Consider the following 72,089-nt stretch of genomic DNA (forward strand, 5'->3'; position numbering starts at 1 on the left):
CATAAAATTATAAGAGGCTATGAGGGGCAAGGGGGAGGGAAAAAAAGGGAGAGAATTGAATAACAGCAGGGGAGGTAGAGAGGGAAGATGGGAGGGGAGGGGAGGGGAGGGGGGATAGTAGGGGATAGGAAAGGTAGCAGAATACAACAGACACTAATATGGCATTATGTAAAAATGTGAATATGTAACAGATGTGATTCTGCAATCTATATTTGGGGTGAAAATGGGAGTTCAAAACACAATTTGAGTCTAATGTATGAAAGATGATATATCATGAGCTATGTAATGCTTTAAATAATCAATAAAAAAATTAAAAAAAAAATAATAATAATTATTAGTAGTAATAGCACCAATAGTTATTAGGTGACATTGCTTAAGAAGAATATATCGTCCCATGGCATTTGCTATGTCCAAGAACAATTCACTACACTTTATATAAAATAACTCATTTGGTAATCATGACAACTCTGTTATATGTACTATTATTATTTATCGCCATTTAGAAAAAATGATACATAAAATATATAAGTGACCATTTACTGTGTTTTATTAGATGATAAATCCCATTAAAGCTTTTTAAATTCTCCATATTTTATTCACTCTCCACAGCAATCTTGGTTGGCAAATAATGCATTTCCATTTTGTGAATGGGGAAACTGAGGCTCAATCAGTTAAACAATATTCCAAGAGGCAGGGGCTAGATAATAATAAGAAGGTATCTGCATATATCTATTTGACTCCATAATTAGAGTCTTAACCACAACATTTAGGGCTTTCCTGGGTGATTCCTTTTCAGTAAGTCTAGTGGTTCAACCTCTGCCCAAGAGAGAAAAAAAATAATTAAAACAATGTTTTAAACTGTTATACTCAAGCTTCTTCAAATGTACATGAAACCACTCACTTTCTAAAATAAAGTGTACATTTCATCCACAGCTGATGTTCCAAAGTAAAACTGATATATTAGGTTGAACCATAGGAAACTGCCCATACATGACCATTTCTGACCCATAACAACAGCAATTTCATAATTTGACCCCATACATGGTCTCTGCAGCAAATTTGGAGTAATACTTTGTCAACTCAATTAAACATTAGTTGTTGATTGATTGACAAAGAGGAAGCCTCCTGGCAGCTAATTTGTAATGTATACCTTGATTATGCTAGAATTGAGATCTCCTTGGCATTATTACATTTAATGATTCATGATTTTAAAGTCAGACGTTGCCTGTTCATTTACTTTTCCTTACATGAGTGGTTCCAAATTACCAAATGCCAGGGGGCTTTAGAATTTATAATTTTACCTTTATGTTAACAGACTTTATGTACTCAGTATTCTTGCTTTAACTGAGGCTTGGAAATAAGCCCCGCATGTGAACAAGCAGAACAAATTGCCCAGCCACCTAGTGCATTACCAACTGCTTGTCTGTACTGCAAGTTCTGATGAGAAAGGCCCTCAAAGTGCAACAGTTCTTCCCCTGTCTGTTCAAGGAGCTGTTGTTTCTCAACTATAAATCTTCCCTGCTGTGCTCAGCTGTGTGTTGCTGGCACTGAGATTCCGCAAACTGCATTTGTTTTTCCCTTTAGGCTGGCACCTTCTGAGCTTCTGCTTAGGAAGAACTTTTCACCCAGCAGACCAGTTACTATCAGTTGATTTCTAGTTTCCAGTGTCTTCTACCAATCTCAGAACCACTATCAAGGACCCACCTCAGAGGAACCACCAGTAACTATACCGTCCTCCTTCTTCAAAGATCTGAATCCCAGATCTAGAGGCCCAGCCTCTCAGCTTCTAAATCCTTATAAATCCAAACTCCCACCTTTTAACCTCAGTGCTAGAAGGACTGCTCTCATTCCTATATCAATGTTCACTCAAAGTTCTCTTTTATTTTCTTTTAATATTACCTAAACCAATGCACTACAGGGTATTCTGCTGAAACAATTAGCACAGTTTTTGTTTCCCTACCTGCTACATCCTCAATGTTTTGACTGGTGATGTTAATAAGTTATTTCTTTAGAATTAAGTTTTTTGTTGAAATCCTGATAAGGGAGAATGTTACTTAGGAATTAAATGTGTTTGCTAGATAGGAAGGAAACTAGTGGTTAGCAAACATTTGACAATTCTAATATTTAGTATCTAATATATAGTATTTTCTAATATTTAGTATTCACTTACGAATTGAATGCATTTGCTAGATAGGAAACTTGTGGTTAGCAAACATTTGACAATCGTAATATTTAGTATCAATTTGGACTGATGAATTTAAAAAGACAAGAAACCAAAAATAATTTTTACTAAAGTTACTATGTAAATTTATGCTGCACAATCAAATGTTAAAAGTTAATTTGTTTCATGGGCTGACTGAACAGGTGATTTTAAGGATATTGTATACTTCCATGTTTTGTGAAGGCATTTGTTCTCTTTACCCAGCTTTGCATTTGGTCCTTTAGTTGCTTTTTATTTTTAAAGAGTAACCTTCCCAAAGTATGCTGTTTGGTGATTTGCATTTTAATTGTTCATCAAACCACATCCTTAAATGTACTTTAAAACTGTCATGAATTGAGGCTCTGTTTGAATCAATTCCTTGCTTCCCCCTTTCCCGTTTATCTTTCATGTACCATGACACACATGGAAGCCTGTTCCTTCCAAAATGATGAGCTTTCTTCTTGAGTGTTAGCAACAGCACAACTGGGCTTAAATAATGGGGCGCTGATCCAAAAGCTGCTTTCTCACTAAAACCTTATTATTAATGTAAGGTTGGTAGCATGTTAACTCGGGTTTCAGAATTCTGCATTATCCAGACATTTAAGGTCTTGCATGCGCTCAACTTTTTCTGTCCTGTCATTTCAAATATCAGATATTTAATCAGCCTCTCTCCTGATATTGATGCCGAAACAGCTTTATTTTTGGAGTTTTAAGATTTCTGTCTTGAAGCATTTCTGGATTCCTGTGTGAACTTATCATCTCTGTCTCTTTTGTAAGTTAAATGAATCCCTAAAGAAATTAAAACATGGCAAAGCAATGACCTGGCGACATAGAGCCTGCAGCCTGCTGCCCTGAGCTCTTATCCTTACCCTGTGTTCTCCAGCCACATCTGAACAATTAGCAATTCCCGGAAGAGTCTTTGCTTTCCTTTACCTCCATTTCCTTAGCATCTTTCTGCTTCTTCCTGGAAATTCACCATACCGCATCGCTTCTTCCCATCAAGCAACCACTGTCCCATTGGTGGAAAAGGGCGTAAGTACCCACTCTTCCCGTAAACACTTAGGATTCCTTTGGGTCCCACTGTGTAGTTGTTAGTACAGCACTTTGAGTTTTCCTCTCTCATAAATCTTATTTCAATCTGTCGTAAATGACTTTTTAAGCCTTTCTTCTAACTTACCAAAGAATAGCTGCTCCATTTATGTATATTATAAACATAAGAGAAAGTGAACTCATCAACCAAACTAAGAACTAAAATTTTACTAAATCTTCCATTTTATTATGGATTTTCCCTTATCACAGGTGTCTAACACCCTTCTCAGAAGCATCCACTATCTTTGTCTTGATTTATATATCTTACTTCATTTTTACATTGCGTAAACCTTAAAGATATTTTGTAATCATTCTTTAATTAGTGACATACTTGTATGTACAGCATACACATACATATAAGCTATGTGTAAGTCTGCAGGTGTGTCTAGCCTTCTGAAAAATATTTACCCTACGTGTTTTTGAGATTGACATATGTTTTACATGTCTAGTCTCCTTACTTCCATTTTTAAAATTGTATAAATATCTTAAATTTTGTTTAGCCATTTTCCTATTGGTGGACATTTAGGCTGTTTTGGGTTGTATCATCCTTCTATGAACAATGAGATATGAAGTATCCTGGTACACATGTTCAAAATCTCTGTGGGGTATTTAGAAAGCAATGGAAATTTGATGTCACAATGCACAAATATTTAACTTTTAATATTTAACTTTCCAAGAATTTGAAGACCTTCTGTTATTTGGAATTAATTTCTGTGTATGGTGTGGAAGAGGATTAAATTTTTTCCTTTCATATTCTTTTCTCCTATATACAAAACTAATAGTCCCAATATAATGTTCTTTAATACTCTTCTTTTTCTCCGGAGATTTGTAAGGCCTTGACATAATTTTGAAACTGTATGTCTGTATCAAAGGTCTTTATTCACTTTTTAAACAACCTGCCATTTTTTTGTTTGTTTATTTTCTTTTTGTTTTACCTTCCAATTCTTTCTTTAGGAGTTGCTGCTATTTCTTGCCCCTCAGGAATAAGATTCACTTAAAAAAAAAGTTTAAGGAAACAGGATATAGTTTTGCTTGGCTAGTTAAGAATCCTCATGTGACAGATGTATAATTGTTGGGTTTCTCTGGTTATTTTATGGATTATTAACTTCAGTTCCCATAAAATTAACCAGATCTTGGTTCTTGTAGGCTACTGGTCATTTTCTGACAAATGATGCATTATGGAATTCTCTCATTGGGGTAATGCTGTGGGTCTAACAGATATATGAACAAACTCATTCATTTTTGCCCTAACTTCAGTAAAAAATGAATTTACTCTCCAGTATAGCTTTTGTATTCTCTTTTGTTGATAGATAATTCTAGCTTCAAAACGTTGTATTTGATCTTTCATTTTATTAACAAATAGTAATTGAGCATATACTGTGTATATATCAATGTTTTAAATTTTAAGGTTTTATTAATTAACTAAAGAGACATCTCTGGACCTATGGAACTTATATTTTATTAAGAAATCCAAAAGGAAATAAAATGACTTACAAATCTGCTGAGGGCCATTGCCAAGTAGGAATGACGCATCAAAATTTCCTTGCCAGCGTACCCCATGTTAAATGGACTTGCCTTGGAAATTCCCTGTGACATTGCATGTGTGTTTGAGAAAGGTGACCCTGCTCAAGGACCAGGGTGGATCCAGGTTTAGGGTGTATCCTGCAGGTTTTAGGAAGTATCCTGCTCCTTGGGTTTAGGGCGTTCCGGGTTTAAGACAAGTTTAAGGCGTTCCCGGTTTAAGACAATCTTGGGTTTAGGGAAGTTCCAGGTTTAAGGTGTACCCTGCTGGGAATAGGGCGTATCCTGCTGCCTCAGGCACGCCCAATCCTTGAGTTCCCATTGAGTTCTTGTGAGATTCAGAAAGTATTGGAGAAGAAAGCCTCGTGGGGTAGGTGAATTGGGCAGCGGCAGAACTTGGATTTCCCCAGAACGTGTGTAGAGGCCGGTGTGAGTTCGGGAATAAAGAATTGCTGTTTGAATCTACAAAGCTGTGGTGGCTCGTGATTCTGTGCCCAGCCAAGACTGCGGCACAAATCTATACTATATAAGAACGTAATAAGTTCTATGGAGAATATAAATTAGGGAAAAGGCCTGGATTGGACAAGTTTATTGCAGTTTCAAAGGGTCTCATTAAGATATCACCTAAGCAAGATGTAGATATTTTCTGGTATTTCCTAAACTCCAAAAGGAATGTACTCCTTGCATTCCTACTCACCTGGTTTAACACAAGTGAGAATGGCCTGACTTCCAAGCCTGAGAGAAATGGTAGAATAGGAAGCACAGAATTCTGTGAACTTTTTCCAAATGAATTTTTTCCTTTTACAATCTTTTCTCTTTTATAGAGTGTAAAAGGTTGCTTGTGGGGATCACAGAACAGTTTTGTAGTTCTTAGCATATTTTGAATTCTTTATTAGAGGCTTAATGTGGAATATATTATTTTCTGTCTTTAGAGTTTCAATTGAAATTAAGCAGAAAATTTCTCATTTCAATTTTCTGTTCCAAAGCAAATTTAAATAAAAAGAAAGTAGATGCTGAATAATCTTAGCACAAAGATAAGTTACTCCTAGCTTCAGTGAAATTTATACTTGCCAGGTATTATGAATAACTGACCCTGCTATTCTCATAGGTCTTATCATATATCAACTTCATGCAATAAACCAACTGGATCCTGGAGATTCAGTAGTAAAGAAAATAGGTGTAGTCCCTAAGTCTTGGAACTCTAGTAAATTGTAAAACATCACACTAAGCAAATAGTTGTTTAAGTGAGAAACATCTCAAATTCTCAAAAGAAAAAAAAAAACCTGGCACTATGGCTATATTTGCTATGGCATTTGGACCTTTGGAGTTATCAGTGAATGCTTCCTTGAGGAAATTACATTGAAGCTGCATACTAAAGCATGAGAAGGAATCCGGCAGCTGGGGTTTACTCTGGGAATGTCCCTTGTAAAAGGCAGAGAACCTGGCATATGTAGAGAGAGGAACAGACAGTGTACTTTCTAAAGGACAAGTCAACTAACTCTCAGAGTAAGAGAGGTCTATCTGGAACATCACACATGACTCCTTAGGCCATTCCTTCCTTTATTGGACATACCTTCTCTGGTCCAGAGTAAGAGATAAAGAATTCCTCACACAGTAGGGACAGATGTTTGTGAAACATATCATTATATATCCAAGAATGTTTATACCTTAAATTATTTTAACCAGGAGCCCTATCTAACCAATTAATAGATGGTATGCTGCTAAGCATCTCTAAACCTGGGATATCTGAGGAAAGCATTGCATAGATAGGAAATTTTCTATTAGAGAATAGCATTAGTGCATATTTCCTAGAGTTCCAGTTGTCCAGGCCACAGGGAAATTAGACTGGTTACTTACTTATTTTCTTGACTGCAGACATTCTCCAAGTAATGAGAAGACTGGATTCCAGGCCAGTGGATTTATCTCTGTCCTGCCCATGTGTTCAATAGATATTTTCATTACTTTTCTCATTATATTTTAATCTTTTGATAAACAGATATATCTTCTTCCCCATACTGAGGCCCAAATCATGAGTGAGCAGAGGTAACTTTTTAACTTAAATTTTGAAGGAGATTCTGTGGAATCCTTTGACAGTAGTGTATAAGAACTCCAAAGTCCCAGGCAGGTAAGAAAATAACCTCAGCATTTTCTTTAATCAAATTCTCTCTGATTCATAGTCTGAACTCTTGACTGTAGGGCAATACACATTAATCGTAGGACTTCTCAGGTTGTTCTTTATCCTTTGAATTTTGCAAATGTTCTAGGCAATTGATCCAAAGGAAAACATGCACGAGGAGTCCTCTGATCTTCAGTTTATGTGGATACTGTGTAGATGCCTCTTGTCCAGTCCCGGGTGAGCCCTCAGAAGGATATGAACCTGGAACTCCATTTGCCAAGTCACTTTGTAATGAGTATCTGTAATAGAGGCACATAGTTTATTTTTATTCATTGTTCATCCTCAGCTTTGCAGTTAAGTGAGACCAGGACAGATTCCAATTAAAGACTGAACAAAATGGACATGCTTTACTCTAGGGTTAAAACAGAAGAATAAGTGTGAGTCCTCAGCATGCTCTTTCCCTTGCTTCATCAAACTGAAGCAAATGTTTAAGACAGAGGACCCTCTACAGATTTGAGTTTCTGGGTAACTCTGAAACAGGACTGTACAACCTGTAAAATTAGTTGGTCATAAAGATTTGTTGTGACAGCCAGTGGAGACCTAGGGCTTGTTTATTACTTCAGCTTGTCCCAATGTAACACATCTATATATTTTGGCTATGAGCCTAGGTTTCTAAGGTCCAGATTATTCTATGAATAATTTAGATATTTCCTCTGAGGTTAGTATCACCTTGGTGAATTTCTAAAGAGGAAGCTATCATTGAATTTCACCATTTGTGGAATCCACAGTCTTTGACACATTGTCCAGACATGAAGGACATTATTGATAATTAGTGTATGCCCAAGTTGATGCCATCTATCCATTCCTCTAAAATGAAAACTCTTTCTCCTAAAACTTTTGGGTAGCATGAAGATATTATTGTCTCTATGTGAGTATATATCTCAATAAATTATACTGCTACTCAACTAGGGCAATTAATAACTGGACCCTATGTTTTGACATCCCACAGATTGTGAATGACTGGTAGGCATTAAGCTTGTGAATAAAATGATAATATACAGCCTTTGCAAAGGATAATTTTATGATATTAAATACACTTTGTGTCTCCCACATTAAACTTTGGACAATTGATATTCTTGGGAAGGAAGAGATACAGACCTAGAACCCTAGTTCATGACTGGAAATTTTTTTTCTTATGCTTTATCTTCCTTTCCATTCAATTTTTGGGTCCTTCTCCTTTTTTTTTTTATTCTTTTCAACTTATGTTTCTCTTTTGCCCCTGGTTTTGAGTATGAGGAATACCTACCTTCACTAAATACAACTGCTTTTAGAACCTATGTCCATTGTTTTTTTTTGTTTTGGGGGGTTTTGTTTTGTTTTGTTTTGTTTTGTTTTAGGGAGGGCATTGACTATTTAATTTTTAATTTTAATAGGAAAAATTCTTTAAAATAATCTCATTTTTCTTCTTCATAATGTTAAAAATATAAGGTTACATTTTGTATAAATGCAGAGGGAAGAGGGAGATATTGACGGTTAACATTCAGTTTACATGGTGTGAACAAGTGGATTCACTGCTGTGTTTGGAATGTCTCCAAGGAATCATCTCCTGAAGAAACAGTATGTTCTACTTTAAGTAAGACTCTTGCAAAATGTGATATTGCTGCCTCAATGCATTAGCTATGCTTTACAATCTGACCAAGTTAGTGAGCAAAGGTGTACATTAAAAAACTTTTTATTCAGATCTCCATTTTCAAAGCTTCTTTCCTAGTCTTTTTGGAAAACAAGACAACCCTTGAACACCCTCCCCCTTAATTAAAAAAAAAAAAAACTCATATAAAGGAGTTCAAATTAATTTGTTAGTCTTTTTAGTGTTTTTTAAAGAATTTTTTTTTTACAATTTGAGAGATAATTGCTATGAGGAAATAGCAATGATCAAAACAATGAATACAATTGTGATCATTCACATGGGGGTTCTTTAACAGAAATCATTGAGGTATCTGTAAAAGTGGATCATGTATGAGACCACTTCTGCTGGTGAACTAAAGTTGATTTCTAAGAGTAAGAGAGTTTTAAAATATTGATTTTGTGAATGAAGATAGGAATCTAGAACACACCATGAAAATTTGATGCTAGATATTAGACATAATAAATAATTAAAGTAAGTTTCCACAGATGTATTCACCTCCATATGATCATGTCTCAACAACTAGTTTTGTTTGGGGAAGGTACACAATTCACACAATGCAAGCTTCTATTCAGGAGTGATGTGCAGTATTGAATTTTGCTGACTTGAAAAGTATTTTTTTTTTTTTTTACTGAGACATAGTGTAGCAGTGAAACATATATAAATGAATATTACCGGCTTGTGTTAACATTGGCATGAGACAAATGCTCAGGGGATTATGTTTTCTCAATTTTCTTCTATTCTTAGATTGAGGTCGCTTCATTCTTCAGATATTGCTAAGATTCTAGTATGTTTCTTCCACCCTCGTTCTGCATATTTGAAGTTTCTTCCTACACATAAATTATGAACAATGTATTTCGTCTTTAGAATATATTCAGTAGTGATTTAGAAGCAGTATTTTAGCACTGCAAGACTGAGTTCCACAAGGCAAGGATTGTGTCTACCATGTTCACTTTGGTCTCCCTTGAGCCTAGGAGAGTTCCTGGCATCAAACATGATTCTAATGTGTGTTTTTGAAAAATAGGACCCAGCAATGGCAGTTTTAAATTACTTTAATGTTCTTTTTTACACCTCTCCCTAAATATGTAAGCTTTGGTCTTAAAATGAATGCATGCCTCTCTTGATTCTCACTGGACTTAAGATCCAACCACAACAGATTTCACTTCTGAACATATTCTCCTAAATTGTTCTGTATTTGTTATAATATAAAATATAAATAAATAAATAAATAAATAAGCATGACAGTAGATGTTTTGGTTGGTCCTATCACTGTTAGCCAAATACTTTCCACCCTTCAATTTCCAGCATTATGGTAGGATTATACTACCTTATTTCCTTGTGTTTTTATTGACATTGATACTAGTTCCAACTAAGGAATTTTGAGATAAATGACAAGTATAATTTCACAACAAAGCATAGATTTATTAGTGCTAAAATCTCCAGAAATCAATAATCAATATCTATTTCTTTCTTTCTCTCTCTCTCTCTCTCTCTCTCTCTCTCTCTCTCTCTCTCTTTCTCTCTCCCTTGTGTGGTAATTGTTTGCAGTAAAGAAGGTGGCTGTTCTGTCAGTTTGAGATCCTGAGTGACTAGGATGAAACAGAATTTCTAAACCCATAATAGACTTTGCTCTATTAATCTCTGAGTTGGGGATTGTTACTATAGCCTAATGTATATCCTACCTGGTACAGATAATTTCCCATGTGTTAAAATTTTCAATACAATGATTTAAACCCTCCCTGCACCATTTCAAATACCAGGTTTTATTATCGGTGCTTTTGAAATGAACATTTTAAATATGGTCTGTATTCTGCTTTTATTTTTTGCGTATTTACAACCACCTGTTTTCATACTTCTCAGGTATCAAATATACGTATCTTAAAGCAAAGACTCTTAAAATTTTCAAAGTTTCTCCACCCTGAAACATTTGCCTCCCACTGGGGACTGGCGTCTCTTCATTCAATGAGATTTCATGTCTGCTTTGAGAATGAGGTACAGTCCCTTCTGTCTGACAGCAAATCTATGCATCAATGCTCTTGTGAGCCTGTATGGACACAGTTTCCATTTCATCAGATACATATAGACAAATGGCAATGTACAAGCACGGATTTTCAAATAAGAACATTTCACAAGATATAACAGCACTACTCTATTTTTGCATTCTAGAATTTAATTTAGAGTTCGATTAACACATCTTCTGTGGAAGACCCTTAAGTTGTTTTACGTCCATATGTCCATATACCAGAGGCTTTGAATTCCTCGACATAGAACACATGCAGCCTGATAGCCACTGAATCTGGCTTCAGAAACCATCCCCTCTGCCTTTCTAAATTTTATGACCATTTTTCTTTCAGAATAATCTTTGATCTTTATAAACCACCAGGAAATTCTGACCGATTTACTTTGAGCAGTCTTTTGAATCTCTTCATGTTCTTTCAATCAACAAGTAGACAAGGGAAGAGAGGCATTATCCTACTTTTCACTAAAAACACACATGTGCCAGATTTGCCAAATGCATCTGTAATGAGAAGAAGATGCGAGGTGAGAGAAGAAAGACTATGAGTCACACCAGCCTACTTCAGGGGGCTGCATTTCCTTAAAATGTTTCATGTGTTTGTGTTTCTTATCCACTTTAAACAATGATTATAAATTCTTGGAAGAAAAGGAAAATCTGCTTTCTGATGCTTTATGCCCCCTTATTCTACCCAAGAGGGGTGCCAAATAAAATACAGATATTTCATTAATTTTAAATTTTAGAAAACATCAGCAAGCATATTTTTTAAGTATAGTTATGTTCTGTGAAATATTTGGGATACATTTATATTGAAAAATACCATTTATCTGAAATTCAAATTCAACAGAATACCCTATATTTTTACTTGCTAAGCCCAACAACTCTACAGTAGAGTTAAAAAAACAAAAAAGACATTCGAAGAAAACCTAACTCTTTTTACCATTACTAGAGGAGCTAGTGCTGGAATTTGATCCAGAGTTTTCTAATTCCTTTGCCAGAAATATTTTTTTTCCACATCAGACCTGTCTTTCCTGAAGGACAGAGAAGTTCACTTCATTGGCTTTGGAGAAAATCTATCTGGTTCAGCTATTGGATCCACAAACTACTAGCTTTTCAATTTTGTGCAATATACACACACACACACACACACATATATATATATAGTCTTTTTCTCATTTTTTCATCAATGAAGCAACAATTAAAATAAAATTCTGAATATATATGAGATAAAGTACTTGACTTGAAAATAGTTAATCTTTCACATAAATAGAAATTATGTACAAGTACTTATTTTACTTTTGGTATTCAAAGTCATTTTTCAAGTTCTGATGAAATCAGAGAAACTCTCAAATGTATATATTAAAAATCATTTTCTTAATAATTTCAGAAAGTCACAGACTCTCTGAAGCCCAAGTCCAATGAAGACTGAATAAATCTATTACCGGTTTTACATATAATTTAGAACTCTTTATATTCAAAAGAGACTCTTAAATAAGGTAGCTTCATAAACACAATAAAGCTGCTCTTTTGCCAAAGTAGAACTACCATTTCTTAACCTTGGTATCCCCAGTAATTCTTTCTTATAAGGGGCCAAGGAGGTAAACTGGAGCTTAGTTGATGGCACGTTGCTGACTGATGTGTTCTCTAGAGGGCTTCAAATTCACTTACAGCATTTTGTTCATTGGGCACACATTCAATTTGCTTGGCACTGTATTCAATGATCTGTAGCTTTGAACTTAAATAGTAAATTTTTCAGGGACACTTCATCATGTGCTTTATACAGCAGAACACAAACTATAAATAGGGTAACTCTTCAGAAAGTGCTCTTAAAACTTAATTGCATAACCCAGTATGATTTTATATTATGTATTATTTAAATGTACTTTGTCTTATAAAATAATTACAGTTTACTCTCTAAATATTAAAAAATCCATATAATTTCATTATTTTGTCTATGCTACCACTATACTTGGATAGGAGAAAGGAAAGGATATAGGAAAAAATATAAATGATACGTCTATATGCAACCACTGCTACTTACTTGAATGTTACACTAAATTGCACAGGAAGGAAAAAAAATACCGCAAATTAATCTATAAGCCTTTACCTTTAAGATGTCCAGAGTCATGAACTAAAGACCAGATCATTCCATACGAATTTTTAAGTCTAGCAATATTCTACATTATAGAGGCCATTGCAGATGGATATGCAGTGTAAGAGGAACATTCTCTAGTTAGCAATAAAATAGCAAAGGAGCACAGCTGCTTTAGCTAGGCACAGATTTTACTTAAGTCAGATGGGAGGACTTTCATCCTTATATACTATTATGAGATAACCTTAATGAGCACAAGGAGATTAACCAACTTTTCCAAGTTTACAAGCTGATAAGTTTCAGAGCAGGATTTTAACATAAGCAGACTAAATATTGTAGATGATATGCTGCTGCTGCTGAAAAGTCCTCATTAATTGTACACATACACAGATTGAACTCATAATTTTACCATGTGCTTTTAAAAATAATGTAAGCCCATCTTCATGATATATGATGTGTGGGATGCCCTTGTTATCTATTTGAACAATTAAAAACTACTGACATTTAGAAAGATGAGAGTAGCACATAGGATATCAGGGATGAATCTAGGATTTGAAATACTACATTCTACCATTTCTAATTTTTTTCATTTTATCATTTTATTTACTCTTCTTTCTTTTTTTTAAAATCTACATCTCTAAAATCAGGATATATCACATTCAGTTAGAACACAAGGGTGACATACTTGTCATTGCCTGTCAGTGATTAAACTTGGTCATAGCCACTCTCAATGTCACCTCTCAACTGAGTTATGTTCATTGTTAAAACTACAGATGTTGAGTGTAATTGACATTAAAAATATCTTCAAAGACATTGCATTATCCTGTGGTTCGGCACTAAAACTAAAAGCTATGGGTTAATTATTTACTTTCTTTTTCAATGGTGAACATAAAATAATGATGCTTTTTTTAAAATTTAGACATTTAGATTTGTCAAAATTGAATAGGTATGTTTGTACCTAAACCACAGAATAAGCATAATAATGTTGTTCATTCTTTGAATTTCTAAGACTTCCCACCAAATTAATATTATATACATGTATATATAATACTAATTAATATATATATATATATATATATATATATATATATATATATAATGCTGTGCAAGTACATAGAAGTATAGTATTATTTAAAAGCAAACAGATGTAATTAAACATAAAAGTGCTATATAAATTGTTAGGAATTATAGAGTAGGTATGCTCTTGATAAATGGATGAAATATTTTCTCTTTAAAGATATTGTTTTTCCAGTGGTCATTTTTGGTTACTTATTAAAAATGTTGAGACAGAACCAAGCTGTGAGTGGCTTTTGTTAATTATTCAAAGCCCTTCCCTTAACACACTTCAACCATTTCTTTATGTCAACATAATAAAATTAGGTAAAGAAAAGTGAACTGAGAAGAGTATGTTCTTTCTTTTCATGTGCCAGGGCACCTAAACACTAGCTAACATTTTAAGGAGAATAAACTGACCTTAAAAATTAAACTGAATAAGTAAAATCCTTCTCTGGAATTATTTTATGCAGCTTTTCAGCAACAAAAAAAAAAATCCACATGTCATACACACACACAAACACACACACACACGCACAAAACACTCAAAAATAATTACTAAATAGTTGCAGATCAAATGTTGTTTTCCTCTGCTTAGAAAATTTTATTTGCAACATTTCTTATTTTCATATTGCTTTAATGATACTGCCCAGTATTGATAATTAATCTAGATAATGACATTCCCAAATACGATGCCACATCTCTGGACCCTGAAGTGTGTCCAACATGCCATTAAAATCCTATTAAAGCTTTATTTAACAGCCTCAAATTAAAAATAAACATTGGTGGTACATAAGAGAGAATAATGATCACACTGACCTTGGGATGTTCTTTCTTGAAAGCTTTAGTACTGAAATAACGATTATCTAAGGCTGGAAGATTTGGAGAAGGAAATCTAACTAGCAAAGACCTTCCATATCAGCCATTCCTTATTTATCTTTAGTAAATATAATTTAGGAAGTTCTGAAAGAGATGAGTTATCAGGAAAAAAAAACATATTCTGTTGTTTACATGTTTGTTGTTGTGAAGATGTCATGTGTATAAATGATGTAACACAAACATTACTACATAAAAGTGAATTTTGTGTACTTGCAGCCTTCTGGAATCTAGGTTGAACTGAGAAGGGAAGAACTGTTTGGTGAAATAGTGAAATAATTTCCAAGATATTTCCATTTTTGAAACTTTGGAACAATGTTCAAGTTGTGTATAATGTTATAAGTTTATCTTCATCTTAGTGCATTTAACAAACTTCTATGATAGGCCACTAAGATTTTGTTTGTAGGGGGTCAGGACCTGTATCTCTGAGAGGGTTAATCCTATGGAAAGAAGTAACTTCAAGTCATGAATGTCATGTGGAAATGAAATACGGATCCTCAACGGATTGGGATATGAATTCAGAGCACTGACTTCTATTGAATTATGTTTGTTTCCTATGTTCAGCGGTGCAAAACCAAGTCTTTGAGATGAGGTGGGTGTCAGTTAGCCTACCAAATACTATTTGATTAAGCTCTGGAATACATTGAAACCCCAGCTTTCATCCTTCATGACTCCTAAGATCATACTGCAACATTAAATAAATGATTGACTCTTCCAGCGCTGTCATGGAACACCATACAGCTTTGATGATTCAGTGATCATTGGGTACAGTAAAAAAGCTGGAGTAGGTGTTACACTGTGGAGCCAATTAACAGAGCAATAGGTATTCCTGCTGTGACAATCAAAGGTGGAACCCTCCAGGGAACTTCTGCCTATCTGAAGCATCAAGAGAAACTCTGGTTTTCAGGAAAAGAATACTAAAGAATGATAATAGTATCTGACAAAGGAATGTGAGACTCTTCATAACACATACAGGGAATTCAAATAAATACTTCAAAGTGGGTTGAGTTTTGCTAGGGATTATAGCTCCTGTTTAGCAGATGAATATTGCATACCAGTAGATATAGTTCTCAGGAAACTTAAAAGCTTGCAAAGATGGTTCATGTTCATTTGAGGTATACACTTTTCTGCCTTGGTTGCTTTGTAATATTACAGGAACAAAGAGAAGAACTATAAAATATTCTCATTGTTCTTTAAAAGTGAAGCCAGAGATTTCGTTGGTTTTTTTCAACACCAAAACCCATTCTTTTTTCAATTTTCCACCACCAATAAGGTCTAACAATACAGTGATTTAGATACGGTTTAAATGCCCAGTTCAGCAGCATTGTCCCTACTATAGATAACAGTTACAAATCCTAACAGCTCAGAGCTCCCTTTTCCTCTTCCATTTGTGCAGCCTTCCAAGCACATCAGAATGTTCTTCAGTGCTGACACAACCCAAGAACCATCATTTTGAGGTTCTGAATGGAGTTTCCATTATATACAACAGTTAGTTAAATCACAGGCCACTGATGATTAACCTTAAGGTACAGTCGCTCTCCCTTCCCCAGAAGTCAATAGGTGGCATTGTAGGTCCCAATCCTATAACAAATGCTATGCCTTTCTGATGATCAGTTCCCATCTTAAAGTTATTTAGTCTCCTGTCTAGGCATGATCTAAATAGCATATAAAAGAAGATTCCAAAGACTTCAGGAATATTTTTGTTCTATGGACCAGGGACAAAGACCAAATATTTAATCTCGTATCATAAAATTGAGGGAAAAGATAATGTCCTACTACAGGATGTTATACAGTAGGCATGACTAACATGGGCCTTCCAGCCACACTCTCTGAGGGCAAAAAGGAACTATTCACTAAGGCCTAAAGTCTTAGGCCTTGAAACCTTGACAAGTTTATTTTCAATTTGTGTTAGAAACGCGTGATTATAAGCAAAACCTAAAGAGAATATTCTGAGCATTGGAAATATGTCTTTCAGGGGAAAAAATTTGAAAAGACAACTTTCTTCCTTATGAAATATGGGGATACTGGTCAAAAGAATACAGAGTAGAATCCATAGATACCATTTCAAGAGGATAATCAACAAGTAGTACCCTGGGGAGAAAGAGGGGGGGGGAGGGAGGGAGAGAGGGAGGGAGGGAGAAAGGGAGGAAGGAAGAAAGCAAGCAAGCAATTGGGATTATTTAAGTATATAAGGACTGAAAAGTTCTTGTCACATTAGAGAAAGATCCTCTGGTAACTTTTTTTTTTATTAATTTTTGCTTGCCATTCTCACAGTAGTAGGGTTCAAAGACCGAAATCTGAGTTTCATGTCATAGACCTAATTTTTAATTTAACTGGAATGAACATCAGATAATATTTTAGCAAAATTGTTAGATTAATTTTTGCTGATATATTTTGATGGTCAGTAACACAAGACAAACATACATAATGTGATGTAAAGCAAATCTACAAAATATTAGAGTTTATTCCAACAATATATAAATCTATACTCATAACCATATTTCTTTTGATATTTTAAATAGATCAAGGTATTTTTTAATTTTGTATTTTAAAAATCATGTTTATACTTATACCACACATTCCAAAAACTAATTACGAAATTGTCAAAAAGTTTACAAATTGAATCGTTAGGTTAAGACTGAAAATAGCAAGCTATTATTTAAAAGTATTTTTAAGCCAAATTATAAGAAACTGTAATGTAGAGTCTGAAATGTAACTTATCAAATAATTATTATAAAGTTATTAGGTTAATATTAGGCTTAGGAGAGTTAGATCTAAGAAGTGAGAATAAAAAATATAAAGTATTTTTTTAGATGTTAAATGTATTTGAAAAAAATTTGCTTTTGATTTAAATATGTGTATAATTCCTTACTGTCTAGATAATCTCATCAATTTCTCTTTCTTATATGTTTATCTCCTTAAAATTTTCACTTTACTGTAAGACAGGAGACAAGTGTAATGTTTCAATACATTCTTGTAAAATACTCCCTGCATAATTCATTGTTATTCTCAGAATCTGTTGGAGCAATTTAAAATGCCAGAAGAAATTTCTTAATGCCTCAGTGACTCCTAGTTATACAATCAAGTTGCACAAAAATAGAATCAAATAATAAAAAGGAAACACCTGCAATTAAGAAAGTTAACTTTTAAAATATCCAAAATATTAATCCCAGAAAAAAATGAGTTGGAGGAAAGTGATTTTTTTTTTTATAATTTCCTTTTTAGATACCTCAAGGTAATTTTGCCTTCTCTGAAAACACTTGAATAGGTATGTATGACTCTTTGCTGTGAAGTGAAGCATTTAAAAAAAAAATAAGTAAAAAATTAAATTATTATTATTTATGACTTAATTAGATTTGTTTGTTTGTATAATGATCATAGAATTAAAAATAAAAACTGAATTTTAATGTTCTATAGGTTTCATTACCTAATTTAATTTTTAATTCTTTTTTTAGTCACACGTGATAGGGAAATTGGGCCTTTACTAATATAAACTCTTTTCTCTCTGAATGTCATTTTTTATTTTATTCTGTTTTTCCTGTCAAAATTCCCTACTTCAGTAAGACTCAAATAATTCATATTGCATGTAATATAAGCATATAATTAAGGTGCAGGCCTCTCCACATTACTCCACCCACAGACACAGGCTGAACAACCAGAATTAGTAGGTGTTAAGAGGGTCTTTCTCTTTACCATAGGTTTTGGGAAGTCATATACCAAGTAATGATATGAGAATTTGGGTCAGAATGAATACTCAATTCAGTTGAAAGAATTTAGAAGATATAAGATCCAAGGAACACTTCAATATAGTTTTGCTTAAAAATCCTCAGATTTATAGGGCATAACAAAACGAAAAGAATATAAAATTTAAAAAAAATGAAAAGTCACCATTTAACAACTGAAGTGAAGGAAGTTAGCTGAAATATATTTTGATATACTTTAAGATAAAAGGAAAGTTTAATTTGAATTCAAATTTCATGGCTGGACTGAATGATATAACTAAAAAACTATGCTTTTATTTATCTTGCATCATATAATTTAATAATATTTTATATGTGCATAGAAAAATGTGTTCAAAAGTTTTTCAAAATAATTCTCCATCTGTAATTTCACAAATATGTTCTTGGATTGTGAAAATTTCAGGATTACCACTTTGCCCTTAAAGACTCATTTTAAATCAAGTGGTCAAGAGCTTTTGAAAGCACATGATGAGTTGTGATACATCTGGAATTCTAACAGAGGTCTTCTGAATCTTCGACCCAGACTCTTTTTGCAATAAAAGAATAGAAGTAACATTCTGCACATTTATATTATTTAACAAAGAAATCAGAAAAAAAAGTAAAGTCTTTTCAGGATCCTTAGAGAATATTTTGTTCAGATTGTTTCAGGATGCAAATTAGTAGGTACATAAATAAATAAACAACCATGCCTAATGCTTTTTACCTTAGTTTTGGAAACCCAGCTTTGAATGCACTTTTGAAAATGTTTCTGCAATGGAAAGCTGTGGAGTTTTCTCTTTCATTTATTAGGAGCTGATTAGACAGATGTTAGTTGTTGTCAGGAAACTGACATGAAGTAGTGAATATTAATTGCCTGATATGTTCATGGAACTTTGGGCAGTTGATATTTGATGGCAATTATAATTTTAATTATTTCAGTTCATTAAAAATATAAATGCTTCCTTGCTAGGAAAAAGTGTAACTTTTATTAGCATCAAATGTAGTATTTTGAATACCTAAAATGCTGTCTTCCAACATGTTACTCATAGACACCTAGAAAAGAACATATATCCCCAGAGTTTCCATCTTAAAAAAACATGCTTAGGCCACATACTGCTGGACAGGGGGCAACATGGCTGCTCTTTGGCAGAGATATTTCCAGTGTCTGTAACATTCTTCATCCATAGAGAAAGGAGGGCAGGTGCTAGTTGGTGCATGGTAGCAATGGCATCTACTGAACCTTGGGAATGGCTAGTTATAAACAAAGAACCCTGTCAGTGGTTTTATTTTAATTATTTTATTTATGTATTCATTTATTTTTTATCAGTTCTAGGAAACACAAAGAAATAAGCTTCATAGAACATCACTTTTTGTCTCTCATTGGGTAGTTAACACATAGGGCAATTTTGTTTCACGTTTTTCAACTTATTAAAAAGAAAGTATATTTGTTGTGAATCATAGAGAACAAATCTCATGATCTCAATTGGTCAACTTCAAATAAACAGAGTGGTGTGCCCCTACATCTGGACTTCAGGGGCATGGAGTTTGGAGGTTGGAAGATCTAATATTGAATATCTATCAGTTTCCATCTTATAAACCACTCCTATTAAGGTTGATTTCAAATTAACAACAGATCACCAAATGTGCCTTGGAATAAAATGTGTTCACTGAGTGAACACATGATATGTCATCAAAAGTTGTACAGTTTTTCTATCTCAAGGGCACTATTAATATTCAGTCTGGGACAGCAAATATAAATTACAATATACTCAAGGAAATGAGAATATAAATGCCACTACTCTCATAGAAGATAAGCATCTATAAGTTAATTAAGAAACATTCCTTTAAAAACAAGACGTTGGGATTCACTGTCATATTGAAGTAGAAACACTGCACGGGAATGTTTCTGAAAAGATCTTTTTATTTTTTCAGGGAAATGAGGTTCACAGCAAAACTGAGAGGAAGGCACAGAGATTTTCCGTATATTACCTGCCAGCATATGGTGGTCTCCCCTATTATCAACATTTTCCACCAGTGGGGTACTTGTGTTAAAATTGATGGAAATTACAGACACATATTATTATCACCTTTTATATAAAATTTCACTCTTGGTATTCTACATTCTATAGGTTTGGGAAAATTTAAAATGGCCTATACTCACTGTTACAGGACCATACAAGGTAATTCTGTGGCACTAAATTTCATCTGTGTAAATTTCCCTCTGCTTTCCTTTTTATCTCTTCTCCTCCTGGCAACCACTGATGTTTTTACTGACTCTGTAGTTTTGTCTTTTGAATCATATAGCACACAAACCTCCAGATCGGCTTTTTTCACTTAATAATATGTCTTTAAGTCCTCAATGTCTTTTCATGGCTTGGTATCTGGCACTGAATCATACTCCATTGCCCAGATTTACCAGAGTTTATTTATTTTTTTCATGATTCTACTGAAAGGCATCTTGGTATCTTCCAACTTTTGTTAATTATAAATAAACTTGCTATAAACATCCACGTGCAGGTTTTTGAAGACACAGATATTTCAGGGTCTTTGGGTAAATATCAAGGAAAACAATTATTGGATCATAAGGTAAAAACTATGCTTACTTTTAAAGAAACTACCAAATCATCTTTCACAGTAGGTGTACCATTTTATCCCATCACCAAAGATAGGTTCTTGTTATTATATATTGCCTTCCATATTCTGCATTATCATATTTCTGGAATTTGAACATTCTAATAGATGCATAGTGACAATTTATTGTTGTAATAATTCACAGTTCACTGATGAGATAGGATGTAGAGCTTCTTACCATATACTTAATTGCCAACTGCATGTTTTCTTTTATGAGGTGTCTGTTAAGGTCCTTGTCTGTTTTTTTAATGAGGATTTATTTTCTTATTGTTGATTTTTAAGAGTTATTTGTATATTTTTGATAACATTCCTATATCAGATAAAGCTTTTGCAAGTATCCTCTCAGTTGGCAACCTGCTTGTCTTTTCCTTCTCCTGACACTATTTTTCACAGAGAAGAAAATTTTAATGAAATCCAGTTATTCTTTCTTTCATGGATTACACCTTTGGTGTTGTATCTAACAAATTATTAACATAAGGCTATCCAGACTTTTTGTGTTATAACCTAAGAATTTGTATTTTACATTTTAGTCCGTGATTCATTGTGAGTTAAATTTTGTGAAAGATGAAAGGTCTATGTTTAGCTTTATTTATTTATTTTTTGCATGTAGATACTCAGTTGTTCCAGTATCCTATGTTTTAAGGTTACTTTGCCCACTATGTTGTCTTTGCTTCTTTTTCAAATATCAGTTGACCCTTCTTACAAAGATCTATTTCTGGCCTTTTCCAATGACCTATCTATTATTTCACCATTTCCAGACATTTTTTTAAGATGGACACAATATATTTACATTATTTATTTAATTTATTTTATGTGGTGCTCAGGATCGACCCTAGTGCCTCATATGTGTGAGGCAAGCACTCTACTGCTGAGCTATAACCCCAGCCCCTCCACACATTCTACCTCATTGAATTTTTATAATAATTTTCATAATGAATAATGTCAGTCCTCCAATTTTGTTCTTCTTCATCATGGTGTTGGATCCTGGAACCTTTCTATAATCACTTATTTGTTCCAGCAGGGTTTTTTGTTTGTACGTTTTTATTCTTTTGGATTTCCTACATGCATATATGATAATCATTTCATGTGTAAGCAGAGACTATTTTAGTTCTTCACTCCTAAGTGAGCACTTCAGCAAGGTGAATAGCAGAGGTGAGAGAGAACATCCTTGGCTTGTTATTAATGTGAGTGGGGAAGGTATGAGTTAGTTTGTCACCAGTATGTGTAGGATTTTTATAGACATCTTTTATCAAATTAAGTGAGTTCCCCTCTATCTTTAGTTTATTGAGAATTTTAATATGAATGAATGTTAGGTTTCATCGCATTATTTTTATGTTTTTATTGAAATGATCATGTCAATTTTACTCTTTATGCTGTTGATGTGATGAATTGCATTATTTGATTTTTAAATATCGAACCAGCCTTGTGCACCTGGATAAATCACACCTGAATATGCTGTAAAATTATTTATACATCATTGGATATAAATTACTAATATTTTACTGAGTATTTTTCATCTTTGTTCATGAGAGGCATTGGTCTGTAGTTTTCTTATAATGTCTTTGTCTGTTTTTAGCATTAGGGTAATGTGGATCTTATAAAATGAGTTGGGAAGAAGTCTCTCTGCTTCTATCTTTTGAATTGATATAATTTATTATCAAACATTTGGTAGCGTTCACCTGTGAATCCATTTGGGTTAGGCATATTCTGTTGTGGAAAACTATTAATTCTTGGCTTGATTTCCTTAACAGATATAGGTCTATTGAAGTTGCCAAATTTTATGTGTGTGAGTTTTGACAGATTGTGTCCTTCAAGGATTAATCCATTACATCTAGATTATCAAATTTGTGAGTATAGAATTTTCAGAAAATTCCTTTGTTATTTTAACATCTACGAAATCTCTCGTGATGTTCTATTTCAATTGTGATATCAGTAATTTGTACTTTTTCTCATATTTTCTTAGTCTGATTATAATATTATTGATTTTATTGATCTTAAAAAAAGAAAACACCTTTGGTTTCATTGATTGTTTCTCCTTTAATTTTCTGTTTTGGGCATCACTGATTTCTACTCTAATGTTTATTATTCATTTCCTCGTGTTTATTTGTATTAATTTATTCTTCTTTACCTGATTTCCTAAGGTATAATGTTGGTTGCTTTATTTTAGTTTCTTTCTGCACATGAAGTGTGTTTTATTTCCCTCTAACAATTGCTTTCACTGTACTCCATAAAGTTTGATGATATTTTTGTTTTCTTTAAGTTCAAAATACTTTTTAATTTTTTTTGAGATTTTCTCCTTTGATTTACAACACCATTTGGAAGTTTGTTTATGTTCAAATATTTGGAAATTTTCTAAATAACTTTCTATATTGATTATTTAACTCCATTGCATTTTGAGAATAGACAAACACATGCACATGTACACACACACACACACACACACACACACACACATATATATATATGATTTTTCTTAAAGTGTGTTTTGTAGCCAAGCATGTGGTCTATATTGGTGAGTACTCCAAGTGAGTTTGAGAAGACAAGTGTATTTTGCTACCATTGGATGAAGTAGTTTATTGATGTCCCTTTTATCCAGTTGATTGATGATATTGCCGTGCAACTATGTGCTAACTCAATTTCTGCCTCCTGCATCTATCCATTTTGATAGAAGGATGTTGCAGTCTCTACTATAACAGTGGATTCATGCTTATATCCTTGAAGTCCTATCAGGATTGGGCTCACACATTTTAACACTCCATTGTCAGGTACATGAGGTTAAGGGTTATTCTTGCAGAATTGACCCCTTTTATCATTATGTGGTGACTCTTGGTCATCCCTGACAACTTTCCTGACTTTGAAGTCTGCTCTGTATAAAATTAATAAAGCTAATTCCACTTTCCTTTGATTAACATATCCTTTTAGAACTTGATAATCATGCACCAACTAGTTTTATTTCTTGATTTTAAAACTTTAGTGGAGTTTCTCAGGATGAAAAAATCCTAACTTCCCTTGAAGTAGCTTTCCTTTAACTTCTGATACTTATAATCTTTGAAGCTGCCCCAAACCCAGTAATTCCTACAATCTGATGGTTCACTTCTTTATTTCATTGGTATCACACCGTGAAACACCATCTATAAATTTCCAATATTAGTAATCAATTCCTCTTTTTATTTTCTTTCCTTGAATTGGCTACAGTGTTTCTATTGCTTGCAACCACCATCACAGTGGTTGTTGAGATGTTATATAATAAAAGAAAGTTTACATATAAGTCTTTTGATACACTCTCACACACACTTAAGGCAGGAAATGCAGCTTGAAATAATTCTTCCAGAACTCCAAGAAAATTTAGGAAAGAAATGTGAATAGGAGTTCTGTAAAGAAAATATTGGTGTTCATTTGTATAATCCATGCTTCATGGACAAAAACAAAAATCCTAGATAATGACAAAAGTAAGATTCACACTCAGTTACTGCCCTGTATTTCTTCCCCTGTGGAGACTGCATGCACCTGATTACACCTCTTTGAGGTGTTCAGGTTGGGCCTGCAAATGATTCTGTCAAGCTGATAAGTTTATGTTTCACAGAATTAATAACCAAACTAAACTATGTTCCATCTGTTTTATTTATTGTTTCAAATTCTCTTTTCCAAGAATATATGAAAGGAAATTTTATGACTTTTTTTTTCTCCACAGTATTTCATATAAAATTCAGTGTAAACATATTCAGGAAAGGAAATAAGTTTTCTTCAACACTCAATCATCTATTCTTTATTTATTATCATTATTATTTTACTAGTTTGTGTCCTAAAAACTTGAACAAATCTATGAATCAGTCCTAACTAGATTATATCAGGACATATTCCTGCTTTCTCCTAGTAAGAAGGAAAGTAGCTGACCTTTGATTTTTATTTTAAAATTACATCTGGAAAGCTTACTGGAGATTGGCTCAAATTGAGCAGATGAGAATAACTGAGTCATCATTGGGAGGAATGACTCTTTCCCAGGAACTTTTCTATGCTGAGATGGACAGAATAATAGAAGATAGAGCTCAATACTTGCTCCTCTGTTCTCTGGTAGGAGGGAAGTTTTCTTCGTTACCCCATCATCATTTCTTTGATGCCTTATTTTGTGGAGGTAAAGAGAGTTATATGGTTGTGGTTGGCAGCACTGGTGACCATTTCTGGACTGGGTTGAATTAATTATTAAGCATCCTTAGCATAAGAAATCAGGTGTTTGTCTCTTTTTTCTTCCTCGCTGAACCAGAAAAAAAAAAAAAAAACAGCAATTTCAGCAACTGTGAGTTGTGTCTCCTCCACAGAATCAAACTTTCTCATAAGTGAACTTTTAAATGGCCATAAAAGAGAGGAAGATGTGGAGAATTTAGAAACCCATTTTCACTCTCAAATGAGCTACCTTCCCAAATAGCCTTTTAATAATACAGGTGTTATTTTCTCTCCCTGATGATTCCTTTGAGGCATTTCTAAAGTTCAGGATTGTAGTGAGGAACTCGATTATTTTTTTCACATCTTAAGAATGCTCATTTCCAATTGCAGTGCATTTGTTGGATAAAGTTAAATGTATCAAAACGAGCAGTGTCAAGTTTAGAAGCAGTCAAATTTCTGTATTGATTACATGAGGACTTAGGTTGAAGTCTGTACTTTAGGCCACCTGGGCAGTATTTGTGCTGCTGTTTTGAAAAGAATCACTATGAAAGCCTAACTTCTAATTCACAACATTCTGCTGATCTTTTCAGAAATAAAAATCAAAGTGAAAAATAGACTGGAATCAGATGTTACACAAAAAGGAAAAAAGCAGGCATCAGCAATATTATCTCATAAAGAAAGTGCATCGAAAGTAAATTAGTTGGATTCCTTATATTATTTTTAATATATTTCCCTGGTATTAAAGTTGAAATTGTCAATGAAGCTTTAGCATAGCTGATAAAAATGAGGTAGACAGTAATTGAAGAAACAAAAGAATCTGATGACCTCTGTTACTTAAGTCCATACAAATCAAAAATAATCCATAGCAATTTGCTGTTTAGTTGTTTCCTCCATGATCATTAGTTTCCAAAGATTATAAGAGCAAAACACACTTTCAGATGTAAGTAGCATTCAAAATACAGGGGGAGAGGCTGCATTCAAAATGGAATCTCAGTGGGCTGAGCTTGTGGCTCAGTGGGTAGAGTGCTTGCCTAGTGAGTATAATGCACTGGGTTTGATTTTCAGCACTGCATATAAATAAAGAAAATAAAGGTCTATCAAAAACTAAAACAAAACAAAACAAAACAAAAAACAAATAAAAACACACAATACTTAAAAACAGTAGTGGAACCTCAATGCTATTTATGTCCTTTTCCACATTAACAGGACTCTTTCTTAGTATCATATAAAAATATGTCTCCATACCCCACTCATCAAAATTAAAATGATTTTTCATGATAAAAATTATATTCTCAGTCTAGTTTAACATATTAAATGGAAATAGTTTTGAGTTCAGTTTAATAATGCCAATATTCTTGTTTTTATAACACCTTTAAGTTCCTTATAACCATTTAAAAAGATATGAAAATATAGAAATGATCATTACAATTTAACTGAGCTTTTACTCATGTATTTATATTTGTGATCACAGTTTTTACTCAGAAATAAGATCTCCAATGTTGGTGCAAATATCCTGAGTTGGCTATCAAAAACCCAAACCTTACAGAAGTTAAGTAACTTTCCTAATTTTATAAACCTTGAAAGAGTCACATCTGGGATGAATTTAATGATATTCTCATCACGCAAACAAAATTTCTATTTGGATTGTAACATGCTTCTGTTTTTGTATGTATATACATATCCCAAATTGTGATAAAAATATGTAAATTTATAACAAACATTGCTTACCTCAGTAGATAAATATATTTAGCAAACATTATTTTTAGAATCATATTAAAATTTCAATTTTTTGTACCAGGAATGAACTCAGGGCACTCGACCACTGAGCCACATCCCCAGCCCTATTTTCTATTTTATTTAGGGACAGGGTCTCTCTGAGAAGCTTAGCACCTCACTTTTGCTGAGGCTGGATTTGAACTCATGACCCTCCTGCCTCAGCCTCCCGAGCTGCTGGGATTACAGGTGTGAGCCACCTTACCTGGCAAACTTCATTATTTTTGAGTCATCATTATTTAAAAAGTTTATCTACATTTCAATTTTTTTAATAAATAAGACTGATGTGAACATCTTTGCATTTTAATGGTTTTTCAATTCTTTATTTCAAAGTGAATTATAGATTAATTAGGAAAGAATGTTTTCCAGGTTATTTATTTTGGGCCACATGGAAAATATAAGCTGTCTTTCTATATCCTGTGGAGGATACCTGAAATGAGCATAACTGAGCCACAAAGAAAGCAAGAGAAATCCCAGGAACCACAGTAGAGATCCTGAAACCAGGGCCATCAGTAGGGCCCACTGTGAGTGACCGTCAGGAAGCACTTCCAGCTGCTGGTGGCCAATGGCAATCGTTTTTTGAGGAATCTCCATACTGATTTTTATATTGGCTGCACCAATTTGCAGTTCTGCCAGCAAAGTACGAGTATACCTTTTTCCCAACATTGTTGCCAACATTTATTGTTGCCTGTATTCTTGATGGTTGCCATTCTGACAGGAGTGAGGTAAAATCTTAGAATAGTTTTGATTTGCATTTCTCTAATTGCTAGAGATGTTGAACACTTTTTCATATATTTGTTGATCAATTGTATTTCTTCTTCTGTGAAGTGTCTGTTCAGTTCCTTAGCCCATTTATTATTTGGGTTATTTGTTTTTTGTGTTGTTATTTGAGTTCTTTATATATCCTAGAGATTAATGCTTTACTGGAGGTGCATGTGGTAAAGATTTTCTCTCCTCACATTATTGTTACAGAATAACCGACCTTAAACTATACTACAGAGGTATAGTAACAAAAATGGCATGATATTGGCACCAAAATAGACTTGTAGACCAATGGTACAGAATACAGGACACAGAGGAAAACCCACATAAATATGGTTATCTCATACTAGACAAGGACACCAAAAATGTTCACTGGAGAAAAGTTAGCCTATTCAACAAATGGTGCTAGCAAAACTGGAAATCCACGTGTAGCAAAATGAAATTACACCTCTAGCTCTCATTCTGCATAAAAATCAACTCAAAGTGGATTAAAGGCACTATAATAGAGACTCTGGTCCTAACAGAAGAAAAAATAGGCCCAAATCTGCAGCATGTCAGCATTTTTTTAATGAACTCAAATGAGCTAATGCACCTGCTATGAATATTCCCAAATAATGCAGTTCAAAATATCATCATGATTGACATAATTGTCGATAAATGGATAATGGATAAAGAAACTGGTACTTATAAATAATGGAATATTATTCAGTTTTTTAAAAGAAGAAAATCCTGCCATTTTCAAGAATATGGATGAATATGGAAGACATCATATTAAATGAAATAAACCAGTTATAGAAAAAAATCTCACTTATATTTGGAATCTAAAATGTTGAACAGAGAAGCAAGAGCAGAATGACTGTCACCAGGGCCATGTAGGGAGGGCCATGTTCCCTACATGGCCCTGGTGACAGTCATTGTTGGTCAAAGGGTATAAGATTTAAGATACACAAGAAGAAATAGTTCAAGAGATAAATTGTAGAACATGGTGATTATAGTTAATAACATATTTATATTTAAAGATCAATAAGATATTTAAACATTTCTACATATTAAATAACCATGTTAATGAGTATTGTGTAGCTTTTCTACAATGTGTGTATATACATATTTGAAAACATCATGTTGTAGATCATAAATTTTTATTTGCTAATTAAAATGTTTTATAAATACGACTATAATATAAGCCTCCCTGAGACATGTACTGCATTAGGAAGATAATTTGAGACATAAAGATAAACACTGGTTGCTCCAAAGTAGTTTCCGATCTTGACACTTACCAGCATCACCCACATTAGGGCTTGTTTCATAATTGGTGAGTGCAAGCCTAAACCTGCACTCTTATGGTTCCTTCTTTCTTCACTCCAGTTATAAATCACCAAAATTAATGTTCTTTGTTCATTTTCCATATTTGGAATTCATATATTCTATTTTATTTTTCCAGTAGTGGGGATTGAGCCCAGGTGTAATCCACCATTGTGTTACATCCCCAGTATTTTTTTTTTTTTAATGAGACAGGCTCTTCCTAAATGGCTGAGGGTCTCACTAATTATATTTTATTTACTTATTTATTTTGGTACCAGGGATTGAATCCAGGGGAGCTTAACCCCTGAGCCACATCCCCAGCCCCTTTCATTTTTTATTTTGAGACAGTCTTACTAAGTTGCTTAGGGCCTTGCTAAGTTGCTGAGGCTGGCCTCAAACTTGCAATTCTCCTGCCTTAGCCTCTGACTCATTGAAATTACAGGTGTGCACCACTGCACCAGGCCATTTATTCATACTTTTCTAAAAAAAAAAAAGAGAGAGAGAGATTTTTAATATTTTAAATTTATAGTTCAGCCACTTTCTAAACAAATGATAAAAATAATTAGGATATTGACATTGGATTGATACAATGTATATTTATTAGCATTGCCCTATTTGAGGACAAATATGTCAGAAAGTTAGCAATCAAGTCAACACAATAGTTCCTAATTTGAGATCATAAGCAATACATGTGAAAAAATAAACACACTTCACATTAGATATTTGTATACATTCACAATGGCAGACTTCAAAGTTTACCTTTATTGACACATAAAAAGTTGTTGTAGATTGTTATGACACATTACTTCTTGCTGCTTTTTTTTCTTAATGACTTTCCTAAGACAATGTGATATAAATTGCTACTACCATAAAACACATTTCCAGTAATAGATAAAAGCATTTTCTTGGTTTCAAGCAACAGATATTTCAACACCTGCTTCAGGTAGAACACATTGAATTTTTTTTTACATCTATTATTATTTGAGTAATGTAACCCTTGTTGTTTCTCTATGGGGAACAAAAATACTAATATCTTAATTTTTGAAACTTCAATATTATTTTAATGAGTGAGGCATAATTGTAAAACTTGCTAATATAGTAAAAACTGAGATGTCTTTAATAAATTAGCAATATCAGCAAATTAAGGCTTAAAGGAATTATCAAACTGTACCCTAAGATAAATCATCCACTCTCTTTAGAATTGTAGTCACTATAAAGAGTTCTTTCCTCTTTTTAATTCAGTTGATTTTCTGTAATGTTATGGCCTATAGCTTCTATGTTAAAAATAGTTGTATAAAATAAAGTAACATTTAAAGCTATATTTTATTAATTAAAATATTAAGAAATAATGCTAAATTCTAGCTATGAAGCCTGTGTCTGAAACTGTAGAGAGGAATAATTCAACGTCATAGACCTTGAAGGCAATATTAAAGGATTCAAGGGAGTGCAATAAATGTTGAGAATAGGCATTGTGAATGGGATGCTGGGCATTCAGAAAAAAACTTCTCAGCATGGCTAAAAAAAACCCAAACAGGTTGAGCACCAGTTATACCTATGGTGTTAGAGAAGCAAAACTACAGCAGCTCAGGGCTGAGAGAAAACCTGACAGACCCCAGGAATGTGTAATCCTGTGTGGTTTGAGTGTGCATGTGAAGGGGAGAAGACAGTTGAGGCCCATCACAGACACACTGTGTAACCATACTAAAAAATAAATTGGATTTATCCTAAAAGTTACAGAGAGTTAATAAAGAAAGGCTCTAATGTAGGACACTGATGTGTTCTGATTTGCTACTCACTTTGGTAATATTATCAAGAGTAGATCAAGGAGCGTGACAGATGTCACATTAATTCTGGTAGCAGATGACAAGGGCCTGAAATGAAATAAATGTAACATGTGAGTAGGGGTGGCATTTTCCTATTTAATATAATTCTGTTTCTTAATCATGCTTAATAAATTTATTATATATCTAGTAATTTTTAGGCAATAGAATGGGCATTGAGTAGGTAAACTGTGGAAGATACAGATCAATAATGCCTATATAGATAAAAATATATTTCCCTCAGTCCATTTAGCCAAAATCTTTTACTATAAAAAGGCAAAGCTCTTTTCTGTTGGTGCACAATTACTGAGCAAGTGCGTGACTCACATTTAATCCTTAGGCAATACCTTCTTTCATTCTGACTAATACCTGTGAGGTAGGGACTAATTTCTTTGACAATGATGGAGGGACTAAGGTATAGACATGTGCTAGTTTCCAAGGCTTCATTTCAGAGCAGGTCCTGGAATGAAAATCCTATCTGTCTGTCTTCAAAGATAACGGGTTTAAGCATTATGGAATATGACCTTCTCCTAATTCATGTATTTTGAGTTTTCTCCTCGCCACTCTAGTCAATTCCACACTGAAGTTGAAATCACTAACAGTAGGTAAGGCTCTCAGGCTAAGTGATTGAATTCTGGCTTGTGTAAAGTCTTTAGGTAACAGAGAGACTAGCCTGCAGGTGCTATGGCTGCACATTTGCAGCTTAATGACTAAGGAGGGCTGATGAGCAGCCATGGTGACAAGTGTTGCTACCAGGGAACTGGAGGGAAATGAGGACAGACTGCTGTGAGGTGAGAGCAGAGGCTGGAAGCACTAATACAATCAATATTAATGCTGGTTGTAATGTGAGCTCAGTGCCAAGGAGGTTGGTGAAGTGGGCGCCCAGGAGAGGCTAATAGCCACATCCGATCATCAAAGGGCAGATGTTAAATGTGATTCCAATGAAAAGTGAGAGGCACTGCTGACAGGGGCAGAGCTGAAGAGACAGGCAGACACATGTGGTGGTGGAAATTGTCAAACACAAGTGTGTTCTTGGGAGAAAAGCAGAGACAGGGAGAGGGAGGAGACTCAAACCTCAAAATCCACCATATTGTTTTTAGACCAAGTTATTAAACAGCAGAACAAACTAACAGGAATTTAACCATTCACCACACCTAACAGTTAAAGAGAAAATCAAATCAAGTGGTTTCTTCCCAAGGAAATCTGTGGCATTATAATGGGAGTGAGTTTCCACACACAAAAAAAAGATCTTTTACTGACTAAAGGAAAGAATAAAAAAAATAAAAGCAACTAAAAAACTTAATGTTCCAATGCTCTATTTCTTTTGTTTTTTACCCATATAGCTACAGATTTGTTTTACAGGGCACCTGCTCCTATCTCCTGGGAGCATTTGCATTTGTTGCTAAGGAATTCTGCTGAGACTAGCAGGAATTTCTCATGGGTGGTTGCTAGAACAGGATTTAGTAGGAGTTGTTATTCTGTGGATTGTAGAACTCTTCCTGCAGCACTTCAATCAGTTTACCCATTAAGATGAAAGATCCCTATTTCAAAGAATGCAAAAGAGTACATCATACTGTTCCTGAGAGCATGCAAGTATACTCAACATTGACCTCCTGCATCACCTAGCAGAGTGAAGAATCTTTCACTTACGCTAACATCACTACAGAGTAAAATTGCAGAAACTAGAACAAATCACACTTGCAGGCAAAGAAATGTCCTTAAAAGTCTGATCTGTAGTCATAGCTGTTAGTGAATTTCTACCCAAGGCAAGTAGTTTAGAAGGAAATGTGAAATGACTATCTCAGTTATTTGCAATATAATAGCCAATAGAAAAAGTCACCCTCCATATTGGAGGGGAACGGCAGTGAGACTGAAAATAAAAAGTTATGAAGGCATGGATTATACGATGTTTAGCATTAGAGCAGTGATACTTGCTTTCTATAGCTGAGCACACATCACACTCACTTGACATAAATAAGAATAGAGAAGACATGTGAGACATAGAAGTGCAGAACTGAACAAATATAAGATGAGGAAATACAAAGACCCAAAAGTGCATTAATACTGAGTATTCACAGTATATATATGGTTCCTTCATACGTATTTGGTTGATAAAACAAGAAAGAAATTGTGAGGCAGGGGGAGGAAGCACAGACTTCAGTAGCTTTAGAGCTTCACATTGCCCTTGATCCGTCTTTTCAATTTCTGCTTTATTTAAATATCACTAATTTAGTCAAGTTGCTCACCTCACCCAGAGATTGTCTACGTCCCCATCTAGAATAGTGACCAACGTATCCTGAGAAGGCAATAGCCATTGGTTGAGTTAAAGAATAAGTGTAACACTAAACAGGATTTTCTACTCTTGTACTTACATTTTTGTTTGACTTTTCATCTTTTAAGCTGCCCTCCTTCAATCTTGTACTAATGATTCAAGATCCCTGTAAAACTTCTTACCTGCTGGATGTGGTGGCACATGCCTGTAATCCCAGTGGATAGGAGGCTGAGGCAGGAGGATCACAAATTCAAAGCCAGCCTCAGTAAAAGCAAGGTGCTAAGCAACTCAGTGAGACCCTGTCTCTAAATAAAAAATACAAAAAATAGGGCTGGGGATGTAGCTCAGTGGATGAGTGTCTCTGAGGTCAATACCCACCCCCCAAAAAAAATGCTTCTCACCTTTTTTTAGTCTTATTTTGGGCAGATTTTAGACTTGTTTTAAATCAATATATTCTCTCTCGTAAGACGAAAATATTTATTTTGGTTTCTATTAAAGTAGCAAAGTGCATTCTGTGTGTAAACATTTTTATAGTTTTTTTGCAGTACATCTTTTATTTTCTGTCTATGTGTATGTGTGCTGTGGTCCAAAAGTGTATGTCCCCATTCATATGCTAGAACTTAGTATAATACTATGAAAGGTGATACTAATTTGGGGGATGATCAGGTCATGATGATGAAGTCTTCACAAACGAGATTCGAGATCCTTAGAGAGCTAGCTTAGCTTACCTCATCCATATGAGGACACAGTGAAAAGTTTCCATACACGAACAAAAAAAGCATATCTGATGGATACAGAAACTATTCTTGCCTTGATCTTGGATTTCACAACTTCCAGAACAGTGAAAATAACTTTCTGTTGTTTGTGAGTTACCAAATCTATGGTATTTTGTTGTAGCAGCTTCACTGGACTAAGAAAATGCTCTTATATTGGCATGATGCCACATAAGTTTCCCAATAATTAGGAGCTCATTGTTATATATTTTGCTTAACTGTTCATCCCTAGAATAATATTATGTCACAGTGTGGGCTCATAATCATTGAAGGAAATGGAAGAATCATTGAACCAATGGCAGAATTACAGTAAACGAATTGAGTGAAGCTAAATCCTGCATCCTTTTTTTTTTTTTTATCTACTTCTCTGGGAGATGACAAAAAAGTAATTGTTGAATATTTTTTTTCTTCAAATTAAGTTACAAGAGGAAAACTGAATGAATGATTTCACTACATTTTTTTCTCAGTAATGGAGCTACAATGGCCCAAAGACTCAGCCATACAAAAACATTTCTATCAAGGCAAATAGTCCAAGGGCTGAGGATTTATTTTCCAGGAACCAGACAAGGTTGAGTCTTGAATATAGACCTATCATGAGAATGTGCAAGGTTTGAGCAAACTAGGCCTTCTCAGTTCACCCTTTGTCCATAGAGATGATGATGGGATTTTAGTTATATTAAAAATGAATTTTATATTTGAGAATTTGTATCAAAGTATGTAAGTATAAAATAATATAATGCCTGTATTTTGCTTGTATAATAAATGATGGGGAAAGGAGTTATCTTGGGTTATAGACAAGACAAAATTTATCTTGTTTTTGATACTAAAGCCTTAATATAAATACTTGGGTTTATTATGTTGAGGTATAATTTTATATTATAGATTTGTAACTTTTTGTACTAGTGTTAAAATATACATTAAAAAAAAACAGTTGGGCTGGGGATATGGCTCAAGCGGTAGCGCGCTCGCCTCGCATGCGTGCGGCCCAGGTTCGATCCTCAGCACCACATACCAACAAAGATGTTGTGTCTGCCGAGAACTAAAAATAAATATTAAAAATTCTCTCTCTCTCTCTCTCTCTCTCTCTCTCTCTCTCTCTCTCTCCTCTCTCACTCTCTCTTAAAAAAAAAAAAAACAGTTAACCTTACACAACTCCTCTTTATATGAATGAGTGCTACATTCTTCTCCAAACAAGATAGAATACTGGAGGTTTACTCTTTGATGGTGTAGATAAAAGGAACCCACAACTGGAGAACAGTACTCAAGGATGGAGAAGCACCATTTAAAACAGGAAAACTAATTAAATTTTAATAAAATTGGAATATGACATCTAATTATCACTTACATTTAAATAATTGCATAAATGAACAAGAAAGAAAATTATCAAGAAAAATTTTTTTTTCCTCCAGATTTGAAGGTACATGTAACATATGCCTCAAAATTGAAGTTTGGGTCTTTTTTTAGATGACTGTTTGTACAAGATGCAGCAACCTATTTTTCACTTTAGTGGAAATAGGTCAATGTATTCCACACAGACTTGAAGAAAATATTATAGCAAATTATTGGAGTTTAGGAATTTCTGCAAAAAGATTCTTTGAGACACAGTAAATAATTTGCTATTGCATGTACTGATTTAGTATTCATTGATGATTCTTGTTTGAATAAAATATTACTATAAGAGTTGATCAATGATGATATTCTAATGCCTAATACCTTCTGTATTTATTAGTTAGCTTTTTATTGTAAGTCAGAGACTTCCTCCCCCCCCCCCGTACATTAGTCATTTTACTGATTTATGAAATTAAAAACTATGTTAGTAAACTATGTCTATCAGTATTGGTTTTGATATTCATCAAAGATTGACCAGTAGGAGTAACTTCAAAAAATCTTTTTCATTCTTTTGAAACCTCCTCATCATTATTTGAGCAATTATGTACCACAAGATAAATTATTCATTATGCCAAGGAGTTCTGATTGCCTTTAGTAGGAAGAGTATTTGCTAATCTGAGGTTGGATTTTTTTTTCCTTTTGACTCTTTAGATTGCCAAAGCTGAGAAATATATGTATGTGCAAGCAAAAATCTTCCCGCAGATAAATAAAATCTCTATCTAATCGGTTTCCCATCTAGCTTTAATTAGGAATCATCACTTTACATCAATATTGCCTAAACCAATATAAGCTTACTGAATTTTTGTCTTCTTACATTTCTACATCATTTCTCCAAGAATGACAAAGCATCCTGACTATCCTTGATGCTTTCACTGATTTTATAAAATTTTCTCAAATTCTCTCAAATTATCTTCTAAGATCTGCTCCCCGCAAGCCTTGTTCATGTACTTTCTTTTCTGGCTCTGAAGTCACCAAATTCACAGGCTGAACCTTCTGAATTCACTCTGGCCCAGAATTGCCACCAGTCAGTGTGTCCCTACTGGGAGTGCAACAGCATAGCTTTCACCCTGGAGAACATATAAGTGAATGGATTTACTGAATTCTATGCTTAACATCACCTAAATGCCACAATATAATAAGTGTTTGACTGAAATAAGTTAATCTAAAATTTACATTATACCTACTGTTTTGTATGCTTTATAAAATTTAATATTTAAAGAGAAAAAGGTTTTGAATGAAAAAGTAGTTTACAAAGATTTTTTTCCCCTTATCTTTTGAAGAGGAAAAATGAGGAGAAAGTAAAATGGGAAGAGGAAGAGTTGGAGGAGAGAACTCAATTATTTTCAATGTAGCTCTACTACAAAAACTTAACACAACATGCACATGAATTTCCACAAGTTCAGCTACATGTTTACAACAATGTCAGAGTCAAGAATAAAAATCCAACCTGTCTTATTTTATTGGTGGTAAAGATTCTTGTCTTTATTTTTACTTTTTTTTTCTATTATTATTTACCTTCAGGCTTTTTTTTTTTTTTGGTTCTCTGAAATAACATTTTTACTCCTCCCTCCAAAAAAGATTACAATAACTTCAGGGTAATCCCTGTTACTACCACTATCAGACTCTGTTGTGATGCACTTAGAGCAGGACCTTTGGGCAACTTAGGACATGCACACCTTTCCAAGATTGAATTATGAAGACAAGGGGAAATAGGAGCAGACCAGTAACCAGTTATGAGACTGAATCAGTTAAAAAAAGTCTCACATCGAAGAAAAGTTGGGACTGGATGCCTGCACTGTTGAGTTCTGCTCAACACTTTAAGAGTAACTGATACCATTTTTCTTTCTTAAATTATTCCAAAATTTGAGGAAAAAGAAATTCTTCCAAACATGTTATACGAGTCCAGCATCATCCTGAAACTGAAACCAAACACAAACAAGATGAACAAAGATAGCTACAGGCTAATAATCTTGATGAAGATAGATGCAAAAATCCTTTGACAAAATACTAGAAAACTGAATCCAACAGAGCATTTAAAAGATTATTCACCATGATCAAGTGTTGTTAATCCCAGGGATGCAAGTATGCCTTCACATATGCAGATCAATAAATGTGATGTACCACATCAACACACTAAAGGATAAACACCATAAGATCATCTCAATAAATGCAGAGAAAACACTTAATAATATCCAACATCACTTCATGACAAAAATCCTGAACAAATTAGGGATAGAAGGCTCAAACCTCAACATAATAAAGACCATGTATAATAAGCCAACAACTAACTTTATGCTGAAGGTTAATAATCATAATAATAAATATATAATGTCTAAGATCTGGAATAAGACAAGAATCCCTACTTTCACCACCTCTATTCAATATAGTTTTGAAAGTTCTAGTTAGAGAATTCAAGCAAGAGAGAGAAATAAAGGACATTCAAACTGGAATAGATGGAGTGAACTATTCACTAGTTCCTGATGACATATTATATGTAGAAAATCTCAAAGATGCCACTCAAAAACTATTAGCGCTGATAAACAAATACAGCAAATTTACATGACATAAATGAACATATAAAATTAGTGCTGTACCTCATTAGCAAACTATTTGAGTTGGATATCAAGAAAGCATTCCATTTAAATAGCTATTGAGAAAAAATAAAATGCTTAGGAATAAATTTAGCCAGGATAAAAGATTTCTGCCACAAAATCCATAAAACATTGAGAAAAAGCATTAAATAGGATACACACACACATACACACACAAACAAATACACATACACACACACACACATACACATACACACGCACATAACATGTACACAAACATGGAAAAACATGTAGTGTTCATGGTATGGAAGAATCAATATTGTTAAAATGTCCATACTATCCAATGTACAAATTCAATGTAATCATACTCAAAATGACTGTGGTATCCATAACAAAACTAGAAAATTTGTATGGAAGCACACACACACTCACATAGCCATGATGTCTTCAGCAATAAAGAACAAAATAGGAGGCATTATACTACCTGACTTCAACATGTTAAAAAGCTGTAGTACTCAACAAATATATGAAAGATACTCAGTTTCAGTAATCATCAGAGAAATGTAAATCAAAATAACAATGAGATATCCCCTCACTCCAGTAAGAATGGGTATTCAAAAAACACAAGACAATAAATGGTGGCAAGAAAGTGGACAAAGATAAATTATGCACACTATTGATGGGAATATATATTAGTGCTGCATTGTTGAAAACAATATGAAATTTCCTTAAGAAACTAAAAACAGAATTACTATATGATACACCCATCTGATTCTTTGATATTTATCTATAGAAAAAGAGATTAGTATGCCAAAGAGACTTCTGCACTTCCACATTTATTACAACATTATTTACAATGGCCAAGAATTGGTACAAACCTAAGTATTCAGGAACTCATAAAAGGATAAAAAGACGCAGTAGTAAATATATACCTTGGAATATCATTCAGCCATTAAAATGTAATCCTTTTATTTCCGCCAACATGGATGAAAGTGGAGACCATGGTATTAAGTACAATAAACCTGGCACATAAATACAAGTACCAAGTAATCCATGTGTTCTTACCCATACATGGAGAATATATATATATATAGATAGATAGATAGATAGATAGATAGATAGATAGATAGATAGATAGTATATAATCTATGATCACATAGAAGCTGAGAATAGAACTAGAGGCTAGAGAGGGAGGAAGGATGGAGGAATGGAGTATATGGCAGAGTAGGGTGACTACAGATAAGGATTCTGTACTGTCTACTCAAAAATCTAAGGAAAGGACTTAGGATGTTTTTGTGATAAAGTACTGGTAAATATCTGAGGAAACAGTTATGATTATACAATGTATATATTACATGGTATCCTATAAATATGAATAACATTTTTATGTATCAGTTAAAAAGCAAATGTAATATAAATTTAAAAAATAATAAGAATTTCAATCAAAATAATCTGAGTATTTGAAAGCCTTATAGATATAAATCACTTTTGCTCTTTCCCATTTTTTGCCTTCATTCATGCTTTACTTTATTCATTCCCTCCCATGCTTTAAGTACTATCCTAAATGTGCATGTGTTAAAAATTTCATCCACAAATCCAGATGCTTTTGGTATCTGCAGTGAAATCTTTGGGTGGTAAAGATGATTAGATGAGGTCAGAGGGTGGAGCTGGGATGATGTCATTCGTGCTTTTGAAAGGAGAGAGTGGAGTTGGCATTCTTACAATAGGAAGCCCTCCCCCAGGTTATGACTCAGCAGCACAACCCTCACCAGAGCTTAGCACCCTGCTCTTTTTCTAACCTCCACAGCGGTAAGCTAAATAAAACTATTGTTTTTTAATTATCCAGTCTGCAGTATTCAGAAGGCATTCCCTCACCAAATATATTAGAATACCATTTTGTCAATAGAGGTGCACTTCAATTTCCAAAGAAGTAAAGACAAGTTCATTCTAGCTATTAGTTCAACTTTGACCTTTGGATTTTAAACCTAGCAAGATGAACATTCTAATTCTATCAAAAGGAGTTTAAAATATCCTCAACAGATGTTCTTAAATGCAGACTTTTCTCTCTGCCAAAATTTTATTTGCCCTCCCCACTTCCTTTCCCTCCTCAGTGAAGTATATTCTTAGCTTGAAAAGCACATATAAAATAAATATATTTTTACTTTAAAATGAAATTAAAACTAGCGAAGCATGTTATCATAGTCCAAAGAATCTATTATACATTTAAAATTTTTATTGCGAAGCAGATAATTTTTATATCTAGATCTGAACCTAGTTCATCATATTGAATTTTATCAAGTCTTACACATTTTTTTTACATGTAAGGTGTCATCTCTACACTGGCAAAAGTATGAAATGATTCAAGATGAAACCTGCTGACTCTTGGTAAAGGTGTCAGAATAAAGTAATTGTTCAAACCTGCTCTTAGATAATAATTATAAAAACTGTGTTAACTTTAAAACCCAAGTACTTAAACTGGAAGATATTTAAAAGATGAAAAAAAAGTCAGAGTAAGTTTACTCTTTAAAACTTTCCAATAAGAAGAAAACTATGAAGGTTAGAAGATTAACACATTGTTGTCAAATGAGTGAAAGAAAAACACTATTGAGAAGTCTATATCTGAATTTTTTTTTTTTTTTTGGTACTAGGGATTCATCCCAGGGGCACTCAACCACTGAGTCATATTCCCTTTTTATTTTTGTATTTTATTTAGATACAGGGTCTCACTAAGTTACTTAGGCTCTCACTAAGTTGCTGAGGCTGGTTTTGAGCTCTGGATCCTCCTGCCTCAGCCTGCAGAGCCTCTGGGATTACAGGCATGCATCAGGACACCTGGCCTTGACAAGTTTTAAATAAACAAAACTGAGACACTCTGGAGCCAGCAGACAGGTTATATAAAGAATGCTAAAAGTAGAGTGTGATGCCACAAAGTGACTTGGATTCTATAAAGCAAAGGCAAGCACAGAGTGATAAGTATACGTGGATAATTACAGAACTTTGATATTCAATGTTTACCATTTATTTTCTGAATTTCTTTTAAAATTTGAGAGGAAGAGTTTAATACACTACTAAGAGGTTGATAGCATACACATAACAATAGTGATACAAATTACATAGCAATGTATTGCTTTGAAGTTTATCTATTTTTTTCAGAAGTAATTTGATGCTAACCCCAAGTAGATTGTAATAAAGTAAGGATACATACTTTAATTCTAGTTCTTAATACCAATACAAGGAAATATAGCTGGAAAGCAAAAATAGAAAATAGAATTGAATACTGCAGATATCACATTAATAGAGAAAAGGCAGGAAATGAAGAATAGATAAAAATGAGAAAGAATGTGGAAAACACCTAGCAAAATGGCCTATCAAACTATACCTGTATTAATTATGAACAGCCTAAATACCCATTCAAAAAGCAGTAATTTTCAGACTGGTTACAAAAGCAAGAGTCTACTGTGTATTGTCCAAGAGAGAGACACTTTAAATACAAAATAAAAATAGCTTGCAAGTAGCAACATGAATTATCCAGTATGTAGGCAGTAAGCTGAAGAAAGTTGTCAGGGTCATATGTATTCGGACAAAGCACAGTGCCAGGCAAGAGAATCACTACAGATAAAGTGGAACACTCAATAGTGACAACAGTGCCAATAAATCAGAAAAAAAGTCTTTATTTATGCCCAGTAGCATAAATTCAGAACTAATGGGAGAAATTAACAACTTTATCATCCTATTTAGATATGCTAATATACCTAACTCAGATTTTCTAGAAAAACTGACCAACATAAGAATAGTAAGGAAGCTAATTCTAAATGACATTATTTATCATCTTTTATACTACTGACATATGAAAATGACTACATATCTAAACTGTCAGAGAGAAGGTGGAGCAATTAGAACTCACACACAGGTAAATATCAAAAATATCATACTGAGAAAAAAATCAAGACACCAGATAGATGCCATATAATTCTTTTTATATGAAATTTTATAAAATGCACATGTTTGTAGTGACAAAAAGGATATCAGTGATTTTTCTTGAGGTTAGAGATTAGAATTGGCTACCAGGGGTCATTCTTGCATTCTTGGAAGTGACTGCATCTGAGGGTTTGCAGGTGTGCCTGCCTATCAAACTCATTGAATTGTGCACTTTGGTGAAGTTTATATGCATCAATGGTATTTCAACATAGTTTTTTTTTTAAATAAATGAGCAACAAGAAAAATAAAAAAGAAGATATTGGTACAATTATTCTGCGGTCCAGTCCCTGGTAGACATGCATGTGTTACTGGTGAGGAGGGTTTCTAAGGACAGAGAGAGGAGGGACCTCTGTGTCTTTAGTGCCTTCTGTGGAGCAGTAAGCTACCACGGTCTTGGTTTTCACAGCAGTTCTCTAAAGTGGGTACTCTCCCCCTCTAGAAAATGGAAAACCTATATTTCAATGTACCTTATTATGATTCCAAAGAATAGTAAACTTTTCTAGGTTTCTTGAATTTAAAGGGATTTTTCTTGGTCAAACTACCTGTTGCTGACCACAGAGTAGTTTGTGAAAGTATTAATGTTTTTCATAAACTATTTTCCTCCTAAAAGGTCTAGAGTAATGCAAATAAATGAGAGTAGTTATGTTAGAAAGCAGAGTGAATGTAGCACTTTTTAGTTTTATGGGGTTTTTTTTCTTTTCTTTTGGTATCAGGGATTAAATGCAGGGGTATTTAAACACTAACCACTGAGCAACTTCTCCAGCCCTTTTATTTATTTGTTCACTTATTTTCCATTTGTTTGTTTGTTTATTATTTTAAGGCCAGGTCTGGCTAACTTGCCTAGGACCTCATTAACTTGCTGAGGCTGGCTTTGAACTTGTGATCCTCCTGCCTCAAATTCTCAAGGTGCTTAGATTACAGGTATGTCCCACTGTGCCTGGTTGGGTTTATCTTAATTCAATATTAAAATCTATTGTTTTTGATGTTACTATCAGGGTTGTGATGGTAAATGTTTAACAACTGGTACCCTGGAAAGGAGAAAAACACAAAATGTTTGTCTATTACATTTGATAATTTCAGTGTTGTGAATACTCATAGTCATGCCAATTTTAAGCTACACAATAATGTCATTAAACACTCATCTAGGACAAAATCTGCACAGTTGTTTTTATTTCTGCTGATGCAAGCCAGTTCCAGTTCACCCCTGATTTTAACCTATTTCACAAACAGGATGGATTAAAACTTTTAGAGTTTATTTTATTTCACAGCTTTTTTGTTAATAGCACATTTCTTTGGCGGGCATTAGAGTACATTTAGTTTCATGACACTCATTAATTGAATTTGAAACCCATTAACAGGCTCGTGTTACTTACAGGATGAAATTATCCTGATAACAAGTTGAGTTTAGTGCATCAACAACAGTGACTTTTGTCTTCAGTGTATCCTTTTATGTAATAGAAGATTTGGAAAAAGAACTTCAGGATTCCCTTTCCTCATTCTCTTTTGCAGCTCATTTTCACTTCTTCAGAAAATTCTGATAACTGCTTTTAACTCTACTTCTCACTGTCTTCACTTCCACATTGCTCTGGCATGAGCCACCTCTGGGATTATTGCAATAGCCTGCTAATCTGACTCTTCTCCTCTACCATTGCCCTGCTCCAAATGCAATATTATCACTAAATTTCTAAAATCTAAATCTGATCTTAATGCTGCTCAGTTCAAATCCCCTTTGATGCTTCTGCATCCCATTCATGGTTCAATGCTAAGTTCTAACGTTGACCTACATTGATGCCCTACATCATATATTATCACCCCCATCCTTCTAACTATACCTCTAGTCACTCTTCTCCCTCACTTACTTTTCCAGCCAGGTTGACCTGAAAATATCTTGAAACTGCCTTAGATCATTCCCTCTGCTTACATTCTATTCTGGAAGATTTCCGTGTATTTTACAGCTTCATTTCCTTCATGGCTCTGCTCAAACATCACCTTCTCAGTGAAGCCTTATATTCTACTCATTCAATACTTGTTAAAATACATGCTACCACCCTATTCCTACCCTGGTCCTGAGTCCTGTGCATCCTGTTTGACTTATATTCCTTATTTTTCCCCACAACACTTATATCATTCCAATATTTATAACATTGAGTTGGTCATTTTATTATGCATACTGTTTCTTCACTACAACATGACCTCAATAAGGTCAGAAATTTTTGCCTATATATAATACCTAATGCCTTTATTAAATTTTATTCTTAATTCACAAATAATTGTGCATGTTTATGGGAACAGTGTGATGTTTTAATACATGTATATATTTTGTAGGGATCAAATTAGTGCTAGCTATTTATGTTATCCATCACTTCTTCCAACAATTATCATTACTTTTTCATGATAATGTTCAAAATTCTTTTATATATTTTGAAATATACAACTTATTAAATAGTCACTTGTTTTGCTACAAATACAAGTTTTTTTGTTTGTTTGTTTTTGACAATGGCTATGCTAATTTCCATTTCTACCAAAAGTGTGTCAGAATGACTCTTTATTTTATTCCTTGCCAATGCTTGTGCTTTTTTCTTTTTTTCTGTTTTTTAATAGTAGCCATTTTAATGGGAAAGAGGTGATATCTCATCATGTTTCTGGTTTGCATTTCCATGGTGATCAGTCATGTTGAACAGTTTTTTTCATGTATTCATTTGCCATCATTATATTTTCTTTTGAGAAACATCTATTTAGGAATTTAGTCTGTCTTTAAAAAATCAGATTATTTATTTTTTGATATTGAGTTGTTTGAATTCATTGTATATTCTGTGTATTAACCTCTTGACAGATGCATAGTTTGCCAATATTTTCTCCCAATTTGTAGGTTGTCTTTTTACTCTATTGATCTTTTCCTTTGCTGTGAAGAATCTTTCAGTTTTATGTAATCCCACTTGTCAACTTATATTTCTATTGCCTATCTTATTCACAAAACCATGGCCCATACAAATGTCACAAAGCATTTCTCCTATGTTGTCTTCTAATGGTTGCATAGTTCAGGTGGTACATCTAAGCCTTGCATCCATTGTGTGTTAATTTTTGTATGTGATGAGAAGTGGATTCTATTTTCATTCTTCTGCATGAGGATTTCCAGTTCCCCATACTCCACTTAGCAAAGAGACTGTCATTTATTCATAGTGCCTTTGTCAAAATTTGTTTGATTGTAGGGGATATGGGTATGTCTCATTAATTATCTTACATGCATGAGGCTCTGAATCCAATGCCTCGAACTTTAAAAACAGAGAGAGAGAGCAGACCATAAATGTGCAGTCTTTGTTCTAGTTCTCTATTCAGTTCAATTGGTCTACTTATCTGTTTTTATTTCAGTATCATGGTGTTCTGTTTTTACTAGAAATTTGTATTATATCATTTGTATCTTATATATCTTGAAGTCAGGTAATGTGATATCTCCAGTTTTATTTTACTCAAATTTGATTTGACTATTTAGAGTCCTCTGGGTTTCATAAAAATTTTAGAATTATTTTTCTGTTTCTATAAATAATGTCATTGATGTTTTGATATCAATTGCATTGAAACTACAGATCACTTTGTGTAGCTTGAAATTTTTTTCCATATTCTTTGTTTGTTTCTTATAGTTGTACATGATGGTGTTGTCCATTGTTATATATGTATACATGCACACAATGTAAATATATAATTTGGTCAGTATTATTCCCTAGTATTTTCCCTTTCTCTCTCATCCTCCTTTCCCTACTCACTTTTCTCTACTCTACTGATTTCCTTTTGATTTTTGTGAGATCCTCCTCAGTCTTTCTTTTTTTCTCTAGCTTTTATATACAAGAAAACATATAACCCTTGACATTTCAATAGTACTCATTCTTCTAATGCATAAACACATACATATTTTTATTTATTTGTCTTCAATTTCTATTAATGTTTTATGATTTTTCATTCTAGAGATATTTCACCTCCAAATTTACTAAAGACAGTACTAGTTTTCTTTATTTCTTTTCCAGATAGCTTTCTATTACTATGAATAAATTTTATTGATAAAACAATAAAAAGAACCACAAAACAAATAATTGGTTGTTTTGAAAACATAAGGGAAATCGACAAATATTTAGTTAAATTTAGGGAGAAAAAATATGGCTAAATCAAATAAAATGAGAAATAAAAAAGAGACATTACAATGGAGATTATAGAAATAGAAAGGATCACAAAAAATATTATGAATACACCAACAAATTGGAAAACCTACCTAGATGAAATGGATAAATTCACCTGGACACATGCAATCTCACAAGTTGAATCAAGAAGAAATAGTAAACCTGTACTGATCAGCAATGTAGAAAAATATTTCATTTACAAATAGCTTCAACATTGAATTTTATCAATTAAAAAACTAGTACTGATTCCAAAGCTATTCTAAAATATATTTAAAAAGGGAATGTAAACAGGTCTGGGGGTGTGGTTCAGTGGTAGAGTGCTCACCTAGCACCTAGAAGGACCTGGGGTTGATCCTCAGCACCACATAAAAATAAATAAATAAAGGTATTGTGTCCAACTACAATTAAAAAATAAATAAATAAATATTTTTGAAAAATGGGAATGTAAACAAATTCACACAAGGACAATCTTCTGCATAAGCGATGCTCCATACTATATAGTAAATAAATAATATATTGTAATACTCATAGTAAATTCACGATACATTTTGAAAAACAACTGATTAAAGCCCTTACACATTTTCATGTTACAGGACTAATTTATGTCTAAGAAATTTTTTCTGAATAAAAATATTTAATAAAAACTGTCCAGTAAATAAATAAATAAATAAATAAATAAATAAATAAATAAATGTCTGCCCAAAGCTCTATTTCTGGAGATATAACAGAAAAGAAATTATAAAAGACCAAGCCACGACAGGAGGGGAGGGCAGCAGCGACCTGAGAGTGGGCAGTGGGGCTATGGCCAGGTTAGGTAGCCTAGGCGATGTTGGGCCAAGGGTACCGCCCAGAACCTTGTCATTCTCGATGACAATAAACTGGAAGAGCATGAAGAGGCTAATCCATTCTCCTTTAAAGAGTTTCTGAAAACCAAGGACCTCAGTCTGAAGAAAGAAGATACAACTAATAGCAAAGTTTATCCAAAGGAAGCCTCGAGTCACTCGTTGGGACTGGACCACAGCTTTCCCACACCCCAGACTGAGGGGTATGGCCTGGAATAGTCAGCAGCCATTTTTTGAAGACACTACAGGGGATCGTGACATCCTGGATGAGGATGAGGATGATGAGGACAGTGGGTAGAACGGGGCCATCTTGCTCTAGAGAAGGGCCACTCCTCTAGGGCCACTGCCAGCACATCACCCTGTGGCACATGCCTTTCCTTCTTCTCCACCTGGTCAGAGCTGGTGGGGCCTGAGTCTCAGTGCCACTGGACACTGAGTGGCACAGATTCATGCATCTCGCTGGCATCTCCAGCAGGGAGTCCTAGTGCCCAGTTTACAACTCATGGGGATGCTCTGGGAGACAGCCACCTGCGGACACTGCAATAAGTTAGGAAGCACTGAAGGATGAAAATTCTAAGCTGAAGAAAGCTGAATGAGGTTCAGAGCTTCTCTGAAACTCAAACAGAAATGGTAAGGACGCTTGAGCGGGAGCTAGAAGCCAAGATGATCAGGAAGGAGAGTGACTGCCATGACCTGGAGTCCGTGGTGCAGCAGGTGGAGCAGAATCTGGAGCTGATGACGAAACAAGTTGGAAAGGCAGAAAATCACATCCTGAAGCTGAAACAGGAAATAAACTTGCTCCAAGCACAGTTCTCCAACTTCAAGCCTGAGAACGAAGCCCTGAGGTCAGGCCAGGGTGCCAGCCTAACGGTGGTAAAGCAGAATAGTGAGGTGGCCTTACAGAATCTCTGTGCTGTCTTGAACAGTGCACATGCCTCCATAAAGCAGCTGGTTTCTGGTGCGGAAACACTGAATTTTGTTGCTGAAATCCTTAAATTTATAGACAGAATTTCCGAGGTTAAATATGAGGAGTAGAAGTTTTAAGGACCTCTGGATGCTTCTATGTGCCCTGATCAGTAGTACTTCATCTGAATGTGCAATTGTGCCCCAAACTATGCAGTCTTCACTTGAATAGTTATCATGAGATAGTAATTTCATGACCTAAAACATTGGCCACCTGCAATAGGAGTAGCTCTTGTTCATGAATTGCTTTTGTGGTTTACGTGCAGTCCTTCTTGGTGAAATCCTCACTGTTTTGTAGATTCAGTAATTTGTTGAAAGAAACTTTTATAAGATCCAGTGAGTTTTTAAATTCCTAAACATGAAAACAACACTTCTGTATTCAGTGCTCTTCCATTTTCATCACAGAACATTGATAAGTTCAGTTGATTGTCTTGATTACATAAGTACAAAAAACACTAAGAGCCACCCAGCAATGACCAGCTTGAAAAGGGACATGTGCCTTTTTACTGTCACTCAGTGGCTGTCATAGCTTTCCTGGGGTGGATTTTGTCATCAGAAGCCCAAGTGCAGAGGTACCACATAGTGGACGTTGCTATCTTCCCACAGGAAGACAAGGTTGCAGACATTCCACGCTGTGAAGTTGTCCAAACTTGGGCTTTGAGCCTTCAGCTTTGAAAAGCTGTTTTGGCTGGTGATTTTGATACACATTTCAAGTGTGTTTTTGTGCAATGAAGCTTAGAGATTCAGTAGTCTAAAATGCATGCAGAGCATCCTGGGGTTGATATCAGGTCTTTGGTCTCCTCCTACCTGCTCTACTGTTTGGGAGGGCACAACAGGCACCCTATGCCTTTTGGTCTGTTTTCCTGGAGTTGTTATTTTTTAACTTACTTTTCCCCTTTTGTTCAAGTCTACAAGTTTCTTGTTTTATTAAATTCTGAAGTTAAAAAAAAAAAGACCAAGCCACTTTCAAAGGATTTCATATGTTATAAATAATTATCAAGATCCTTCTGTATATTTAGAAATACTCTGATAAATTTAAAAGGATTATTTATTTGCTGATATCAAATATTTAAAAGTAAATATAATTTTATTAAAAATATTTCTTGAAAATGAATGCAGAAGAAAATTTAAAAAAGAATGCATAGAGTTTTCTGCTAAATATATATATATATATATATATATATATATATATATATATATATATATATATATATGATGGGGTGTTACACATGACTCATGGGCTTAAAAAACTGGAAAAGCATATTCAAGTCACAAAAAAAGTCAATGATGCATTTAGGAATAATTTTTCCAATGTTTGAAACATAAAAGGACTATGAAAGAAATACAGAGAGGACATATGAAATACAGAAAGCCTTGGAAGTAAAGAGAAGTCTTCCACAGCCCCCTGACTTTGGGGAATGCTCCACTGAGGAGGTAGGGATTGAGACTCTATCATCTTCCTGTCCCATATTCAACCACTAGAAGAAAATTAGCCTTGATAAGACATTGCACTCTCAGGTAGTCTCCTCTGAGTATCAGTAACCTGATTGATTTATTAATAAGGGGTTCTATGCATTTGTTTATTGTTTTATTTAAAATAAATATTTTATTTGTAACATCATTAAGACAAGAAAGTGATTAGCGTTTCCTCTCAAGTGAAGAATATTTTCAACTTATTTTCTATAGAAAATTATTTAAGATAACTTCAAAATGGATTGCACAACATCATAGATTTGTACAACTCCAGGTGACTCCATGCATATGATATTAATGAAGGGTGTTCTACATATAATGCATGAATGGACCCCTGGTTCCCTGCTACTTGGTGGAGTCTTGATGGAAAGTGATTTATTGTATTTATTTATTTACATTTTTATCGGTGGAAATATTTGTGAGTGAGGCTAATGAATAATCTTACAGTATTACATTAGTCAGGGTTCATTCAAGAAACAGAACCAGAGAAGATATATATATATATATATTAGAGGTTTATTGCAAGATATTGGGTTATGCCATGGTGGGGGCCAACTAGGAAGGGCAGGCTTATAGGAAAAGCAGGCTGAAGTTGTAATCTTCAAGAGAATCTGTTGCTCCTCTGGGAAATCTATTTTTACTTTTAAAGCTTTTCATTTGGTTGAATCAGACTCACCCAGATTTTCTTCTTAAAGTCAAATGATTATGAACATGAATCATATCTACAAAATAATTTCATAACAACACCTACATCAGTGTTTGAATAACTAGGAACTGTAGCCCAAACAATTAACAAAGAATACTGAATATATCACAAAAGCACTGACTGACACATCAGTGTTTGTCTTTTTTGTTGCTGTTTTTCCTCTGTCTTCTTGCCTGTATTTTTTGTTTTGAAACCCTAGAGTTCAGCATCACATTTTTGGAATTACATCTTTATTTTACTAGGAACACTATTAATAGTCAGCTTCTTTTGAACTTGTTAAAATTCACATTGAAATAAGTTCTGAAAAATCACAACGACTATACTTATCAATACAGATTCAGTTCTCTTTTTCTTATTTTATAAGTCAGCAGGTGCAGCTCTTGGTTGTACCTCAGAATCATTCAGAATACTGAAAAAATAAGAATGATTCAAGTCACCACCTCTGAACCCTGAGACTGAAACTTTAGCATTGGTGCCTAGGAATTCACATTTTTCTTAAATCAAAACTTGACAGTTGATATGTAGTCAATGCCAAGAATATAGTGTATGTACTTTTTTTTTTTTTTTGGTACCCAGGATGGAATTCAGGGGCGCTCAACCATTGAGCCACTTCCCCAGCCCTATTTTATATTTTATTTAGAGACAGAGTTGCTGAGTTGCTTAGTGCCTCACCATTGATGAGGCTGGCTTTGAATGTACAATCCTCCTGTCTCAGCCTTCCATCCTCTGGGATTACGTGAAGCACCTGTTGCTATAATTGTATGTTTATTCATTTTTTTTTCTCTACTGAATACAGCAAAACAAACTAATTTAAATTATTTCCCTTAATCATTTTTTTCTTTTCCTGTTTAGTGTGCTTCTTTTTGTAAGTGTAGGATTAAATGTTTACAAGAGCAATACATATCTTGAAATTCAAAGTGAAAATAGGCAATCAATATTTTTCAAAAGAGTCAACATGAAATTGTCTGTGAAATATCAATAAGCATACAATCTGGCTTTCTGTCAGAGCACAGGGAGGTCGTCTATTTAATACTCAATACATGTATACTGCATAAAATTACAATTGCTCCAAAGCTGTGAATCAATGTTACTGTTTCCCAAGAGAGATAATACCTAAGGAGGAAGACATCAACTTTATTAAGCACTGAGTAATTCCTGCCCTTCCTGAGCTAAACCATGTGGGGAGACCATCCGTTCCTCCTAACTTGTCAATTGATATCCTGTTTGCAGCAATATATAATTGGTCTACATCAGGGGTTTGACTTGACCTTTCAAAGCAACCATGTGTTCAGAAAAGTTCAGTGCAGTGCAGAAACATCATGGCATCCATTAGGAGAACAACTGGATCAAAATGTGAATTGTTTTCCTTTGATTTTGGAAATCTGGGTTTGTTTTCATTTACACCTGTGGTTTAAGTCAGCTTTTGCATACACATTTGTCAAAGATATAGTTGTTAGTTTTCAAACAATAGACTTCAGTGACTAAAAGAAAAGTTATTTATACATTACAGATTTGTTGAGACATAAGTTATCTAACTTACTCCTAAAAAGTGCTGGAAAAATCAGTTTCCTTTTCTTAGATAAAGGACAATGACAATGAGTTTAGGTGGTAGAAAAGGCATTTTGGAAAGAAGTGGGAAAATCTTTCAGACCACACCCACCATTCCATTGTTACCTTAACAAAGCAACATACAAACTGATTTTCCTGATGTCCAACATGGGATCAGACTTTGAATAATTTAAATATTTAAATTTAAAATGATACTCATATTGACTCATTTCATCATAGACAAGAACTACACAGATGTATTTAATGATCTTTCTAACAGGCACACTTTGTCAGATGGAAGTTGAGGATGAAAGAAAAATATAGAAATCAACAAGATGTACTTGTTTAATCTTCAATGAGACCAGTTCCAAGGTGAAAATTGTGAATTTTTCAAATCTGTTTTTTAGTTACATTCATTGCACCATTGAAAATCTCAAGCTATTTGTATATGTGAAAATGCAGGTATACAAACTCTGTGGTAAGGAAATTTTCTATGACTTTACCTGAAGAGACTCTTTATCAACTGTGTGTGTGTGTGGGGAGGGGGGTGGTAGGGGGCGGTTGAGAGGGAACAGCAATGAGGCTGGGTAGAGAATGTAATAATAGATGGTTAGATATGAGTAAGGTGTAGACAACCTTGAATAAGGAAAAAATGCTAAGAATCTGTGAGGCAAAACTTCAAAGAAGTTCATCCATGAGACTTCAGAAGAAAGGCATTCTTGAGAATACTCTTTGTCAAATATCAGTATCCCAAAGTCTGGAGTTGAAATTAAAATTGATGAGCTTCAGAATATGTTGATCAGGTCCCAGTTTACAAAGTCAGATTGTCTCAATAGAACTGTTTAAATATCACTGAGGAGTCCACAATCATGAAATATATTGTCATATGTAATGAGGTTATCTCTCCTCCTGAAAAATCAGAAAAACTCCCACTGATGTCCAAATGAAAAGATATAATACATACTTTTTACCTCTGACATGTTTGCATAGATTCTGTCATGCCCTTTTCTCTAAAGCCTCAATGAGATATTCCTTTTATCGAAACTAATCACAAGCATCTTTTATATAAGTAGAGATGAGCTCTCTAAATTTAGTTGCTATGTTCTTACTCCTCCAAATAAAACAAATCCACTTTCACCACAGTGAGCATTTTAGAATTAAACAAAGTCAGCTATCCTGGAGTATGAATTAACATAGTGCTTTCTGTTTTAAAACAGGAATTCACACAGCTACTTTAAGTTCAAGGTAGAATATGCCCTGTGCCTTGCAGTCATTTTCAGAATAGGACGAAAATCTGGAGGATGATTCATTACAGTTGAAAAAGGATGAGATATAAAAGTATCAGCAGTGACTGGACATTTTGGAGAAAAGCTATGATTCTCGTTGTGATCACAAGATTTGATAGGGATTTAGTGACATGTTTTAATGTCTTGCATGACACAGTACATGAAAAATGAGTCCTGATATAGAGAGGAGGAAGTAAAACAGAAAACCAGTCCTCCCATTAAAGGCCAGATTAATACAAACAAGTGAAGAACATTCAGAAGCTTGGAACTTTTAATTTTCATGGGATATTAATTTTCATGACACAATTCAGGGACCTTTTAAAAAGTAAATTAGATTTTATTCAACCTAGACTTTTGCATTTAAATACATTTCTATCTCTCCATAAAAGTTGTCAAGGTAGTTATTTCTCTCCAAAGTATTTGCATTATATTTTAAGAAAAAAAAGTTTCAGCCATAGAACCTGGTGAAAAATATTTCATTCCTTTGAATAGATACACTTTGATTTAGATCTCTGTGTGAGCCAACCAATTAGAAGGTATACTACTTCAAGGAATACATATCCTTGGAAGATAAAATACAAACAAATAGCTATGAAAACAAAAGATCAATTATCATATATGCTAGAGTGCTATAGGGAGGACTATAAGAATTCTATAGAACAAAAACATACTGTTTGGGGGAATAATGCATACTATAAAGGCTGACCCAAGTAAATGAGCTTGCAGCTTACACAATCTGGCAGAGCCTTTAAAACTAACATTTTTTTTTAAATACACATATTTGTGAATCTATAATTCCTCTTCCCTCAGGGCCTTGGAAGGGAGTGTGCCAGTGAGTGTTCCTAAAACATAATTCACCTGATTACTGAAATTCTACTCCCCCAAAACAGCACTGGATATCCTATTAAATTATTTTGATTCATGAGTTCCATTGGATGGAAGGACTAGGGACCTGGAAAGAGAGTCTTCTTTGTTTTATCATAATTGAAATAAATGTTGACTCTTCCCATTACGTGATAAATTCTGAAGGTGGATCCCAAAGGACCATAATAAAAATACAAAAATTTCTCATTTCATTCACTAGTGCCGCAGTCTTGGCTGGGCACAGAATCACGAGCCACTCGAGCAGGAACAAAACTTTATTTTGAAAAAGCCGCCAACACTCTCAGCGCCAGCAAGCAAAAAACCGGTCCTCCCACACGGGCGTCCAACCGGAACCGCCGTCTCCCGGAACCCGGGGTCCCCCGGACCTCCCCCGGAATTTCCTCCTACTATCCTTCCCCAACCAATGGGAACTCTCCATGAGTCCCCGTAACATGAGTCCAGTAGTAGGCCAAGGTGAACAGCAGGAGCCCAATTTGCATATGAATGTAAATCTTAGCATAATAATACCTCAGTGGCTAGCTGGCTTTACAACCAAAGGTGCCATACATCATATATTTTGCTTGTGGCTCCTAGCATCTGCCCCCTTCTGTTTAATTAAGTAACAAGCAATGTGGCTAGGGACCGTGCCTGGTAGGTTGTCCAATTTAACATATGGTTCTTACCCGTCATGGGAGAACTGACCTTTAGGCGTCAGCTTCCTGTCTTAGGTTGAATCCACTGTAATCAGAGCAACCCGTCGCTGACTACCGGTCCAGCATTCAGCCATGCTTGTGGATAGGCCTACGCACCAGTGGGGGTGAGGTTCTTGCCTCACCTCTGTTGGCCCCCAAATTTTGCCTTGGTGCCAGTGGGGGGGTAAGGTTCTTTGCCTCACCTCTGTTGGCCCCCAAATTTTAGACCATCACTAGTAGAAGGGAGGAGGATACAGAAATGCCACGACACCAAGCCAATTGATGGCTCCTTGGAAAAATTGCGTCACTGGTGACACCATCAGCAAAGATATGCCAGTATTACCACAATAAACATGGGGTGAGCTGGCAAGGAAATTGCATCACTGGTGACACCATCAGCAAAGATATGCCAGCAGTACCACAATTTGGTGCACCAGATGATATTTCACAATGTATGTAACTGATATATAGTCCAGGCAAGTTCTGCAAGCAGTTCAAATTGGAGGAGTTTATCAATATGTCCATTTCCTCCCAAAGTAAATCAAGTCCTTGATAGCATTACTTGTTGAGTTATATTCATTGATGCATCAGTTTATACAGTTTACTGTGATTGCTATCATAGAAGCTGTAGTTTGGTTTTATCTCAGTCTTCACTGGAATTGGGATGGAGATGGAAATTCTGGCAATGATGTTAAAGAGACATTATCCTGAACAGAATTATTAAATATAATAAAAAGGAAAGGTGAAAGTAAACAAACAGATCTGTTAAACTCCTTTAAAAACAATCCTTAACAGCTGTTTACCAAATTTAAATTAGCAAACAAACAGATCTGTTAACCATCTTTAAAAACAATCATTAACAGCTGTTTACCTAATTTAAATTAAACTATATAAATCACGTGAATAAAGAAAAAATTCAGATCCATTTTTTCATGAGCGCTCCTCATATAAGAAATATGGACATACACACATACAGACATACAGCACAAAACAGAAGTGTGCACACAACATACAACACATAAGATAATAGTAAATAAAGGCCTTGTAACTATACCTAGGTGAAATCTCCATTGCAATGTTTAAAAACTCCACAGTCAAAAAATAAAACACAGTCAAAAAATAAAACTGATCAGAAAAACATTAACCTAGGTTTGTATGAGCTCAAAAATAAAATAGAACTTTATGATGTGGAAAAATGCAATAATAAAATAGATATTGAAAAAAAACACCTTGGTTAATCACTGTCGCAGATGTAAGAATAGCCAAGCTGGAGCTTTGGATGTCAGCTGTTATGGATTTGAGTCAAATCATCTTCTTTTTCTGTAGAAATTGTTTTAGTTAATCTCTCTGGAATCCAAATCGGTTGCTGTTCATCCTGTGGGAAAACACAGATAGCGCCCCGATTCCAGACTATCACTGGATCCGGGCCTTTCCATTGTCCTGTTAGAATATCTTTCCAAAGTACCTTAGGCTTATGTACATTTTTGGGGTACAAATGTCTTTCCGCAGCACTAAGTCCCGATGAATCTAAATTTAAAAAGTTTAGAGTAAAAAGGGTTATTTTAAGTTTATCTTTGGGGGATATATACCCCTTTCCAATTCCCTCCTTTTGTTTTAATAAGTACATTTTAATAGTTTGATGAGCTCTTTCAACTATGCCTTGTCCTTGTGGATTGTATGGAATTCCTGTTATGTGAGTAATACCAAATGATGAGCAAAATTGTTTAAAAGAGGTGGAAGTATAACCAGGACCGTTGTCCGTTTTTAACTGTTTTGGAACGCCCACAGTGGCAAAATTTTGTAAGCAATGAGCTATAACATCTTTAGTTTTTTCTCCGGCATGAAGGGAGCCCATCAAAAATCTGGAAGAGGTATCAACTGTAACATGTAAATATTTTAATTTTCCAAATTCTGGCAAGTGTGTGACGTCCATCTGCCAAATATGGTTAGGTATCAGTCCTCTAGGATTGACTCCAAGATTAACTTGTGGTAAAAATGTCACACAATTTTGACATTGTTTTATTATATGTCTGGCTTGTTCTTTAGTTATTTTAAAACGCTTTTGTAAAGTATTAGCATTGACATGGAACCTTTTATGAAAATTTATAGCTTCTTCTATTGTGGAGAAAATATGTATGTCATGTGTAGATTTATCTGCTAGTTCATTGCCCATACTAAGGGCTCCAGGCAATCCTGTATGTGCCCTGATATGACCTATGAAGAATGGATCTTTTCGGTCCCAGATTAGACTTTGTATAGTGGAAAACAAAGAGAAAACAGTAGAAGAAGGTGAGATCCTACCAGCATCTTCAAGGGATACTATAGCATTAACTACATACTGACTATCAGAAAATAAATTAAATACAGAATCTTTAAACATCATAAAAGCTTGTAATACTGCATTAAGCTCTACCTTTTGAGCTGATTGTTTGGGTACTAAAAATGTAAAAGTTTGATCAGGAGTAACTACTGCTGCTGTACCATTGTTTGACCCATCAGTGAATATATTTGGAGCACTTATGATAGGGGTTTTTCTTGTCATTTTTGGAAAAACTACAGGATGCTTAGACCAAAAAGACAACAAAGGATTAGATGGTAAGTGATTATCAAATGAAACACTAGTTTTACATATGATTATTGCCCAAGTATTTAACTCATTAGCTAACTCATCAATTTGATCCATAGTATATGGAGTGATAATTTTATTGGGAGAAATCCCAAATACTCCCTTAGCTGCTTTTATTCCTTTGAGTATTAATTGTCCTACAGCCTCAGGATATCTAGTAAGAATAGTGTTAGGAGAATAAGATAAATGTATCCACAATAATGGACCTTCCTGCCAAAATACTCCTGTAGGAATATTTTTTGTTGGTAGTACAATAAATAATAAAGGCAAACTTATATCAACTCTATCCAAATGCATATTTTCCATATATGTTTCAATGATTTTTAATGTTTTTCTTGCTTCAGGCGTTAACATGCGGGGTGAATTTGGATCTGATGGACCTTTTAGAATATCAAATAAAGGTCCTAACTCTCCTGTTGGTATGCCTAGATAAGGCCTTATCCAATTTATGTCTCCCAATAATTTTTGAAAGTCATTAAGTGATTTGAGTTGATCTACTCGTATTTGAATTTTTGGTGGACGGACCATGGTTGAGGATAATAGAACTCCTAAATAATTAATTGGAAGATTTAATTGTACTTTATCTATTGCTATCTCTAGATTATAATTTTTCAATAAGTTTGTAAGTGTGGCATAACATTCTAGCAATGTGTTTTTATCTTTATGTGCCAATAACACATCATCCATATAGTGAAATATTTGTAGTTCAGGATTTTGGTTTCTAAGTGGCTGGATTGCTTTATTAACATAAATTTGACACATAGTTGGGCTGTTAGCCATCCCTTGAGGGAGTACTTTCCATTCATATCTCTGATCAGGACCTTCATGATTCAGTGCAGGGATAGTAAATGCAAAATGTGGACTATCCTCGGGATGAATTGGAATTGAAAAGAAACAATCTTTAATATCTATAGCTAAAACATGCCAGGTTTTTGGTAAAGCAGACAATTGAGGAATCCCTGATTGAGCAGGTCCCATAATAACCATCTCATTATTAATGGCTCTTAAATCTTGTAATAATCTCCATTTACCAGATTTCTTTTTAATGACAAAAATGGGAGTATTATGGGGGGATACGGAAGGTTGTATATGTCCTTCCGCTAATTGTTGTCTGACCAAGTCATGGGCTACTTGTATCTTTTCTTTAGTCAGGGGCCACTGAGGAACCCACACTGGTCTTTCTGATTTCCAAGTAATTTTGATTGTCTCAGTGGCCCTTTCTGAAAACCCAATTCATGTCTATTTATTTCTTGATCTATTTGAATAGGTGCTGTCATACCTTGTTCTTGTTCTCTTAATCTTTTTTCTTTCCTAAAGCCTTGTTTAGCCCTAGTAGTGGGCATGTTAGGATTGATGTTATTTGTTAATGTCAATCCTAATTGATCTAGGACATCTCGTCCCCATAAATTTACAGGAAGATGATCCAATACATAGGGCTTTATAGTTCCTTCACATCCTTCAGGATCCCTCCAATCTAATACCATAGCACTTCTATGGGGATTTGTTGCCACTCCTAGGCCTCGAAGCGTTTGAGTGGCTTATTGTAATGGCCAATGTTCTGGCCATTCTTGACGAGATATTATGCTGAGGTCAGCACCTGTGTCCAGCAGCCCATTAAAGTCATGTCCTTGAATATTTAATTTTAGCATTGGGCGAGAATCTAAATTTAAAGACAGCATAGCCCAATCTACACCTGTGGAGCCTAATCCCTTGGAACCTCTTTCTACATTACAACTGGAAAATTTATCATGCAGGCTGGGTATTATTAATAACTGTGCTATTCTATCTCCTGGTGAAATTACTGATATACCTCTTGGAGAACTAGCTATAATTTTTATTTCACCCTCATAATCGGGATCAATTACCCCAGGACTTATCATAAGTCCTTTTAGTGTAGAAGAACTGCGTCCCAATAATAAGCCTACTGTTCCCTGGGGAAGAGGTCCTTTTACTCCTGTGGGAATGATTTGAATTCCCATCTCTGGGGTTAGTACTGCTCTGGCAGAGGCGCAGATGTCCAGCCCTGCGTTCCCTCTAGTTTGTCTGATGAGGGATTTAATGGATAATGCGTCCTGGGCACTACCTTGATGGTGCTGTTGGGTTCCTCCATTGCCCCATATATTTGTGGTTTTGGGCCCCGGGGCATTGGGCCCTCTAGTCCGTTTTTTGGCAATGGAGCCTGATACCTTTCTCCACGATATCGTGGGTAAACACTTGGTCCTTGTCCGTTTTTTGATAACGGAATACCCTCTATGGTGGTTTGAGAACGGCATTCATTAGCCCAATGTTTCCCTCTATGGCATCGTGGGCAAATACCCGGTATTCTATTCCTTTGATATCCAGCTTTGTTAAACCCTCCTCTTACGGGGCAACTCCTTTTAAAATGTCCTGTTTGATTACAATTATAGCATGTTTTTGGCCTGGCATCTAAAGCCTGTTGTACTGCTGCTAAGACTTGCCCTTGTTCATTAATGTCTCTACATAATTTAATATATGTGTTTAAATCTTCATGTTTCCATGGTCTAATGACCTCTCTGCAGCAACGATTTGCTTGGTCATAAGCCAGTTGTTTTATAAATGGCATTACCTGTTCTGTATTACCAAATATCCTAGAGGCTGACTGAATAAGTCTATCTACAAATTCAGCGTAAGGTTCATTAGTTCCTTGTATTACCTTAGATAATTGACCTTGTAAGTCTCCATGCCCCTGTAAAGTTTTCCATGCCCTAACTGCATCTACAGCAATTTGTGCGTATACGCCAGGGTCATATTCAATTTGCTGTCTCTGACCCTCATATGGTCCCTTTCCCAATAGCATGTCCATATTTCTTTGAGGATAACCAGCTTCTGCATTTCGCCTAGCTGTCTCCATGCAAAATTCCTCATTGGCAACCTTCCATAACAAATATTGTCCTCCGTTTAGCACAGATCGACACATGTTAGCCCAATCTGCTGGTGTCATGTCCAAGTTGGTAACAGATTCGACCATGCTTATTGTGAAGGGAGCTTGCGGCCCATAGGTCGTTACAGCCTCCTTTAATTGCTTTATTGTTTTGAAATATAAAGCATGGTGAATTCGTTGCCCTCCTGCCTGCTCAAGTACAGGGCATGCTAATCTTTGGGGTCCTGCCTCAGAATTCCGTCCATCAACTACGGGAGTTGAGGGCCGCTCAGCGGTAGATGGAGCTGTTGGTTGAGTTATGCCCTCTGGTGATAGAACGGAGTTAGTAGCAATCTCCTGTTGTAATTCTCCACCTGATGGCTGCTTTTCCTCTAAGCTTGCTTTTTTTAAATTCTCCTCTGTCTGACTAGCTTGAGAGACCTTCTCTTTTGCTTGACCTAGCGTTTTTTCTACCATAGTCTGGACCTCTAACAATTTACTTAGCAGTTTTTCGGTTTGTTTTTTACTGGATTCTAATCTACTATAAAGGTAACGTAACCCAATAAGATAGGATAAAACAAAGCCGAAACAGAATGAAACAAAAACGGAACAGACAATGGTTGTATCAATTTTCTCTTTCTCAGGGCCGAATAACTTCAAACCTTGAGCCAACCATTTTTCCCAGTTCGCCTGAGAAAATTCTAGGGCTAGGGAGCTTGAAATAAAAACGAAATAAATCAAAACAAGAACACATTGTTTTTCTAAATGTTCACCCATTCTGTCGCCTTCCCTCAGGGGCGAGCAGTTTTACTCACCTCTAAGTTTCAGGCGTTCCCCGTACGGGCCACCAAATGCCGCAGTCTTGGCTGGGCACAGAATCACGAGCCACTCGAGCAGGAACAAAACTTTATTTTGAAAAAGCCGCCAACACTCTCAGCGCCAGCAAGCAAAAAACCGGTCCTCCCACGCGGGCGTCCAACCGGAACCGCCGTCTCCCGGAACCCGGGGTCCCCCGGACCACCCCCGGAATTTCCTCCTACTATCCTTCCCCAACCAATGGGAACTCTCCATGAGTCCCCGTAACATGAGTCCAGTAGTAGGCCAAGGTGAACAGCAGGAGCCCAATTTGCATATGAATGTAAATCTTAGCATAATAATACCTCAGTGGCTAGCTGGCTTTACAACCAAAGGTGCCATACATCATATATTTTGCTTGTGGCTCCTAGCACACTAGGTAGTTGAAAATGACAGAAATACATTTTAAGGACAGAATGCCTCATAGATGTAGATGATTTAGATATACACCTACTTGGGGTACTATTGTGATCAGATCCCACTTGGGTGAAAATAAGAGCCTTATACATATGTTGACATTGGAATAGCAAAGAAGTTAGAAATCAAGTATTAATTAGAATGCATAATTGAATTGAACAAATCATTAGAGTGTGGAAGGAGATATGAAGTATTATATTTTTTATTTAATACATGTATTTTTCTATATAATATGTATAAAATATTACACATTTTATGTTTCATATGCATTGATTATAATAGGCCTGGATGCCCAGAGAAGAATGGAAAGAAGTGTTGTTCACTATGGTCCTTAAAACATGGTGACTTCAAATCATCAGTGCTGCCATCTTGGTAAAAAGAGCTGTTGAAAGTTTGGAGCTTGGGAAATACAGTATCAGAGAAAAATGAGGTAAAGGTCTTCTTTTAGGAGTTATTATCATACCAGTCCTATTCAGGGATATGGTTCTTTCTCCAATGTTACCATCTAAAGGAAGATATGAGCAATGCTGGTTATTTCATGGCTGTTGGTCATCATGAATCTTCTCTATCCTTCCTTATAAAGTAAAATAAATAGATGAGGCCACTTCTTTAACACTTTATTGGTCTTTTGACTAGTAGGATTGGTGTTACCTTGGACATTTTAGTCATCGTAAGGTCTTTCAAAATTTTAGTGGGCACATTATTCTGGGGCCCTACTAATAAATTATTCATTTACTCATTCATCCAGAACTTATTGGCTACTCTGTGCCAGCAACTACCTAGACACTGGAGCAGAGGGATTAATAAAATTCCGTCTCCTTTGAGAAACATGTCTTAATAGGTATTCAAATAGAGCAGGTGCTGATCATAATGAAATGTCACAAGTGTTGAGGTAATGAGATAATAATGGATTCTACATATTTAGGTGAAATATACTTATGTGAATATAACAGAACAGGTGTGAAAGAGTACTGTAATAATGAGGAGACATGATGGTTATAGTTTATTAAATATATAACAAATAAAACAGAAGTAAAGTCTTTTGACCGTTTTACCCTGTAGGTAATGTCCCATTTCTTTCTTCTTCACAGCAAAAATCCTCCAAAATATTGTCAATATTTGCTGTTTTCATTATCCCTTTCCTCTTCTTCACTTTCTCCAATTTGAATTCTTTTTCACCAAACTCCAATGAGAAAACATAAGTTGCTTTTTGCCATATTAATAATTGTTTTATTTCTTCATTTTATTTGTCAGGAAACTTGAAAAATGGGATCATCATCTTATTTAAAAAAAACAACTTTAATCTCTGGATTCATTGATACCACATTCTCATGGTGTTTCTTCTTCGTGGAATATTCTTTTCCAGTTTCCTTTGATAACATCTTGTCCTTTGCCCAAATCTCTAAAGTATTTCACAGTCAAAGCTATTATTATTTTTTCTAACTTATACTCTTCCCTTAGTTGATTTGATCCAGTTCAATGGCATTAAATGTTATTTAGGTGCAAAGTACTTCCATGTAACATCATTTCTATCCAAATTCTCTCCTTGCTTTCAGACTGACTTTGTTTACCCAAATGCCTATTCAACGTTACTCTTCCATGTATAATGTGCATGCAAAGTTAATATATGTAAAAGCAACTTGCTTTCCTTCCATTAACTTTTTCCTCACTTACTTTCTCTTTCAGTAAATGGAAACACTTACCATTTGCTCACATCAAAACATTAAAAAGAATGGATTTTTTAAAAAATTTTTCCTATTACAGAGCATATGCAATCTGTAGGAAAGTTGTATCATTTCTGGTTTTATCATAAATCCCAAATCAGAGAGCTTAGCAACATCTTGAGTGAAATATCCTGGAGCATGCCACAATCATCTCTTAAACTGACTATTTCACAGTCTGAGTGTATTCATGCTACCTCTTTCAGCATGTGCATTCTATTCTTGTCTACATTACCCACAGGTTGTCTTCCCAAATTCCACTCACGTCATATCACTGCGTTGCTTAAAACTTTCTACCAGTTTCCATGCATTTGGAACAAATCCCAAAGCCATCACAATGATGATCTCACATTTTATGTTACCTGGCCCCTCCCATGTGGCTCTGATTTGAGCCCACTCATCCACATCTTATTAGCTTCAAGTTCTGTTTTTTTTCCCCTCTGTGCCTTGAACATGATAGTTGTATTCATCATAAGACTTTTGAACTTTCTGGGTCTTCTATCTTCAAAAAGCTCTTTTCTGTTGTTCATTTGTCTGGTTATATCTTGGCATGGATGCTTTCTTTTCATAAGACTACAGCTCATGTTTTAACTTTTTAGGAAAAATTTCCACAACCACATTAATGTAGACCTCCATTCACCTATCATCAGTTAGTTACTATTTCACTATTGCAATTTATTTCTTATTAACTGAAGTTAGAAGTGATTTTGTTCATTTCTGCATTTCCTAGCTTTCCCCACTAGAATATAAAATCCGCAGAGGCAAAAACTTATTTTTGTTTTTAACTACTGCATCTGCTGTGCTTTGGATACATAGTAGATGATTGGTAATTATTCGTTCAATAAAAAATTGGATGAATGACATGAATCAGCTTTTTAAGAGTGCCAGAAGACATAACTGTACTCAGCTGGGTCATGTCTATCATCCATCGACTTTAGTCTTCAATGATGCACGTTACTGTGGAAGGCTGGGCTGCCTTTCTAACATCAGACTTACTGACTGACATGTACAGGTTCATATTCTAATTCATTCTAATTTCTTTTAAGCAACATAGTATGAATTTATAATACATTCTGGAAGAATGCCTGACAGTTTTATTTTTTGCATAGAGAATAAGCAGTTCACTAACAAAGAAGTAAGAGCGCATAGTAATCTAAACATGACCCAATATAGTTTCTGAGATTCAAAATACAATACTCCATGTTTTAAAATCTAACCTCTTTCTGACTTCATTTAGCTATATCAGGGATGATCTCAACCAAAATATATTTTGCTACATGATATGAGCTGAATATTTTGAAAATTTGGTATTTATTCAGCAAGATAAAGAGGAAGTACATGCCTAAGGTCAGTCTCTTACCAAATCCTTTGAATTCTGGCTAGGAAAGCCAAAATCCATCATTGCAGGAAAACCTTCAGGACAGATTTCCTTTTCTCATTGCATCTCTAGTCATTATGAAATGGCTGAATTGCAGAGGCATCAGCTTAACCCAGGGATGACAGCCTGTGGACTTCAATTCTTGCAAAAGCATTTGGCATAGATCGGTTTCATTTTACTTCTCAATTTTTTCTGTAGTTGTAATGGCCCACAATTTTTCTCTTCCTCTTTTCCATATTCCATTTAACACAGCACTCACCCTCAGAAAGTTTGCAGCAAGAAGCCCAAAGCAATATTTTCTTATAGAAAATTTTCAAATTACCAGCAACTATTTTTCTCATGGTTCTTCGTCCAAGTACAGTGTGATGGACTGATGTGGCTAAATTTTAATTCATTAATTTTAATAAGAAAAGATGTGGAATTGCCATTCAAAATATATCAAAGCAAAATACAATTTAGAATAACATGTCATCAAAATTGTTTAGCTTGTGATTAAATAAGTGTTTCTCAATGACATAAAGAATGGAGTTGCTGAACATATTTTCGATAAGGGTTTAATTAATTAAGCATAACTTTTATGTTTTTACGTAATCTTATAAATATTGTACACTTGGTTGAAAGAGTAGTAAAAATATCATGATGTCCTGCCATTTCTCTTAAAATAACAATATACAAAAAAATATAAAATTGAAATTTTTGAATAATCTGTTTCTGTCTCCTCTTGGTTTTAATATAAATAAGCCATGGCTTATATTCCTTTAAAGTAATCTTAAATAATTCAAAAGGAATAGAAAATTATCATTTCAATAACAGTAGCAAAGTTAGTCCTCCTACAGAATGAAAGTTTTCAAAATATGCCCACAAACCTACACAGACTACTGTTTTCCATTTTCGAAGCTGTTTATTAAAAATCTATGTATACTTTAGAGAAAAGATAAACTAGGAGATACAAATATAAAATATTATCAAATAATCACTGTTTTAATTTTTATATCCCATTTTAAAACATTGTTCAATAGCATTCCTAATTCCACAGTCTAATTTGATGTGTGCCATAGTTCTGATTTTAAAGCCAATATCTGCTACACGCTGTTATTATGTAAACTCATCCTAATCTTAGAAGAAGCTGTTCAGGCTGAGTACCTGGCATATTTTAGGCAAAATTTCCTATTGTTAAATGATGGTACCAATGGACTAGAAAAGGCATTAAAAACAAATAAACTAAAATGAAATAGAATAAAACAAAGCTATGCTGAATGATGTTGCACGAATTGCTATTTAAAAGGGTAGGGAATACTTTTGGCTATTCAGAAAAATAGAAAAGGATATTTTCATTCTAGCCTTATTTTCAAAATTGTGAAGATGAAAGGTAATTTATGTCAAGTGAAAAAGAAAAACCTGATGCTTACAGAAAGTAGCTACAAAAATGCCTTTTTTATTTTTCTCTGCAATAAAAAAACTTTATACTAGAAACAAATTGATAATATGTCAAGACATTTTGTCCTTAAGGGATAAAGAATGGGTAAAACACCCCCCAAGAGTCTTTAAAAAAGACTGCATTTTCTTTGATTTTTGGTTAAAGTGTTTTAGAATCTATAGAAGATAGAAAACCAGGCGCTCCATCAGAATATTCATGAAGAGGATATGAGTAAAATTGAGTAAAAATTAAAGAAAATACTGCACATAATTTAATACAATTTGCTATATACTGCAGCCTAATAATCAAACTTTGAGAACTAGTCAGCTATGTGTTTATGTATGGTTGTATGAACACATTTCCCTACATAAATGGTGACATTGGAATTGGAATTTGATAGAAATTATCCAATTGTAGAGACACTCAATAGCTACTTAAGTACCTCTGAACCACTTAAAAATATGATGTTTGATAAATTTTTCATAGTTTTGAGAACCATGACACTTGCCTCATATGAATTTTTATGAGCAAAAATAGTTTGATTATAAGCACCAAATTCAGCAGACTGTCAGATGCAATTTAATTTCTGGGTAGTAATTCTGTTTTCCAAACTAATCCTAATTCTCTTGAAATTGTAGTTAATTGTTATGGATTTATAATACCTTGACGATCTTTATGTATTATTTTAAATTTCCTTAGTACTGTTTATTTTACTCCTAAAGATTGTGAGTATATATTTATATATGCATGTATATATATGTATATACATGTATATATATACAAACACATATTAGATGTATATATATGCATATATATATATATATATATATATATATATATATATATAATATGTCAAGAGATTTTGCCATTAAGGGATAAAGAAAGGGTAAAACACCCCCAAGAGACTACAATTTCTTTGATCTTTGGTTAAAGTGTTTTTGAATCTATAGAAAATAAAAAACCAGGCTCTCTATCAGAATATTCACGAAGAGGACATGAGTCAAATCAAGTAAAATTTAATGTCAAAAATCTCTCTCTCTCTCTCTCTCTCTCTCTCTCTATATATATATATATATATATATATATATATATATATATATATATATATATATATTTGTTTGTGTGTGTGTGTGTGTGTATTTATATGATGTTAGATGGAATCAGGTTTATGAGTCAGGTTCTATTTCACCATTTAAGTGAGGAATAACCAGCTGATAGTATCATATATGGAATCTCCAATTAAGACAGATCTGATCTTTTTTGTCTCAAATAAGGTCTGCTGCAATGTGTAAGTTAAATTTCTTTTAATAATATCTAGTAGCTAACCAGAAAGACAGGAGCCAGCGCTGAGAACTATAGCATCTTATTCATTTTCCAGGCTATCAGATGGTATTTAACATAATGCCCTAATAAATTGGGGTGTTTCATTTTCCTTGAATGTATTGGAGAAAACAGAAGCAACACTTTCCTTTCCATGTGCCCTTCCTAAGACCAAGGAGGAAACTGCTGTGGAGTAAAGACAGACACAGTTAATGCTGTTATGTGTGAACATCTTTTCCTGTGCATTAATATATTACAGAATTTTCTCAGAGGACTTTTTGCCACTCACCATGTGTCTTAAGTGTTACTTTCTACAGCCACCCTGTTTGGCTATTGTTAGTAATTGTATATGAGAGCATTTCAGAATGTTAGTGTTGCTCCTAGTCTCATGGGTGACTTCAGTTTCTGCAGTCTTTCCTGCTTTTTGTCTCTCTCTCTTGCTATCAGCTCTGGAGGTTGTATCCCTATTGCCAGTGTTAACTGGTTGTCTTAATTCATGCTCTTCAATTTGACCAGTATTTATATGGCTCATAACTTCTTTGATGGATTTCTCTATATGGTACACATTAAGCTGGTTGGTATGTATGTCCTAAGTCTTTTATCTCCCCACAACTCTGTAAGGTTGGTGCTCTTTTTTTTTTTTTTTTTGAGAGAGAGAGAGAGAATTTTTTGTAATATTTATTTTTTAGTTTTTGGCGGATACAACATCTTTGTTTGTATGTGGTGCTGAGGATTGAACCCGGGCCACACGCATGCCAGGCGAGCGCGCTACCGCTTGAGCCACATCCCCAGCCCGAGGTTGGTGCTCTTATGATCTGTATTTCAGAGACAGGGAACTGAACTTCAGAATGTTATATAACTAACTCACCAGAAATAACAGCACTTGTGTAAGAGATAAAATTTGAATGCATGATGTCTGACCCTGGAATCTGCTTTTACTGTTGCCCACTTAGAAAAACATAGCCACTTGTTTCTGGTTATGTGCCTCAGAGTCTAAGAAATGGGAACTGGTATGGCTGAGATATTAGCATCCAGCTAAGCAGCAAGGGGTACAAAAGAATCTACAAGGTCAGGATGATCTGCATGAATTAAAGACAGGCTGAGGTGAGATTCCATAATGTTTATGCATTAATATTGTGATGCAATGTTCCATATAAGCTGAAAAATAACAAAATCTGTTTAATCAACAGTTCTCTCTCTCCCTCCCTCTCTCCCCCCTTTCTCCCCCCCCCCTCTGTATATGTGTGTATGTGTGTGTGTGTGTTTTTCTGTATATCACAATTTCCAAATATTCTTGGTTACAGTCTGGAAGGTTTTTCAGGGAATGCTTGCTTTGAAAGATTAGAATAAAATCCCTAAATAAATATAACTTTTCTGGTAGTAGAAATGAGCCATTTGTAAATGATAGGTAACTAAGTACTACCTGTGGGCAAATATTTTCAAATATTATTTCCTTCTGTTCTATTTGAGCTATTTTATGAACATTTAAGTAGAAATGACACTGTGTTGAAGCATATTTCTTCTCTAAACTGAGTTGTATATGCTTATATTATAACCCCCAGGGTGAATGAAAATCGTGATTGGAATTTTCATATTCTAATATTTACATCAATGAAATTTACAGTAGAGATCATCACATTTTCCCACTTTTTGTGTTGCAAGGATAGCTGAAAATACTGGAGTAGATGTTTGGCATTAGAAAATCAACCATGTCTTTGAAATTTTCATATATTCCAGAAGAAAATAAAAACCCTTCAAAAGCCTAGCAGGTGGCATACTATTTCTGTTTAATTCTGAAGAGCTACACACATAAATACACACACACACACACACACACACACACACACACACACACACACCCCACACACACACACACTCCACACTCGGGTCTAGCATGTGTAACAGAACTACACTACCAAACCCCTCAGCATTTGTCTTGCTATACCTAAAATGCTGCACTAGAGGGCAGTGCAGCTATGATCATTCTGCCTTGCCAGATTTTGATCAAATTTCCTGATGCTGTCACAGAATATAGAAAGCATACATTAATTTAAAATAAACTACACACATTTTTTTAAAAGCACTTAGCTTATACCTGATGGTTAATAGATCTGAATTTCTTGGAGCCTGATGCACACAGAAGTAATGAATTTAGCAGATTATTTTTTGGGGGTGAGGGGGGAAAGACGAATATGAACTAAATTCTTTCATTTGCCTCTATACCTTAAGGGAAAAAATCAGAAATAATAAAGACCTGTTATGAACAAGCTGGTAGGTATAAGTATTAGTTTACATTTAAATGAATATAGATTGCAAAAAAAAAAAAAAAAGGATATGTTTCAAGTAGGTTCCAGCATCTTGTTTGAAATACAGAAGAGCAATTTGTATTTATATAAATTTAGGGGGATGCCTCATGTTTCCTTAGGCATTTTTGAAGATTTGCTTTTATTCACCTTGGCAATGGGCATTTAGAATATGATAGGGAGGCTGTTCAAAGACTTCTTGGATGGGAGACACAGAAGGCTTGTTATCAACTGAGGCTCTGCTATGAGCCTAGATCTCTGAAACACTCTTCAGGAGGGAGAAGTGGGCAGAGTGGAATCAAGCAATATGTTACAGCATCATTCCCCTTCACTGGCAAAAGTTAAAAGAATAAATTTATAAACATAAGGCACCAGAAATAAAAATATCCTTTCCCTCTATTTCCTATAGTGACATGAGATATATATTCTAGATTGTAGACAGAGCTGCCTTGGAGATAAATTGTCTGATTTCGGCATCTCAGCAGTGGATAATAGATTCCCCTCAGAACCACATAATTAAAAAATGACATTTCTGCTACTTTGTGCCAACCTAGAACTGCTGCTGCCCCTAGCTTCTGGGCCTGGGAGCCCTGCAGGGTACAACCAAACAAATTTTGCATTATTCAGTGGGACAATGTAAGGTCGTGTTAACAAAAAAGTTCCTTCTGGGGGGACCAGAGGACTTTATTACATTCTTCTTTACAAATTGCTCTCTCTGCTTTTCATCTTCTTTTTAAAAATCCAGCCGACAAGGAAGGGATATGAACGATGAGATGAGTACATCTACTTATTACAAGTTAGCCAGATGAAAGAGAGCATATGCCATGAGCAGAATAAATTGAGTCTAATTTTAGCACCTTTTTATTTCCTCAAAGCTGAAATTCAGAATCAGCCAAAGATGAGACAAATGCTATGAGAAAGATATGTAAATCAAAGTGTTATTTAGGTCCACTTCCTTGGATATACTTTGAAAAAGATGGTTAATCCTTCTATGGATTTTCCCCCAGGGAGTTTCCTAAAAGGCAATTGATAGTAGTCTGAATAACAGCTCTTGATGGGTCTCCTAGTTCACTCTATATCTCTAAAATAATGTGCGTGCTAGACACGACTCCAATTAACAGTTACTAAAACGTAAATGGATTTGCAAATGTCACATAATTAGTGAAACCAAGACTAGCAATGGACCACTTGATTTCTAGTTGAGATATTGAAGAAACAGAATTCTTCAGGTATCTTTGTTCAAATAATAAGAGCACTCATAGATTTTTTTTAAATATGTCTCCTTAAAAATATCTATGTATATGCACATATACATAGTACATATATATGTACATATATTTACTATATATGTATATACTGCAATTGATTTAAATAAATACATATATATTTGTGATTAATTTAGTTAATTTAAATTTGGGGCTTTCAACAATTGGTGTAGGGTTTTTAGTCCTGGGATCACAATATATCATCCTTTGAACATGTGGATTTTACTACATCTTTCTGAGGCTCAGTGTTCATACTGGTAAAAAGCAAAGGCATTTAGTGGGGTTTGAATGACATTTTCCCGAACTCCTAATGAGAATGTAAAACAAAACACAGTGTGCTTAATCATTTGTCCACAACCACGTTCTAAAAAACCTAAGGGAAGATGATTATAGATTGTAGTCGATGCATAATGCCTTAGAAATTAATCTGTCAGTCCCAGGGTTCAAAGTTTTTGGAAAATGATGGCCCTGGGACCATGCATTTCCATAAGATTTGGGTAATCTGGGTCAGCAGTGAAAATATTGTGCTCTTTTCATGGAGATTTTGTGAGAATTTTGGGAATTCATAGGTGTAATTCAGGCTCAATAGCCAGTGGTTAGTATGTTTTCAGAGTATACACAAATACACAAAAAATGTCCCTTTTAGTTTAAATTATCAGTGTACATGATTTCTGTTGGTACAGTGTAGATTCAGAAAACAAACTCTCAGGATTCAGATGCAGCTCCACTTACTGTGTGATTTTTTTTCATCATTATATTAAACTTTCCTCTGCACCTCAGTTTAATTTTTTTATATTTGTACAATGGGGTTGTTAGAACATTAAATTAAATAATATATTGATTAACATAGTAGAATGTATACAATATTTGTTTATTCAATAGGAGTTATTATTAATAGTGGTAGTAACATTTGCTTTCATATATTATATGAAATATTATTATATTATGGAAATATTATTATATTATTATATTCTAGAAAGCATACAGTTAGTCTAAGACTTAAAGAATATAATATCCTATTGAAGCATAAGGAATGAAGAAAAAATGTTGATGTAATTCAATTTACAGAAGATGAAAGTTTTATGTGCCCTTAGGGAGATTATCTGGCTCTAATCCTGAATTATTGATAACAATATTGCTAATGTGATAAGAATAAGTATGTTACACAAAACAAAGTACAATGGAGTGTCTCTTGTATGATACATATAAGAAAATATACTTACATATTCTTATTTGTGGAGAATATATAAAAAATGGTAACCAGAAAGTGCCAAGATCAGTTACAAGCAGGGAGAGTGTTAAAACTGGGTGGAGAGAATAAAAGTGGTTAGTACAGATCTGGGTGGAGTGTCAGTGTTGGAGTATGTTTTTTTATGGCTCTGAAATTAAGTTTCATGGTTGTATTAGTTCGTTTCCAATTACTATAAAGAAAAATGCACAACAACTAAATATGAAGGAAAGAGGGTTATTTATCTCACAGTATTGGAGGCTTAAAAATCCAAGATCAGGTGTCCCCATTAGTTCAAGGTCTTGTGAAGAACCAATACTGGAAAGCATCATGGTAGTGACACATCCTAACATTGCAA

The 72,089-nt window shown here is 34.5% G+C and overlaps 1 pseudogene across 1 annotated transcript; it reads left to right on the forward strand.

Annotated features, from left to right (window-relative positions):
• Positions 1-38,781: 38,781 nt before the first annotated feature.
• On the forward strand, positions 38,782-47,823 carry LOC308648303 (endosome-associated-trafficking regulator 1-like; annotated as a pseudogene). The gene is made up of 2 exons: positions 38,782-38,810; positions 46,770-47,823. The product of its transcript is annotated as an endosome-associated-trafficking regulator 1-like (transcript).
• Positions 47,824-72,089: the final 24,266 nt, after the last annotated feature.

Source organism: Spermophilus citellus (assembly GCF_964194105.1).
Source record: "Spermophilus citellus genome assembly, chromosome: 4".
NCBI lineage: Eukaryota > Metazoa > Chordata > Mammalia > Rodentia > Sciuridae > Spermophilus > Spermophilus citellus.